At 40.3% G+C, this 55,079-nt stretch overlaps 2 protein-coding genes across 2 annotated transcripts; both read left to right on the top strand.

Annotated features, from left to right (window-relative positions):
• The first annotated feature begins 301 nt into the window (after positions 1 to 301).
• On the top strand, positions 302 to 34,559 carry LOC110472155 (cytosolic phospholipase A2 epsilon-like). The gene is made up of 21 exons (XM_021533607.3): positions 302 to 964; positions 2,132 to 2,221; positions 10,768 to 10,840; positions 13,526 to 13,662; positions 14,125 to 14,256; positions 15,313 to 15,353; positions 16,676 to 16,718; positions 17,560 to 17,617; positions 18,007 to 18,173; positions 18,298 to 18,384; positions 19,335 to 19,372; positions 21,190 to 21,337; positions 22,194 to 22,330; positions 23,286 to 23,508; positions 23,908 to 24,022; positions 25,066 to 25,203; positions 26,138 to 26,245; positions 27,437 to 27,628; positions 28,352 to 28,518; positions 29,824 to 30,010; positions 31,107 to 34,559. The coding sequence occupies exons 1-21, from the start codon at positions 365 to 367 to the stop codon at positions 31,313 to 31,315; spliced, it is 3,090 nt and encodes a 1,029-aa protein (XP_021389282.3). The 5' UTR covers positions 302 to 364; the 3' UTR covers positions 31,316 to 34,559.
• A 357-nt stretch (positions 34,560 to 34,916) lies between these two features.
• Positions 34,917 to 54,795, top strand: LOC110472154 (cytosolic phospholipase A2 epsilon-like). The gene is made up of 21 exons (XM_077784149.2): positions 34,917 to 35,069; positions 35,720 to 35,803; positions 38,451 to 38,523; positions 40,808 to 40,944; positions 41,342 to 41,473; positions 42,856 to 42,896; positions 43,575 to 43,617; positions 44,212 to 44,281; positions 44,472 to 44,641; positions 44,782 to 44,862; positions 45,519 to 45,556; positions 46,212 to 46,347; positions 46,999 to 47,135; positions 47,544 to 47,766; positions 48,456 to 48,570; positions 48,890 to 49,027; positions 50,308 to 50,415; positions 50,946 to 51,137; positions 51,569 to 51,735; positions 52,124 to 52,310; positions 52,897 to 54,795. Exons 1-21 carry the CDS (start codon positions 35,043 to 35,045, stop codon positions 53,103 to 53,105), a joined length of 2,508 nt encoding a protein of 835 aa, XP_077640275.2. The 5' UTR covers positions 34,917 to 35,042; the 3' UTR covers positions 53,106 to 54,795.
• The last annotated feature ends 284 nt before the right edge of the window (positions 54,796 to 55,079 follow it).

The raw sequence follows: 55,079 nt of genomic DNA, 5'->3' as shown, positions 1-55,079 counted from the left end.
TCCAGGGTCCAGCTTCCCCCACACAGAAGGCGTCTCTGCTCAGGGAAGAAGTGGGTTTGAAGGAGCAGGCCTCGGTGGCAGCACCCTCCATGCTGGGTCTCTGCTCACACACAAAAGGGTGGCAGCAGTCAGGACCTGTGGGGCAGGCGCAGGCTGGGAGAGGTTCCCAGCCAGAGGAAGGTACCACATTCCTTTTGGCTGTGGTGCTTGGGCTGTAAGGTCCTTCCCTGGAGCAGTCTATCCTTGGTGCTCCACTGCCTTCAAAGTGGGAGGGGAGCCCTTTACTTAGATGAGATGGGTGGGGCCTCAGGTAATTTTATAAAATAACAAGTCATTGACTCCCACAGGAGTACATCCTGCAAACATGTCTTGGGAAGTGCTGCCAGTGGAGGTACCAGAAGTAGATATTGAAAACTTGTCTCTAGAGCCACTGCCCACAGAGGTGCCAGGAGTAAATCCTGAAAATATGTCTCTAGAACCACTGCCCACGGAGGTGCCAGGAGTTGAACCTGAAAATATATCTCTCGAATTGCTGCCTGTGGAGGTGCCAGGGGTAGATCCTGAAAACATGTCTAAAGGATTCTTGACCATGGAGAAGCCAGGAGTGTATCCTGAAAACATGTCTAAAGGCTTCCAGCCCCTGGAGGAACCAAGACTATATCCTGAAAACATGTCTAAAGGATTCCTGCCCATGGAGGAGCCAGGACTACATCCTGAAAACATGTGTAAAGGATTCCTACCCATGGAGGAGCCAGGAATATATCCTGAAAACATGTGTAAAGGATTGCTGCCCATGGAGGAGCCAGGACTATATCCTGAAAATATGTCTAAAGGATTCCTGCCTATGGAGGAGCCAGGAGTATATCCTGAAAATATGTCTCAAGAACTGCAGCCCATGGAGGTGCCAGAAACACTCTATTACATGAATAAAGGGAGGACCAGGATACCATCAAATGCACTAGAGGTAAGAGAACAGCTTTAAAGTTTCACTTAAGGTCCTCTGCATTTGACAGAAAACAAAATCCTGCTTTGTGAGTGTATTCAAGCTAGTGTGTAGATTTGCTGTCTGATGGGACTATACAGTAGTTCCTCTGCCTGAAGAAGTTCAAGGTGAAATTTTCTCTTCAATGCTGTCAGTGGAAAAACTTCTGAATCCACTGGAGCCAAAGATCTCATCTTCATAGACAAAATGAGAGAAGCCAGAGAAGTATAGGGACAGAAAAAGATAAGAAGTGGGAAAAAATGAATAGGGGGAGAAACTTTCTTCAGGGGACTGAATTGTCAGCCTTTTTTCTTCTACAATTAAATGCTACTTTTATTAAAAAGCTCATATTTCTGTATAAATAACAAGATTTTAACATGTATAATAATGTGTCAAACCCATGTTTTTGTTGTTGAAAATGGGATAAGGACAGGCTAGAGACCATGAATAGAGAATTGAATTTCACTTACACATTCCATTTTTGGTTCTGATTTATTTTCATTTTGCTTTGCGTTCTCTGCATTGTTTCAAGGTTTGCATTTAATTTTAACTGTAGTACCTTATGCATTGTTCTGTGTGCTCCTTGACTGGATGAAGGCACATCACTTAGAGTTTTGGAAATAGAAGCAGAATATTTTCAACTTTTTTTTTGGTAGAAACTGTCCTTTAATGGTGCTCATAAAGTGTGCTTTAAAAGGGGGCACCCTACATTGTAGAAGTATCTTGGAAGTTCTTTTTCCTGAAAAATATTGAAACATTAGACTTAAAATTTTGCAACAGCAGTGTTTCACATTCTCTCTTCAAAATCACAGAAGATATTCAGGGATATTTTAAGCTGAGGTTTAATATTGGTAAGAGTAGATTGCCAAAATATCACATTCAAAACAAAAAGCAAACCTTTTTTACTGGATAGAGACACCTTTTAGGTATCTTACAGCTGTGATGGATTTTTGTGCCAGTGTGCACCAAAATATGCGGTGGTTTGTTCTTTAATTTGAGTGCAATTAACACAGCTGGGTGTAACCAACAGCCCTTCTAATCAAGGTTTCATCATAAACAGTTGCAAATAGAAATTAATTATCTATCCTGATAATCCTTCTGCTGTTGTTTTAACATTGTAATTAATTGTTTCTTTCTTCCTTTCTTCAGGATGGAAACTCAGGCCTCGGTTCCTTGGGAGATGGTGAATGGCAAAAATGGAAAGATGACGGTACTGGGCCAGACCAAGGTGATTTCAAGGTATTAAGAATAGGAGAAGTTAGAATCAAAGAGTGCTAATAATTTTGTTTTTCTCAAAAAGGGAGAAGGCTCAGGTAGATAAAGAGTGATGGCAACAGCTTGAGTGTTACAAGGAAAATGCCCCTAAATTTATTGCTTAAACCATTTTATTCCTCTTATGTTTATAATTTCCATAGAATATAGAATGGTTTGGGCTGAAGGCACCTTTAAAAGTCATCTTGTTCCAAATTCCTGCAATGAGCAGAGACACCTTCAAGTAGACCAAGTGGCTCAATTTCCATAATTGCTTGTTTTATTCCTCTGTTACATTTTCTTTAAAGCAGGCTGAATATTTAGTATTTAAATGTCTCACTTACTTGTACAAGAAATCTACTGGTGAGCTTTCTGTTCCACAATACTTTTTGTAACTGAAAGGACCAAAAATAACAGTGAAATGTGCTCTGCTGCAATGGCTTTGGTAGCATTATGTCCATCCTTGTAATTTATGAGGGAGTCCTGGATACTGAACGCTGAAATTTCACAACTTCTGTGCTCCATTGGGAAAGAAACTAGAGGGATTCTGTAAAAGGAATGATGCTTGAATGTGCTAGGACTATTTCTTGGGCATGAGTGTCAGTCAAAGACTTTTTTTCAGTTAGAAATTACTGGTTTTGATGGGAGTTCTCATTCTGCTACTGTGAGGTGAGTCTGGACATTATTTTCCATCTGTCAATGGAGAAGTTTGAGTGATTCACATAACAATTTTGTTTTATGAAGTGTCTGCTTCTGAGGCAGATAATGCTGTGAAAATTTGCACTATTGTCCATGCAGACAAGTTCTACTGAGGCAAAATGAAGCTGAAAAGGAACTTTGTCTGAAAGTTGAAATCATACAGTGAATGAGCAGACAGGTGAGCTTTGTGATAAGCTGTGTGGTTCTGCTGCAATTTGGGTGCTCACAAATTTAAACAAATTCTTATTCATTCACAGTATTTTTTGTTTTTTTCACATGCACTCTTCAAAATCTAGCTATCGTGTTTTCCCAGTATTAGGATTATTACTATTAAAAAAAACAGTGATGTTAAAAGATTATACTGTATTTTCACAGAATATATTATATAATAAGTCTAGGGTCTTTGTGGCATTTCATCTTGCAAATATTTAGGTTACAATGTCTGGTATCTCCAGCCTGGGGAGATACTAATATTCTGGACCATATCTAGGATGAAGAATTCTGTAGATAGTAAAAACAGGTGTAAAAAATTAAAAAATTATTGATCAATTTTTGGTATAATACGTGTTCCTTACAAGGGGTTAGGAACTTAAAAGCACAGTGAGAGAAATAAAAAGATTTGAGCTCCTGGGTTATAATTACTTACGATAATTATACATAGGACAAGTAACTTCTTGTCTCCATTTCTTAATCCCACACAGTGATGTGTTTGTTTTTCCATTGAATGCTCAGGATATAGACTTACATCAAAGACATTTAAGGGTCATGAAATTTCAAGGACAGATGTGATAGTGGCAGACGAAAAGAATCATCTGATATATTCATAACCTTCTTCTAGACCACTATATTGGTCCTGTCTCACACTGAATTACATTATCAAATTATAAAATTCATGCCAATGCATTGGTGATGGACTGAGTTGTTTTTGCATGTGGTTACAGAGGCACTGTTTTCGCTTGTATTCAGAATTCCTCACTCCATCCTATGCACTTGCATGCTACAATGGCTACACCAACAACCATTTGTTCATGTAAAGGATGCATATATATTTTTCTCTTGGCCTAATTTTTTCTCAAGTATTAATTTTCCAACACTGAAACTACCAGAAAACTTAAATATGAGGGTCTCTGCCTGCTCAAGAGGGATTGTCTGTGAGAAACCTATGACAGCATTTGCCAGCAACTGCATGTTTCTTTATACCAACATGCTGATTTTAATCTGCATTAAGAAATCAATTTGGGCTTTGGCTGGTACTTAGACCCATGCTAAAGTAACAGGCAGAGCCACCTCTGGTAGTTCAGACATCAGCGTTTATACCAAAATATTTGAAGATTGCAGCAGATGTCCTATAATAGTGTGTGTGAGGGAAGGGGAGGGGAACAATTGGATGCATAGTTCTAAATTCACCATGAGCTATGTTTTAATAAGGCTAAGATGTATCATATCTCAGATCAAGTCATACCTCATTTCCCTGCCAGACATGGGCTACTTGTTCTTTCAGGGCTGTGCAGCTGGGACAGCTGCAGCCCTTAAACGGAAGAGGGTTAGGTTAAGCTCTCACCCTTGTGCAAAGCAGGAGCTCTGGTTCCTGCTGGGTTTTGGAAGCTGGAAGCAGATCTTGAGATCATGGGAAGAATGGGGAGCTGCCACACTGCAGAGTAAGATGTGGAGCAAGTTGTGACATCTGCTTCTGGTGCAGGTTGGGCTTGGAAATGTGAACAGGAGCTGTGGCAGGCAGGAGGGCTGGGACCAGGCTCCTTGGCATGGGCTCCTCCATTCCCACAGGGGTCAGACCCTGCTGTCAGGAGCAGCTCCAGCCCCAGGCTCAGCATCAACTGGAAAGGCAGAAGTCTGCTCCTGAGCCACAGTGCTTGCAGCACCATGGGTCCAGCAGCAGCTCTGCTCAGCTGCAGAAGCTGGTCTGAGCCCAGGTGCCTCCTCTGCCTCCCTAAGTGTTGGTGTGGGCTTGCCTAAAATGCAGACTGCTGAAATTACACATTCCAGCACACCTCCCACTTCAAAACTGAACCCCACAGAATCAAATGGAGCCACTTCCCACAGCTCAAAACTTTGAAATATTGTTTGTCTAATCCATATTTGACATCTAAAAATGTAAAACATCTGTACCTGAGATAGCCCTATAAAAGCCCTTGAGAATCGGTAGTCAGAAAGAGATTTTCAGAGTGTGAGGCATGTCCTGTGGTAATGTCTACCTTAGGGTGGGAATCCAGAGATGTTCAACAACTGTGAGACGTAAACACTAATTTTACAACTATCTGGAATTAGGTGTAAAGAGTCTTAACCCTGAGATGGTTTCTTTCTGTCATATTTGTTCTACTTAGGGAGGGCAGAGCACTGTAGAAGAACACTGTTTTGTTTTTTTTTTTTATGGATACACTATTCTACTGCTCTGGATATGATTTTACATATGGAAATAATTTTGAACATGCAGTTGAACAGTTGAAGTTTTCAAATAGACCTATTTTTCAAATCTGAAGGAGGCTGATTGTTAAACATCTGCAAACACTAAAAGGTGAAGGTAATGTTAACAGTACTGAAAGGACTATGCAACTCGCCTGAGTTATCAATCAAATAAAACATCTCTGCAGATTTATATAATAAGGAACAGAAATAATAAATAATGCTTATATTTATTAAATATAATTATGCATCTCTGTATTTATGGGATCAATTTGCAGTGAGAGTATTCATCTTGTGTTGATCAGTATTTGAAGTTCTGGTTTTTGGAAATGTCTTTCAAGCATAGTATAATGTACATAGTCTCATTCCTCCAAAGTTTTCTGACTACCATGATGGATATATGTTTGAGGAAGCAATCATCTGAAGGATACAATTCTTATGACCTTGCATATACCTGTCATGCTCCTGTGGATGTGAAAAAAATTTTCCTGCTGGAACCAGGGTTACTGTGACTGTATGCCTGAAAGGGACTTTTCCATCTGGGTGCTGACATTTTAAATTCACTGGTATCCAGCCAAGACTTATGCTACTCCTGATGAAAAGGTGGTCTGATCAGAAGAAGAAGAAATGTTACTAATTAAACCCATGAAACACACAGCTTGTGAAAAGCACTGCTGTGGCAGCAGTGATCATCAGCATCACCAGCATGCCCATGCACAGCCCCATAGCCCTCAGCTGAAGTGTCCTCCCCAGCCTGGAGGAGGTGAAGGAAGGAAGCAATTAGATCATCTTTCCATTGTGGAGCCTGATTTTGTCAAGAATGAGGAAGAACTTCAGAGAGGTGGCCAAGAGCAGCAGGTCTGGGCAGCATGCCATGGGGGATCCCAGCACATCCCACAGCATGCCATGGCTGTAGCAAGCTGGGGCAGGGATTAGTGAGTGATGTTCACAGCCTGAAGCATCCTGACTGCAAGTGTAAAAAACTCACACACTCTCTTAGAGGAGATCTGACTCTCAGACAGCTCAAGATAGACTTTCACACACCACCAGCTCTAGGTGCACCATCAGCAAGGAATGATTTGGTCCCTGGCTACCATCTAGTTAAATAAGCACTTGGAGATGAAGAAAGGAGTGCCCTGCAACATCCTGGGAATGATTTCATCTCAGCAGAATGCTTCTCCGGGCCAGTAATGCAGGAATACCTTAGACAAGGCAATGAATTGATCTTTGCCAGGAAAGGCTGCTGAGCTAGTAGATGACATAGAAACACATAGAGGGATTATTACTGGGTGATTGCAGGAACTATGTGTGGATAGAGAGGAAGGTCTTTTTTCATGGGTTCCATAGATGACACCTGTTTTTTCAGATTGGTGTGTAAAAATGGCTTTTTCAACCATTGTAAAAGTAAATTGATTGTGCTAGAGGTATTTTTAAATCTTGTCTGATCTTTGCAGGATGGTTGTTGGAATAGTGTGCAGTGCAGTTTCACTGGAATAGGTAATAGTACCACCACACTGTTGCACACAGTTTTCTTTGCTTCCTCATCACAGTTTTGCACCTAGCATGACAAAGACCACCTATTCATGAGACCAGGCGGAGCACATTCCACATTTCATGTAGAAAATCAGCAGCTGAATATCTAGTTGGAAGCTATCTGCTTATTGATGATGATAAAGTTTTCACACACACAAACTGAATATGAATTTCAGGATCTCTGCATTATTCTTCTGTTAGTTTATAACTGCTTTGGAAGAAATACCAATCTAAAAAGAGCAACAATCAAGTCTGAGAATGTGACTGCTCCTAAGGTTCAAAAGTAAATTCTTTTCTCTGGATCAGTGTTGTTGGGTGACTGATCTTTGTTCTGGGAAGGCAGCTACAATATTCTGCTATCTAATGGAACATCTATGCTAAATCAAGCACCCAACACTAAAAAAACCTTAAAAGCATTCACTCAGCACACATTTGACTGTATTGTTGTGGAATTGTGTGACTGGTGTAGTTACAATAAGGGAAGGGATGAATGTTCATACTATTGATATCACAAGCTGGAAAGAGGTAGCTAGCAGTCGTGCTGACAGACGCTGTTCGATAAAGAAGCCTAAAGGCTGAAGAAAGAAAGCTACTGAGAGAAAAGCAAGTTTAAAAAAAAAAAGGTAAAGAAGTAGAGTCGTCCTCTGGCCTCATGGAATCTTGCCTCATTAAGGTGTCCTGCCATTTTAGAGCTCCACAGCCACTTGTGACAGGATGTATTACACAGCTAAACTAGTGGAGTAATCTACAGCAGTGCTTCTTGAGATGCCACACATACCTACATCTGAATATAAGCATGACTTTAAAGAGGGCTGCAGAGGCACAAATGTTCCAGGAATGCAGACAGCCTGCAACACCAGTGTGCTTATGACAGAGAAATTTCTGTTTTCAAATCCTTACTCCTCAGCTGGGAGAAAGTGGGCATCATTCACATGACAGAAAGTCCCTTACTTACACAAATGTAGTAACTTAGTGCCAAGTATCATACCACGTTGTTTTTTTTCATGAGAAGAGCAATACAATTGGAAGAAGAGACTATGAGGTCTGTTTTGCATTACATGGAGCTGCTATTTGGAGAATCCCAGTAAAACTTCATTTCCCTGGACTTCAGAGAAACTAGCACTGTACACCTTACTCATTCACTAGCACATCAGAGTGCTGTACTGCATGCAGCTGTGCTACACATGCATGAGCACAAGTTGGGAAACACCAAATTGAAGACAAGCTGGACAAGTTGATAATCTGCTGTGGTGGAAACTTCTCTGTATATGGAACCTCATTACTAAGCAGTAGTTTGTTTTTTGGTTTTTTTTGGTAAAGATACCTGTTGGTTAAAGTAAACAGAATAACTGTTTGATATTCTGTTGGTTAAGTAAACAGAATAACAGAATCTCTATCTTTTGTTTTATACATGCATGACTGCTGTTTTCTTTGTCTCTATAACTAGACCCTGGTCCCTGGTACATAATGTTATAGTTGTCACAGCTGCTATTTAAATACATTTCTTTTGTTTAAGATGTTACCAGAATTAATTAAAATATCAAATCCTCCTGGGAGCAGAAGAACTGGCAAGACCTGATCACTGGGTCAGTTGTACCCTCCCTATTCTCTTTGCTACTCCACTGGCAGGTACCAGGGCTGCCAGGATTGGTGCCTGGCTCCTGCCTTTTCCTCGGGTACCTGGCTGGTGGTATCTGCCTCCCCGCAGATAGGCCCTGATTTCTGTAGCTTCTGTTAAGCAACTGGGGGTTTTTTTTGAGGTTTTTTTTCAGTAAAATTTCAGTAAATCCTTTTGTGAATCTCAGAGAATTATTTCCCCATGCTAGATAGGGGAAACCTGGCTAACCTGTTAGAAAGGCATTGCATGGGAACCAGGAAGAAGGTGATCAGATGGCAGAAAGCATCTAATGTTCCTTAAAGAAAAAAAAAAACCAAGTTTTTTCCTATATAAAAATCACGAATTGCTTTGCAAAGTTCTCACTCAAGCAATTCCACTTGTCAGAGGAAGTGTTGCCCGAGCTGATCCAGGAGCTGGCAGCACCTTACACAATATTTGGAGATAAATGCCTGCTACAATTTCCCCCATGTTTATGCAGAACCTAATGAACAATGAGTTTCTGCCTTCTAGGGCATATGCTGAGGTGCCTAAGCTCATTCCTAACATGTGAGTGTGGTGATCCACTTTGCTAATTACCCAGCTGAGGAGAAGGGTAAATTAACAGGGTGTAGAACTGTATTAACAGGGCTAGACTGTTTCTAAAATCTGGACCAGTGTCTTTGCATGGGGTAGCTGTGAGGACATATCCTTCCACCTATTGTCTGCAAATTTTGCAGCTTCTGTAATTCTCTTTTGAGAACAATTGAAATAGAAGGTAAACAGATTTTGTAGGTTGAATTTCAAGAAGAAGTACTAAAAAAAAGAAAAAAAGCCATAAATTTCTTGAGATGCATATAAAAGGGGTAGAAACAGCAATGGTTTTTAAGAACACTGTAATAAGATTTTAGTATAACATGATACGTTAGAGGAGAGAATAGAGGATTCTAATCACATATTGGAAAAGTTATTTCTTGTGATGAAAGAGGCATAATTATCTTTCTATCTGTAAATAAGATACTTTTGCTCTGTTCTCTTGAGAAAAAAAAAATGGTTTAAGTGAAGTTCTTCCAGCTTCTGTCTTAACATCTATTTTGTCTGGTTGTTTATAATGGTCATAGGAAGTCTCTCAAGGGCTATAGAAATACAAGAATGCTCCTAAATTAGAGGAAACCCTTTGATAAAAATAGCAATTGTCAAAAAGAATGATTTGTGGGGCTGTAACCACTTATGCAGGTGGAAATGTTTCTAGGAGTGTGAGGAAATAACCATGTGTCATAGCCACAGGAAATGCTGATTTATTTATTGGCTTGGTCAAAATAACCTTTTGCAGATAGCTCTGAACCAGAGACAGGTTTATGGAATGAGCCAGCAGGAAATTGTGTTCCATAGAAGAAGGAATTCACATTTATCTTCTAATAATAAATAGGAAGAGGTCCCTGCCACAAAACCTGGAGAGACTTGTTTTATAGAAGATTAAGGCCAAGATATTTAAAGGGAACAAAGGAAGTTTAGCACTTTCAGTCTTCAGGTTTTTTTTTTTGGAGGAAGGTAGTATGCTTTATTTTTATCCAAAGGCAACCCATACCTAAATCTTTGGATCCTAAATCCTCTGGAAATAATTTGCAGCCATTGGCTTATCTCATAGTTGTGATTTACAAAAGCTTACATTACTATTACTCTTTTTCTTGTACAATTGTAAATTGCAATAAATCTATGTTTTTAAAGCAGAAAAACACCTCTTAAAAAGTGGTACTTCGGGTTTATCCCATGGGAGTCCACAACAACAGATATTCTCCACAGCATTTTTTTCAATGCTGCAGGATCATATGGGTGGTTACTAGGGGGATTGACTGTAACTCTGATTAAGACTGATGGCATTTTGGCAACTTCATCATGGTGCCCACCAGTGCATTTAATCTGTTCCAGAGACTTACTGTAGTTTTGTTGTAGACAATATTCAGCAATTCCAGAGTGAAAGTGAAAGGTTTTGCAAGCATCCCATAGGCTGTGTAAATTGTCAGGAATTTATTCCTGTTTGGAATTCAGAGTCTTTTCTGCTCTGATGAGCAATCTGGAATGTCAAAGTAATAAAGCAAATAGAGTGAAATATATAAAAGGTTAAGACATTTTTAACAGCAGAAGCTTCATTCTGCAAAATAGTGAGATAATTGACCTAAGTTTTACTAACTGTATTTGTGCTTTGTGGCACCCAGTTAGTTTGAACATTTGAAATTTTTTCCCACCAAAAGCTTATTCAGAACTCCGTTTTACTGTTCCTCTCTAGATAGAATCCTCTCCTTGCTTTCTGTTGACTGTAAGAATCATCCGGATGAGAAATCTCCAGAGAGTGGATGCCTGTAAGTATCCCCATTCTTAATGGTAACTCAGGAAACGGGCAAATTATGTCTTTTATAATTTTTTAACAACTTTTTCTTAGTGTTTCTGAAATAACCCATTCTTTATGTAAATTAATTGTTATGAACCAGATCAGTCCTTGCTGCTGTTTCATTGTTCTCCCTGTGCTTTCTGTCTTGACTGGTTTCAAGACTTGAATGTGTTTTTGGGAATAAGTACTTTCTGTCAAAGAAAGGAGAGTTTCTGACAGAGGTAGTTGAAAGACTCCATTCCATGTTTTCAAAAACAAGCAGTAATTCTGCAGATGGGTTGTAGCACCTTGGGAAATGTGGCTGGGAGGAGTAAACCTTTTCAACATCCTCAGTCTTGGTTTTGACAAAGAGGAACTGAACAGGAAAAAGCTTTCTACAATCATTATGACCAGGCTAATGCCATCATTAATTACCCTGAGGACAGTTAAAAAAACACTAACTGAGGGCTGGATGCTTGATCCTTTCTAAGGCTTCTGCAGCAGTCTTGCAGTTGAGCAAGAGTGTGAATCACATGGCAGGAAAGTGGTGGAAAGGGAGTAAGTTAGAAAGGAAAACACCGCTGTTTCATAAAAGAACATGGACTATGTTCTTCTTAAAAGAGCATGTGCACTGTGGACAGGTGTTCCACACAAAACAGACAAGTTAACAGTTTATTTTGTTTGAGTAAATGGAGCTATGTGAAAGGATACTGAAATTAGTTTGATATGTAGCCCTTATGATTCTCTTGATTCTCCTGTTTTCCTGTGAGCAGCAGTGATTTGCTCTATAATGTCTTGCACATGAAGAGTCAGGAAAGATCTTCTGAGACACAAAGATCTGGACTTACCTTGTGCTTGTCACATGTTTTTCTGGAAGATGTATCAGAGGACTTCCCTGTGTCACAGCTCTGAGTTAGGGAGACAGCAGCTGTATCCTAGGTCACATCACTGGGCTGCACGCTCTGCACCTCCCACCTGGTCCATGGCTGTGGCACATGTGTGGTGAAGCAAGAATACAAAGAGGTCTCATCAGAGACTCATCTTCTGCGTGTCAGGCAACAAGGTAAATAATGAGGTTGTAGAAAGAGATTGTGCAAGCAGAACTGAGGCAACATTTTGCATTAAATACACAGCTGACTAATTTGACTGCATCTACTCATATAATTAAGGATTGCTTGATATGTTTGTATCTCAAAGTACAGTTAAGATATACAGGAATGATGAATAACATCAGCAGAATAAAGTACTTGCCAGCCAGCCATCAGTCATTGATCTCAAATGATAAAACCAAAGTCATATAGTAGTTACAAAAAATCACTTTTAATGCATTTTAAAATAGTAGCATTACTTCTAGATTATCCAAATATATTCAAATACATATTTTTGCAGTTTCAAAATTAATCAAAACATTATTATCTGCATGAAATTTCCCAGATTAAAATAAATGAATAAAAACACTCGAGGAATCAGAATAACTTGAAATAATTTTTGCATCCAGAGGGACTGAATAGGCTACAGTCATTAAGAGTGAAAGTGAAATTTTTGGGGAGGACATGGAAGATTTTGCTACAAAAAGGAAGAGGCAAAGAAGTTGAATAAGGAGTCATTTTTCACAAGGAGGCTAAGAAACAAGAGTGGTGGGAAGATAGAATTAAAGCAGATGATATGAGTCTAGACAAGGACAGTGAAATTGCAGAATCTAATTTTTAAATCCAAACTAAGATATGAAATGTGAAATAGAGCAGGCCAGCAGAAGGCTAGGGCCTCCTCAATATTTTCCAAACAAGCTTTTCCATCAGAAGATTTTTTTTTTTTTTTACTGAGTAGGAATATGTCACAGGACATCCATTCTCAAAGCTAGTTACCTTTTGCATTACATAATAGCTGATCATTTTATTGTTGAGAACTGCATCAGAGAGGTTTTCAAGGTGCCAAAGTACCTTGTATAACCTCCAAGAAGAAACACAGTAAATGGCATTTTTTGTCTGTAGCTGTTTGAGATATACCTTAATTTAGGTGCCTGTGAGAAAGGAGATGTAAAGTCCTTCACTAACTTTCTCCTGGTACCTTTTGGGAGAGAAGCTTGGTCCCTCTCTTCCTGTAGGTGGCAATTATTTAAATTTCAGTGTCTAATTCAGTGAGCTCCTTCTGCAGGAAGTTGCTGCCATCTCATACAGCAGGTGTAGCTCTGCAGCTCCTTTCACAAACTCTCGCAAAGAACATCACTGAGGTCAAGGCAGAGATGAAGACCTTTTGCAGTTGTTCTCAAAAAGTGGTGGAGGATCCCAACCCCTCTTATCAGACAGCAGCTCAGGATTTGTGTGCGTGTGTGTGCGTGTGTGCATGCACAGATGAGCACAGGAAAACTTGTTGGCTGAGAAACTGAAGTGGCTGACTAGAAGAAAAAATTCTCAACCTTTTTTTTAATACACAAGATCACTGTTGTCTGTAACTCATGCAAGGAAGAACAGAAGCCACCTCCTCTTCTAGGTCATCTTGTGGCCAGTGCTTTATCCCTCTCAGAAGGGAATCTTGAATAGTTACACTGCATCAGACTTTTCTATCTTTAAATAACTTAGTCTTGGTTTTGGTACCAGTTGCTGCAGTAGCCTCCCCAGTGTCCTGCAGCTCTGCTGCCTTTGCCAATTAGCAATTGTTTTGCCTCTCCCCTGCCCAGTAAGCCAGGCTGATTGCTATGTGTCCTTGTGGCTGCCGACTGCAACGTGTGAGAGGTCACGTACTAAAACTGTGAGAAACTCTGACAATCCGGTGTGGAACGAAACCTTCTACTTCAGGATCCAGAGTCAGGTCAAGGTAAGGAGCCAAAGTTTTCTGCTTGAAGCAGCCTAAAGATTTTGTGTATGTGTCTCCTGAATTGTGCCCAGGAATTGTTTAAGAGGTGGCACATGATAAAGGACTGCTCAAAGCATTTAACAGCAGAGATGACAGAGTTCTTGTGTCTGTTCAGTGGTGCCAGCGGGCCAGAAAACGAGCTGAGTTTTGAAGTTTTAAGGAAACAAGAGACTCTTACAAGATGGATACAGAATCTGGGAGTTACCCAAGCTGTTGTATACCTATAGCAAATATATTTTTTCACAGCAATTAAAATGAACTAGGCAAGAATTAATATGCAGTTCAAGTATGTTTTTCTAAAGGGGGATGATGTTTAATTTCTCAGCTTTTCTTCTCAAGCTCATCCTCAGCAATACTTTTTGCCTGGAGCTAATGATGTCCAGCCTGAGAAACTATAACAAATTCTTCTCTCTCTTTTTCCAGAATGTGCTGGAGCTCACAGTGTATGATGAGGATTTTGCTACTCCAGATGACCATCTCCTCTGTGCTCTCTTTGATACTGCTAAACTTCCACTTGAAAGAACAGTGATCCTGTGCTTCAAGCCTAGTGCAGATGTAAGAGCAACTAAGCAACTAAAGCAGCTAAGAAACTAGTGGAGAGTTACAGAACAGTTTCAAAATCTTTCAGAACCTGCCATGGATTACTTATCCCAATAATGAGTACATTAATTGCTATTCAAATTATAACCACAAAAATGTGGTTATAATCTGAATTTGAGAGTCTGAACTCTTCTTTGCAATATTTTATAAATTATTAAAGACCATAGGACTGAAACAGTGCAGTAAGTAGGGGAGGGATCTAATTGTGAGCTACCTCTGAGCAACACCAAGGCCATACAGCTGTTGCAGGGTGAATAATCTACATTTTTTTTTCTCCATGTAATTCATATCCTGAGTAATTTCCATAATTCATAAACCCCTGCTCCTTTGCTTGTGTCTACTTTCACCCCAAAAGGCAAAGATCAAGTTGACCCTGTGTGTATCCCACTATGAATGGATGACTATTCACTCTGTTTCTGTTTCCCATCTATAAAATGGGAAAAATAATCTTGATTCCATTTGAGATCTAAGGATGAGATCAGCCAAATAGCTCACATACAGCTTCTTGCTGCCAGGGACAGATTCTGGTATCCAAACTAGGTCGTTCACAATCAGCTTGTACACATCAACACTTCCTTACTCAGGGTTGCATAACACGAATTCTGAATCACTCATTTGTACTGTTCTCTGTCTATTATAGTAATGGGTGTAAAGTATGTTTAATTTCCAAGATATTAGCCAGTACAGTAAGTCATGGCGGGACAGTGCCAGGAATACTTGGAAGAAAAGGGTGTAATTCAGAAAATAAAGGAAGTTACAAATCATTTTTCTGCAGCAGCTTCACTCTAAGTATAGGTTGTTTTGGTGATATTATGAAGTCAGAAGGAGATGAGGAAGGAATCATTTAATCATCTGGCTGAAGTGTTGATTCAGACCACCCAGCCTGAAGTATTTTTCACAGGGTACTCATTGTAACCAATAACTTCAATATTGCCTATCAGGGACTTGGGTTTAGACTAGGAATAAAGCATTATGTAGTTACTTAATTTAATATCTTCTTCTTGCTTTCAGGCCAAGGAAGAGCTAGAGGTTGAATTCAAATTGGAGGTTGCGTAAGTGATACAGAGATTATTTTAAAAACGCTAAAAGCATTAATGATGAAACAAAAAAAACAGTATTAGAAGTCATGCTTTGGGTATTTCTGTAAAAAAAGTTACAGCCTTCTCCTACATTATTGCTGCAGTCCCCAACACCTGATGGATTAGCTTGTTCTCTAGCTTAGCTGCTCTCAACAAGAGAGCTACCAGTTACACAGAGAATTGTGTGGGTGCCCCATCCCTGGAACTGTTCAAGGTCATGCTGGATGGAGCTTTGAGCAACCTGTGTAAAGGAAGTCGTTCCTACCCATGGCAGGGGATTGCAACTAGATTACCTTTAAGATCCCTTCCAACCAAAACTGTTCTATGATTTATCTACCTGGGGACATTCTAGAATGCTGAGTGTGCAAGCATTCCTGCCTATCAATTTTTCCTTGCCTGTTTCAGGTTATGTATTGGACACAGTTTTAGTGTTGAAACATACTAGCTAGGTTTTCAGTGTATCTCCAATTCCTTCAGTTTTCCCTTGCAGTATTCTTTGAATCCTAGTAATTGTGTTTTCTTTCTGCCTAACACAATCACAATGGGATGGGAACTCATGAATCACCATTTTTGTTTCTGTGTTGCCACAAGGTAACTAAGGCATGACAGAAATAAAGCGACTAGTCTGAGGCCAGCTCTCATGCTATTGGAGAGCCAAGGCCAGAAGTCAAGTCACTCCACACCATCTCCTGACTTCACCTGAATGATCTGGAAAGCTTTTGGGTTTTTCTCCCATATAATTGGTACTGGCTGCCCTGTGCCACTTTGAAATGGGCTCCCCAGGGAAGTGGTTACAGCACCAAGACTGCCAGAGTTCAGGAAGCATTTGGACAATGCTCTTGGGCACGTGGTGTGATTCTTGGGGTACTCCTGTGCCAGGCCAGGAGTTGGACTTAGTGATCCTCATGGGTCCCTTACAACTCATAATATTTGCATGCCAGCAAATACATATAATTGTTTTCCCAAAAAGGACATGCTGGTGTATCAGCTGAAATACATTTATTTCACATGTTACAGTGAGAACAATTTGACTGTCTAACAGATGATTCCATTTTAGATGATCATGAAATTGCACTGTAAAAAAATAACCATGTTACACGTTGCTCAGCTTTGGTACAAAGATGAGGCTCCTCAGAGCAGTGCTCAATCCATGCAAGCAATGAAAGGAAACATGCTTGCTGGGGTCCCCTCAGACTGTGGTCTTTTTTAAGTGGAAAGAAAGGGCAACATCCTAGGTACAGATGAGTAGGATTTGTTTAACTTTAAAAAAATCCATGTTTTTAATTTTTTCCCAGACCTGGTCCTCATGAAACGATTGCTAGCAATGGCGTGCTGGTGGTATGTGTCTTTCCCGAGATATTTTCTATAAGTGATTCCTTAATGTAAAGGGAAAGGGAGGGTAGGGGTTAAAGAAGCCAGTAGGCCAGTTCTTTATCTTTCTTTCCTATCTACCTTTCCTATTTAGATACATTCAGAACGGGATATTTTATTTACCTGTTCATTGGAGATATCCCATTTATCCTATACTTCCCTATTTCTGATTTTTCCTATAGTTCACCACACCACACTCACACACACACAGAGAATTTTTTTCTGGTATTAGTACTTAAAGAAGTGTACTGCTGTTTATAGAAGACAAAAATATAAAAAGGCTGAGAACTCACATTGTAATCTACCCAGCCCTTTCCTTCCCCTGGAGATGAGCCATGCTCTGTGGGTGAGTTCTGTATGAAATACTGACTTGTCAAAAACGTTATGTTGAAGAAGAGTTAGCACCATTAAAAAAAAAAAAAAAAATCAACCCCCCAAATGCTAAAAGCAATGCTTTTTCACAAAACCCTTCCTACTACTGATTCTTGATCTCTCAGTGACGTATCTTCATTTATTTCCTAGTCTAACCCTTTGTGTTTATGCTACTATCATGAAAATGGTCCTGAGTTTCTTCCTTTGTATATTCTTCTCACTGTACTCAATTTTAAGTCATTGTCACACATGTGATCCCTACAACTCCCTCTAAAGCTTATCCTTTTCTTTAGTCAGAAGCTAATGGGAAAAAGCCCAGAGATGCCAGGGAATTCAGAACTCCAAGTGACTCCAAGCTGAGGGGTCCACAGCTTCCTATAATGGGGATGGGATGTGATGATCTTTCTCACAAAATCCTGCAATCTGTCTTTGACAGTGTCGTGAACTTTGCTGCTTGGAAGTTGAAGTGGCAGAGAAGACGAAGCAAAAGTCAAGTAAGGTTACTGTTTCATCGTTGATTTACCAGTAATTGCATGCTCACTTATGAGAAGATTCCCCTTCCATATAATGTGTTACAGTATTCAGTGAAGTTAATGTCAGCTAAACACATCAGGTTGTTATAGACTCCAATGACCTCATGTAGATGTATGTTAATAAGGCCTATTAAATGCACAATAAAGTTGAAATCCCAGTTCTATATCACAACAGAAATATTCAGAGTCCCCTTTCTATCAGAAAAGCATCCACTTTGCTCTTTTCATTGAAGTGCCAGCACTTTGTCCTGGGCAAAGCTATACCACCTGCACCCCGTTTTAATCAAGCTAGCATATTTTTCTGGTTAATGATATTAACATTTGTCATGATCTTTGTTTTGCTGCTTTAGAGAAAGAGCTTTCCCTCACTGTGAAGGGCTCCTTTGAGGGGACACAGGATATCGTGCTGGGCCCCAATGGAGTTGTCAGCCCATCATGTCCCACCGAGTTCCACTACATCAAGTACGCAGAGCCAACGCTGGATGTCATGCTGCCGAAGAAGAGGCGCTACCACCCTGTATGTTGGGGTGGCCTCAGTGATGGAGGGATTTTGAGTGGCTCTCAAGAAAGAGAGGGAGTGGAAGGAAGAAGAGAGGGTAAACCTGTTCCTGGTTGTGTCCTAAAGCATGTTGTTTTCCCAGTGGTCCTGTAGGTACAGTACAGAGACGGGCTCCCCAGTCGTGATGCTGAACTCACTGCCCATGGGAAGGAAGACGACCATTGCAGAGGTAAGCATCCATTCCAGGCGTTGGTAGTAAAGGGTTGCTCAAATAGAAACCATTCCTCATAAGGTTGTCCCAGATGGCCGCTAAGAGAGTCAGAAGTGTTCTGATTTTCTAATACACTTTGAGAAAAAACAGGACCTTTGTTCCTCCAGATGTTTTCTCCACAGAGGCAGGTTGTCCCTGTGTTAATCTCCATTATATGCCAGTAGTGGAGACAGAGACCTACAAGGATTTAAGAAATACTTCCTTCAGAACATCTCCCCCTGTTTACCCAAAGACTCTGACTCTCTCTTTGCTTAGGGTACAAATTGAAAGTTGCTCCTCGAACACAGAAAAGGAAAACATCAATAAACCTGTCCTTAGTCAATCATATATTTTAGAGGACAATATATTGAAATATGCTGAAAATATTAGTCATAGGGTATGTATTTTAAATAATATAATGAGAATATTGATTTAAAAGAACCATTAAGATAGCCTCTCAGAACAAAGCACATTTTGTAACTTAATATGAAGATTGAAATAATGATTTTTAAGAGAGGATAAAGTGTGGGCAGAAGCAAATGCAGACTTTGCAGTCTCTTCACTGAGATTGTGGCCAGGATGTCAAAGATGTGCTGTGTACTAGAGTGTAAAGAATGGAAAACACACAAAAATGGTAATTCAGGATGCTGCAGGAAGCTTATGAGTCATACAGGAAATGGGATCTACTGTGTGAGTCTCAGAAACCTCTTATACCAGGATGCTTAATGATTTCTGCAGCCTGGAAGGATTTAGGTAGGGATGTTCCACTAATAATAAGTGAATGCTTTTGGAAATATATGCCAAGATCTCAGACATTTAAGTTTTTGATTGCCAGACCTTGCTGGGTTATAAATCAAAGCTCTGATCCCAACACAGAAAGGGAAAATAGAAAATTTAAAATTTAAAAATTACATATTCTTGTTTTCCAGGAGAAAAGATTTGACTTGAATGTGACAGCAAAAACTTGGTAAGAGACTTTCTTCTGTTCCTTTATACTTGATTCATTGATTTTTATATTGTTGTAGCCACATGAAAATGACACAAGCAAGCATTCTCAGTCAGAAAACTATAATATGCTTATAATAAAACATAAAATACATGCATAATATATAATACATAATTAGCCTTAGGAAGATTTGGCTTTAATCAGTTGATAAAGCATTAAAATAAACATGTGTTTATTTCAGCATTATCCCTTTCCTTCAGACCACAGAATATTTTCTTTGGTCAATGTCAGTCCCTGAAATTCACAAGAAGAACAAAGCTAGCTGACAATGACAAAAAAAGAGTAGTCAGTAGTTTTAAAAAATGTAAACATTTTGTTTAAAAAGGAATTAAGCATTATCTTTTGTGTTACTTTCAATATTCAGTGGTGATGAACCTTGTATTCTGTTAAGTCCAGTTACACTATATATTGAATAGAAACTAAGGTAAACAAGTAAACTTGTTGTTTGACATCTGTAGACATGCTCCTTAATACTCATCAGTAAACATGGAGATACTTCAGGTTATCCATAGCTATATGGACTACACAGAACTGGGCAAACTGGCATTTGTGTGTGTGTCTGGCTAAGAAATAAAAGGAAAAGAATAATTTTGAATTTAAATGGAGTTTTCTGTAATTCATTTCAAAACATCAAGTGGTCAATGATAACAGGAAAATCAGTGTTATTCCACAACAGGAAAAACACTTCCTACTTATTTATTTTACTTCCAGAGAACTTTAGAAACAGTTTGTTTGGATCTTGATTTACAATAGAAACAGGCTTTTTCAGCTCCATCTAATTCGATTCCATTGTGTGAATTCATTTACAAATCAGGTAATAATAGTTTATCCAAATTTGGTGGTGGAGAAAGCTCATAATTACATTTATTTTCTGGTTTCATAGAAATTATGAACCAGTAGAAGAGAGAGGTTTTGTCACTGGAAGAAAAAGCAAACCCCTGGCATTTAGCAATGTAGCTCTGACCTGACCATGACCATCTCTTGCCTATTGATGTCTTGTAGGAGCAGGGCAGGAAGAACCAGGAGGGAGATTAGTGAGCAGAAGAGCAAAAATGCCCAGGGAAATAAACTAAGCAAAGGCTTACTCAATTTCAAAGTAGACTCCAGTGAAATCTTCCTCTGGGAGAAGATGTGCCTTACAATTTTTGAGTCAAGACTGATGTGGAATAGAACTTCCAGCGTTGAGCCCTGAAACAGCCTGTGCACGTGTAGACACAACAGAGCAGCAGGGCTGGAATCCTGCCCGGTGACCCATTCTGCCCCTCCAGGGGCTGGATGTCACCGAGGTCCCTCCAGCAAGCTGGGTTCCACGGCCACCCTCCCTGGCGGTGCTCACCGCTAGAGGGGGATGCTTTCCCACTCCAGTTGCTCCAAGGGAGAGTTTTCAGCCACATTGAATATGCCAGCCTTTGAAAATTGGGTGTTACTTCAGATTTTGAATGAGAAAATAACTTGTGAAATAGGAATCAATACTTTCACTTTTGACCATTTCCATGGATTTTCTAAACTTGTCAATCTTTTAATTGTAGAATATTTATTTAAATATTTTTATTTGTAAATACTGTACATTATTTCTTCCAATTAGCAATAATTAGGAATAATGCCACTAGTTAGTATTACTAACTGAGATAAGTTTCATACTTTTAAAAATAGTAAAATTATTTTCTTGCTCCTGTCATGTTGCATCAGGGAAGGGTGCTGTAGATTATCTTAGGATGTAGATCAACATCCTAAAATTGATATCGGTGTGTTAATATATGTGTCTGTTTTTATCTTAGTAATTGTTCATGCCACCAAGACCTGGACATGCGCTTTGGCTTTAACTTATGTTCTGAAGAGATGACTTTCCTGGGGAAAAGAAAGAGATATGTAGCAAGTGCTCTCAAAAATGTTTTTCACCTACCACATGATCTGCAGGATCAAGAAGTACGTGTGTGCTGAGGGGATAGGACTTGAATCTCTAGTGCTTTTATGTACTCCTGTAAATGAGTGGTCAGCAAAATAGGCCACACCTATCTGTTGTGCAGGTACCAGCTGGTCCATGTGTCTCAACTACATTTGCTTCTGCTGCCAAGGTTTGTTATTGAAAACACTAGTTGCAGTCACCATCTTTCATTACTATCAATTTGGAATTTTTCATAGCTGAGGTTTGTTCATTCCTGCCAGGCTGAGCTGTCACTGCCTTGGTTCAGAAATACTGAATACATTACACAGTAAAGTTTTTTTTTTCCCTTATTTCAGTTTCACTACTTTGTGAGAGTTTAGGACAAACATCTTTGAGTATTTCTTACATATTCTGTTTCTTGTGGTTTTGAAATTCCTTAAAGTAGATGAAATTTATTTTAAGATAACCTCAAGATACTGAAGAATAGCAGCTGAGGCTAGCTTACCAGTAGCTATGAAATGAGTATATTTCTTCATAGGATTGGCATGCAGGTTTTCATACAGAAGTAATGAAATAAAAGGAATGGTGGAGTGAGAAATGCATAGAAAATACATTGTTGCTTCCACGGAAGGTTTCTTCTTGTTCATCTGTGCCTGTATTTGCCCTAGAGATGGGCAAGAATCCAAGTTTGGGTTAATCTCTGAGCCCATGTCTATCCAAAGGGAAATAAGTGGCAGTAGCAGTTGTTGCTGGGTTTTGGAGTCTTTCCTTCTAAAAAGAGACCTTGGATCTGAGGTCAGGACTTGGGCTGGCTGTGGTGACCAGACCCCATTGCAATGTGGGACGAAATGTTGAATGCTGTCATTGTGAATGTCCCATCCTCCCTCTGCCCAACAGGTCCCCGTTGTGGCTATCATCACAACAGGCGGAGGACTGAAGTCAATGACAGGGTTGTATGGCAGCCTCATGGGACTCAAGAAGTTAAATCTCCTGGACTGTATAACGTACATCAGCGGGCTGTCTGGCACCACGTGGTAAGCCAGCTTGAGCAGGAGGCCTGACCAGGCCTTCTGAGGGTCACACTGCTGCAGAGAGTAGCTTCTAAAAGCAGACAAGATCAGGAAATTTTCTTCAAACATCATATACCAAAGTTTCTCAGTAACAGGCCATTAAATACTAGCTTGATTTGGTGCACACTTTTTCTATAAGCAGTGTTTTACTGTGCTTATCAGCTCCACATGTGCAGCAGTTAAGTGTTCATATGACAATTTCACTCATCAAGATGCTTTCTAGGTAAGCAGTTACTGTGGATGTAACTGTGGATGCCCATAGCATCATCCCTCTTCCTTTCTCCACTGAATCCCAGCTATTGTGGTCCCATTAGCTTCTGATACTGGCTGTGATTTCTAGCTGGAAAAAACTGCTGGACAGTGCACACTGACCCCTGCAACCTGCCAGCTTTGCGTTTCCCTGGGCAGTGTTATTCCCTGCTCACAGGACCTACAGCTGCCTAACATCTGATTGTCCCATGCAGAGGAGGTTGGTAAAATAGAGGCTGATGTTAAAATAAAACATAGTGATATCATAAGATTAACAATAGGTGAATCAAGGCAAGAGACAGCAACTAATATGAATGAATTTAAGGTTCTGAAAAACAAAGGAAATTTATTATCATTTACTGCCTAATTTGTGATTCACAAATATATCTATGTTCACACCTGCAGTTTTACCTCTTAAGCTTATGCCTGTTCTGCTTAAAAAAAATATAAAAAAGGTTAAGAACATAAAAACCCAACCTCATTCTTCAGGGCCATTTTTTAAAACAGTCATAGGCACTCAAAGTGTTCATTCTGCTGGATGGAGCAACTAAACCAAAGTATGTGTGAGCAGAAGGGAATCCTTAAATGTAAACCTCTGTTCTGAAAACACAAAATTTCCAGTCTTTTTTTGCTCCTTTTAACTTTTGCTGTCTGTATTGTCTTTTTCCAGGACCATGGCCAACTTATACAGAGATGCCTACTGGTCACAGAGGGACCTGGACTCACATATTGGTGAAGCCCAAAAACAAGCAACAAAATGCAAGATGGGCTGTTTCTCTATGGATCGCATGAAATACTACAACAAGCAGCTTTGCCAGCGGAAAGAAGAGGGATACAGGACATCATTTATAGATCTTTGGGGTCTCATGATTGAGTACTTATTAAATGATGGGGTATGATGTCTATTCCGTATCTTAAAGAACCATATGTTTTTCCCTAGAGGGAAACTAGTCCATCATTTCAGAGAATGTATCTCGAAGCAGAGGGGTATTCTCTGTGTTAACAAAAGAACATATTGTAATGGTTTTGGTTCACCCAATCATAGACGTGTGCAGAAATAGTTGTCTCCCTCTTTATCTTTTTGTGAATCCATGCACAAAGCCAGGCTGAGTCTGAGAGCCTGGTCTGTGATGGTTGGTGGGGGTACCTGCAGTGCTCTGTGTGGTGGAGTTGCTGGGGCACATCCTGTGTACTGGGGATGGAGCCGCCTGGCTCTTCCCATGTCAGGGACAATGAATTCACCATGTGCCCTGTCCATCTCCTCTCATGTAACACTTTTTCTTCAAAACTAGAAAGATCCCCACAGGCTTTCAGATCAGCAAGAAGCACTATGTGATGGCCAGAACCCACTGCCCATCTATGTGTCAGTCTGCGTCCGGGACAGCTACAGCACCAATGATTTCAAAGGTAAGGATGTTGTATCGAACCTTCTGAGGCTAAAATTGGCAGCTGAATTCCTGTCATCACTCTTCTTGGTACCACTTGGAGAAAACAATCCAATGTGTTAATTGCTTTTTGGAGAAATAACCGTCACCTCCATGCCTTACCATTTTAGTACAAGGGTTTTGGGGAGCAGCATTTTGCTCTCTCAACATATACAGTAGAAATTCTGCCAGAGAGGCCATTTTGAGAAATATTGGAATTATCCAATAATTGCTTTTTCTTAATGGCTAGTTATTGTTTCAGTATGAAGAATGACCACATAGTTATGGTAGAGTTTGGGAAGGCTCCCAACTGAATCTGTTGCTTTTCTCATTGTTTTGTTTGTTTGTGTTTCTTTCCTATGGAGGATCAGAAGGAGGAGAAGGGGAAGAGAAAAATTCAGATCAAATTTTTTATTGTTGAGGCAAGAAAATGAACCCTTTCTGAAATGAAAATGAAATTACAATCCATGACATTTCTGCCCCAATTTTCACTCATGCTGCAGTTACATCAGACAACTGCACTTCACTTTGATAGGATATCCAAGAAAGTTAAGAACTGGTTCTGTTTCCATTAGTACCACACAGAGAGACTATAAAAAATAATTTCTGAGGAGCTGAGTACCCATCTTTGTACATAAACAATTATTTAGGGAAGATAAATTAACTGTATTGGTGAAGTACTGGTCACCTGGCCATGGTGTATGGAAGGGCAGAACAAAACTACATAGGTGCTGGAAAACCCTGGGCTGGTGTGTGCACATGGGGTGTGCAAGGCCTGGAGCCTTGCCATGTCCCCAGTGTGCCACTTGTGCCACCAGCAGCACTGCCATGACCAGCACAACCGCTCCTGCCTCCTTATCACCACCATGCCCAAGCTCAGACACCTCCCTGGAAATCTGCGTTTAAGAGTGAGGCTTTGCAAAGGCAACATATTAAACATAACTCAGACCAATGTATGCTCTAATTTCCTCTCTCCCCACACCTCTCTGGGAGCCCTCTAAGTGTCCTCCTGTGGCTGTTTTGCAGAGTGGGTGGAGTTCACTCCCTATGAGGTGGGACTGCTGAAGTACGGCGCGTTTGTCCGCACGGAGCATTTCGGAAGCGAGTTCTTCATGGGCCGCATGTTAAAAAAGCTCCCTGAATCCCGCATCTGCTACCTTCAAGGTGATGTATAGTGTTGTCCTGGCACAGAGGCACTTTGGAGTGTGTAATGCTGTTAAACAGTGGGTAGATAGTTCTGTCCTAACATACTGAATACACCCTGCTGGGAAATGGGAGTGGTAGTTTATCCAAAAGAATACAGTAAAAAAACACACATATTTTTTCAGTTTCTTATCACTGTCTTGGTAGATGAGTTGTCTGTATCTTAGAGATGGAATAGATGAAGATCCTTAATTCTTTCATTGTAAGCAATAGCTCCCACTTTTTTGATTATTCTTCTGATTCCTCTCTGAATGCACTCCAGCCTAAGTCCAATTGAGATAGTCAGATTTAAATTTACAATGACTGGTGATATAGTGGCATTCTGTTTTGTCAACAAAGTCACCAGTGCCCCTGTGGTGAGGCAGAGAGGGGTAATCCTGGATGGAGAAAAAGTGCACAGTGGAGCTGGAGCCCACTGCATGTGTGAGCCTTTACTAGCTGTGATGTGAGATCTTGTCTTACAAACAAACACCTGAAAAGCCAGGTCATCCCCTTGTGAAACAATTCAAGGTGTTTGAAAGAGTTACTGATCAGAGTAAGTGCAGAAAAAGACAAGCTGGAGAAAGGACGATGTGGATGGAAATTATGTGTTTGTGGTGTATATGTTACCTGAATTCTTTATTTTGCCTCTTGAACAAGTGTGGCTTTTTTCTCCTTGTTTCACATTCTTTGCTCTCTTTGCCATGTGGCAGAGCCATGTAGTAGTTTAAGCACAAAGTTGATAGTAGCATTACTTGAATCAATGACATAGAGTGTTAAGAGGAATTTAACAGCATGGAAGTTTAGAAATATTTGCATTAAACCCATTTAAAAATTAAGCCAGGAGGTCGAGATAGAAGGAAAAGGGCATTTGCTTATTAAAATACGTCCTTCTGTTCACTAACTCCTTTTACAGGTATGTGGAGCAGTATATTTTCTGTGAATCTTTTACAAATATGGGGACTGTCCCACAGTTCAGAGGACTTCTGGAAGAGATGGACACAAGACAGAATAGATGAAGTTGGTGAGAAATTACTAAGCCTTTCATTTATGCTTATTTCTTTTCCTATGTGACTTTTGGCATAATCTTGTCAACTTTGCTGAAGCTGGCATTATAGGATCTTACTAAGAGATAGTGACTTCTCACACTGAATAGAGTAAGAGGAAGTGGGTAATCAGGGAAAAGCTGCTATAATTACAACATTTACTAAAACTCTACTGGTTCCTTCAGAGGAAGTTTTAGAGGGGTCAGACATTTCTCAGGAAGCGTTCTGGCATTACCGCTCTCACTTAGCCATACAAAACCAAGAACCAACAGCAGAGAGTATGGTACTTTTTACTGCCTATGAGGAGAATGCACCTTAATATCAACTGGTTAATCAATGTTTCTTGGGTTTTTATTTAATTACTCAGTACAGTAATTACTGCATTTATTCATACTGACACAAAGATAAATGAAGCCCAGAGGGTATTTTCTGAAGCAATACAGAAACTGTAATTTTATTGCTAAATCACTTGATATGATTGTAACTATTATTGCAGACATCCTGAAAAACACAGAAATACAATGTGTAATTGTGGAAACCACCAAGTCTCTCCTGCTTCACTGTCAGCCTCTCGGGCTGGCAAAGTACACTGTCATTTCTAGAAACCACACTTTGTGCCATATTTCTGCTTTTCACCCATATGCCATCTACCCACCCCCTAAAATAGCCATAGTTTCTGAATATGAATGTATGCCCCAGGTTTTCCTGGGGTGCTCTCACTCTGCTGATTAAGCATGTGCTCATGTAGCCATGAGTGATTATTGGGTAGCAGCTATCACTGTTGCAATGGACCCCGTGATTGCTGTTGCTGCCCATCTGACTGAGCAGTAGCATATTCATCAGCCCCATTTTCTCCATGCTTGCCTCTGTTTCATGTTATCTTCCTATAAGGATATTTAAGTTCTGACAGAACATTTTCTGAATTGCTTAATTTCCTTAAGGTGTCCTTTTTCCATGACTAAAGATTGCTTCTGATGAACTGTCTTCAGGCCAAAGCTTAAGACCATCAGCAGAGCTTTGTCTAGCAGCCATCTCTTGTTCTCTCAGAAGAGCTTTTGCGTGTTAAGTGAACCATCCCAGAAGAGCCCCTGAGAGCTTCTTTGCACCAGGGCAGCCAGAAAGCTACATAAGGTACCAAGCAGTTCACCAGTTTTTCTCCCCTCCTCTAGATGAAGACCCGGTGTTGCCCACAAGACCCCACGAGCTGAGGACTCGCATGTACACCCCCCCTGGCCCCCTGTCCAGTGCCCTTCGGGGAGCACTGACTGACCGCTTCTCTGTCGCCCAGCACCACAATTTCCTGAAGGGCTACCAGCTGCATAACAACTACATGGAGAATGAGCACTTCTGTCGGTGGAAAGGTGATGGCAACTAATATTTAACTGGCATTGTTTCAGGGAGTTTTGGGGTGGGGAATTTAGGAAAGAAACCTGTCAGACTTGGCAGGACATAAAAACCTCCCAAGAGAACATTTATTTTCTAAAGAGAGAGAAAACACTAAGACCTCAGTGTTGCCAGGTATTGAGGATTTCATCTTTGTATTTGTTTGCTTCAGCTGAGACCTCTGCAGTTCAGACTGAGAGGGTAGACTCAAAGCTCGCAGAACAAAATTTAAAATGGCAGAGAGCAGAGTGAACATGGGAGAAAGCTTAATTGGGCAAGATTATAGCTCTAACGTCAGATGCAACTGAAATAGCCAAGAAAATTTCGCCTATAAGAGTAAACTGGAAAGGAATGGGGCTTTCTAGTCCAAAGGAGAGGAGACTGAGTAGGAAGCATAAGTCCAAACATATAAAGGATTGAAAATACTTTTTTTTCCAAAACAGTGACAGATAAAAGATGAAACAATGACCGAAATGAAGCGAGGCAGATTTAAGTTAATTATTAGACATAGCTTCTTGGCACTAATAGGTGTGCCATGACAATGCTGTATATTTCCTGGAAACTCAACACTTAGATAACTTAGATGTTTTGCAGTCCTTCTCATGCATGTTTGATAATTTTGTAGTGTGGCAATTAAAGGCCTCTGGAATTGTCAAAATACCCACAGACCTATTCTTATTTAAAAAATGTTTTCCTTTTAGACACTGTGTTAGACTCGCGTCCCAACCAGCTGATGCAAAATCCTGATCAGTTGGGCATGATAGATGCTGGATTTTTCATCAATACCAGCAGTGCACCACTTTTAAGGCCACAGAGGGAAGTGGATGTCATCATCTATCTAAGTTATACTACTGGATCACATACATCGGTGAGGATGTTCTTGTTACCATGTGTAGTGTCTCCTTTTATTTGTAAATGCTCAGCCTGTAGCATCCAGAACTGCTGGTTTTATCAGCTGTTCACTTTATCTGCATTGCCCTATATTTTTCACTGTAGTGATTAATACTGTTTCCATTTCTTCCTGCCATTCCTGGACTCTTTCTTACTGGTTTATGAACATGTTGAATTATTCAAGAGGGTATCAGCATAGTCTTTTCCACAATAATGGGAGGAGCCTCTTCTGGTTTATGCTGAATCAAGCAGGCTTCCAGACTGTGTACAGGAATATTCATAAAGATGAGGAAGTTATTTCTTCTGACTTAAGACAGAATTTAAAAAGAGTTAATTGAATATTAGCAGCAGATAGTTTCTGGGCTGACAAATAAGACACTACGAGTAAAATTCAGTGATGAGCATCTTCCTGCAGAAAACCCATTTTGTGGAGATAAAGCTAATCAGCCGTCTATAAGAGCTGGTAGAAAAGAAGTTTGGATCCTTTTATGTCAGAAACTGAGGTTAGTTAAAAACTCACTGTTAAGCACTTTGGCCTTCCTAAGTAGAATTTCATTTTGAGAGTGAGAACAGCTGTGCTACTGCTAATAATCTGTGTGTTGGATGCAATGAAGTTTTATTTCAGCCTCATTCATTACCTAGATAAAACTTACAAAAAAAAATTTATGTACTTTAGTAGAAACCTACCTTTTTCTGCTTGATAGTGTTTGCTATTAGATGGTGCAGAGTAAGTAATACAGTGCATATTAGTTCATGATATTTTATTAAACATTTCAGGGAAAGATGTAGCATAGCCTAACACTTCAGATTTTCTCAGTAAAATATTAATCTCCATTAACATTGTGCCATAATGACTGCACAGGCAGAGATATATTCACACATTGAAACTTAACCTTCTTATCTCCTGGCTTCAAAGCACATAAGATACCTTAAATATTTTCTTGCTGGGAAAGAGAAGGCTCTAGTTAATTCAATACAATGTATTAACACAGGCTCTTTCATTTGCTAAAACTAATGCTTTACCCTCAACTTCTGCAAATTGCTTCAATTATTTTTTTAAAAAAGCGGTGTGCTGGGTGAATTCTTTAATTCTGAAAATGTGTTTACAGCTTGTGATTAGCAATGTGGTCACTATGTGTGGTAATTATATACAGAGTAACCCTTGATAAGACAGAACTCGCCCTATGGATCTGAGTCACTAAACCTTAACAGTAGATGAAAAACTGGGGCCTTTGGACAATGAAGTTGACTTCCAGTGCTGACCATTTTTGTGATTTTCCAGGCTCTAGATAAGGCATGTAAATACTACTCAGAGCAGAAAATCCCATTCCCAACAATTTCTTTGACTGATGAAGATAAGAAAAATCTGAAGGAGTGCTACATCTTCCAAGATTCAGATTTGCCAGGATGTCCAATTGTGATTTTTCTTCCCCTTGTGAATGATACCTTCCGAGAGTACAAAGCACCTGGTAAGTTACAAGTAGTGGCAAAGCATTAAACAAAAGACACCACTGCTTCCCTGACTCAGACTTCTTTGCTGCTGGCTGTCTTTGCTCACTGGGTTCATGGGGGAGCACTTTAGGTAATTAAATTTGTCTTCCCTATCCCTGTCAAAGCCATTATATTCACTCATGTCTTCATTGCGGCCTTAAGAGAATCAACACAGCCTGTGTCTTCTGGATGGTGTCTACCTTCACCTCTCTCCCATTTGTTACTTGAAGTAGTCCTACCTAATTGCAAAAGCTTTTTTCTGTGAAAGGTACAGCTCTCTCAGATTATTTCACACTGCATATATTGTCTATTGTTCAGGTTTTAATTCTACACTTGAGGAACTATAGTGTCACATATGAGTGGTGGGGGAGAAAGAACCTGACTTTCAGGCTGAATTCCAGTAATTTTAAGATCAGTCCAGGGATCATTTTACTGACTGTGCTGTATTCAGGGCCTGCCACTCTTTTTCTGTCAGGTCATATGTTCTGTACTCCTCTACTGCAGGTTACTAGGGTGCATTTGCTCTGCTCCTTGGTAGCAGGGTGGTTAAACCCAAAATACTACTGTTGTGGAATTTTTGTGACATAAAAATCAGAGGCAGAGATTGATTCTGGTGGCAGGTGCCCTGGACCTTATTCAGCATTGCAGGAGCTCTCAGTTTCCACATGTTTCTATTGCTCCTTTCTCACTTAAATTCTATTATCTTACTAGTAATTAATCTTCCTCGACTGAGGTTCATAGAAATCCCAGCTGCAGTGCATGGACAGGGGCTTTTGGAGTGCCGTTTCAGGCTGACATCCTTGCCTGATCCATGGCTTTAATGAGACAGATGTTTCTGTGTAAGCTGTAGCTGAACATTGTGGTGCCATCCCTCCCTTCTCCCTTGTGCCCATCCTTACTTCAGACTCACAATGTTCTCTTGACTAGGGTGGCGATACGTGACCTGCATTGTTTGCATTTAAACCCTGTGAATTTTCTTCAGGAGAAGAGTCTTGCTCTTTGACATTTTATGGACAGTTTGACACTGGTTAAGATAAACATCATGTCACAGGAACAACAACTCTTTCTCTCCAGGTGTCAAGCGCTGTTGCTCAGAGATGGAGGAGGGCCAGCTTGATTTGACCAGCTCCTGCTCCCCCTACTGCATGTTCTCGGTCAGATACACCGATGAGAACTACCGCAAGCTGCTGAATCTCAGCGAGTACAACATCCTCAACAACTCTCAGATGATTATGCAGGCCCTGCAGACAGCGATGCAAAGGAGAAGGCAGAAAATGTGCTGATTGCCTGTTCAACTGCCCTTATCTGCTCAGAGGAGTTTTTCATGCTCTAGGACCCAGAAGGGACATAGCTTTTTCAAACACTGGCAGTTCTGCACTACAGAAACCACCCCAGCTGGTGCAATGGTTTGCTGGGATTTTTCCATTCCCAAGAAGTGGTCTATATAAGCAAAGACATTGTGTGGGGAATTTTTACTTACATTTTGTTCCATAAATTAAGGTTGTCTGTAGAACACTCTTAGCCTAAAATACTTTTTAGATTTTTTAAATAGTGTGATTTTAAGCCTAACTTATTATAATATATGACATAAAGGAAAATAATTTTTTATCGCCACAGTGCTACAGCTATACAACACAGGCAACACACCTACAGGCCGTAAGAAGGGAGTATGAACTTCTGCTCCCACAATTCTGCTCTGCGGAACACAAGGTGCGACCAGCCCTGGAAAACAAGGAGAACCTGGGACACAACTGGAAGCTGGTATTTGATCCCTGGGTCAACTCTGTATTACAAGTGTCCCAAAGAGCAGCCACAGAGGCTGGAAACACAAAGAGGGACAAGTGTGTGTACACAACCAGCCCCATGATTTGCATCCACATCCTGGGTTCTCTTGGGCGGTGAATGAATCATAAGTGATGGGAAGGAGCAACTTAGAGGAAGTGGCGTATGACTTTTCACATAGTTTTTTTTTAAAGCAAAGGGTGTAATTTGGGCACATCAAAATTCCCTGTTGATTTATGTCAGTTTTAATTGGTTTGTATTGAGACTATATATAAAACCTTAACACTTCAATTTGAAGCTTTCAAAATAAAACACCCTGGATCTTGTTTTCCCTATTGAGTTACTTCTCATAATAAAATACCATTCTTAAATTAAAAAGAGAAAGTACTTGAAAATATTTTACTTCCAATAGACAATGAAAACTTTGCCGTGTTACTCAATGTAGCAGTTTAGGTCATATGTCTATTAAAAAAACCTCTTATTTGTTTAGTTCTGCCTGTACATACTGAGTAGGAGTCAGAAGTCTGAAACAACTAAGACCATCTTAAAACAATCTGAAGACCATGCATGGGATCTAGCACAAAACCAACAATTCCATTTGTTGTGGGCTTACATTTTTAAACTTCCTTCCTTTTCCCTTTTATTGAAAGTGCTTTTTTTAAACTGTTTTAAACTGTGCTGAGGGTGAGCTGTAAAAATTACAAATCCATAACAACTTTTGCATTGCAGGAGCAAGTCAAATTGAAAATACACTTTATTAATAAGTTTTGTGTCCTAAAGACAGCTGGGAAGCTTTTGAACAAAGAGTCTATTCAGTCAGAAAAAAAATCTTATCAACTACATATTATAATGTTGGACTAAAATAAACCAGGGAAAATGCTTGGGTAAGTTGAAACATTTCATGTTAATATTTTACAAAACATCTTTGTTTTGAAACATAACTTCTTTTTAATAGACTGCCTACCTCATCAGCCCAGGGAACCCAACCTGAAAATAACAGGGCTCATTCACATGTTTGGCTTGTTACAAAATGACACTCTGAGGAGTTTCATTTTAGCAAGGAGTGATGACAAATTATCTTTACAAATTGGTTCACAATTACTTTTCCAACATTTTAGTCATCTATTATGTCAAAACAAAACTTACATTTTTGTGCAACTGTAGCCTAATATTGCCAGCCTAAAGATCACAGCATAAATATTAACATTTGAAACTTGTCAGGTTTTGAACAAATACGCACTTCAGAAATACAAAAATACAATGCTATGTGCTCTGCATATAATAATGGGAATTGTCTCCATTTTTACCTGAAAACCCTGTTGTGAAAAAGTAAACACAGGTTTTAGCTGTAAACTCTTCCCGCCTCCAGTTCTGAACAAATGTTATTTACATGCAAAAATTTTGTGTATACAGTACAAGACAATAAAGGCTTGTTTGCAAAATGAAAATTCTGCCTTGCTGCACATATTCAGGCATTTCATTAATATGCTTCAGGTTCAGAGTGTGAACATTCCTTGTTCCTGGAAAACAAAACTGGTTTTGTCTCTGCAAAGAGGACACCAAATACTTGCTTTGAGCATCATGGATAAAGGAATGTCTCCTTTAGAGACAGATTGCAGGAGTATGGAGTGAACCATGGCACCTCCCTTGTGCAAGGGCTATCTTTGATGTGGATTGCAAATGCTGTTCATGAAAATTAGAGTTTTTTGGCCACTGGCACAATGGGAGTGAAAGCCTCAGAAGTCCAGTCCTGCTAAACAATCTGATTAATAGTTTTACCCTCCATGGAGATGTTATAGTAAAGCACTGTCTTTAAACATGACTGACATGCTAATGCTGCCAGTTTTCTGTGACCTAATGAAAAATGCATTTCATCAAGCTACAGCATTGAGCTGGCACCCAGAAGGAAACATGCCATGTGTGTAGGCACAACAATCCTTCATGGCATCACAAAATACTGTACCCTATGGCAAAAATGTATTCTACCAAGTGGGCTGTGATGACTGTTGATATTATTTTGCATGGGAATGTGCAAAGGGGACCTGTGCTGGCTGGTGGCAATGTTTGACCAGTAAGCTCAAGAATGCTCAGGAAATGAGCATCTTTTTGCTCAGAGATGATGTACTGGGGAAGCAGGGAAGCCAAGAGAATCCCTTTCCCCAGAAAGTTTGATCTGTTATGATCCGTTGATGATGCAACAGTCTTTGGCTGCCTTTTCTAATCCTCTGCCAGTGAACTGTGAGCCATGCCAGTTTCAATGGCAAAGGATCAGCTGTGTGTGGGCAGAGGCAGGTGTCCTGCCCCACCAGTGGTGTCACAGTTGTGTCAAGGACTTTGGGGAGGGCAGTGTGGGGTCAGGGCTGAATTTTGCATCTGGCTGGCAGGTTTCATTGGATCAGACACAGGCACTTAAATGCAGTTAGTTTGCAGCCAGAGTCAGTCTGAGCTAGAAAACAGTGCAGAAGTATTCATGGGTGTGGAGATAAGCTAAGGAAAGTCATTGCTTCAGGACTCTATATCTAAGCACAAAAATAATGACAAGCCATAGAAAAGGAAAGGGAAGGAATACAGTGACTCGAGGAGAGAACCAGCTCTGCTGGACCTTGGCTGAGTAGATATAAACCACTATATGAGTGTGCTTCTTTGTATGCCTAGACCTGGGATTGTAGGGACATGTGGTTCAGAAAGCCTTAAACTGTTTTTTTTTTTTTTTTAGTCTGAGAGCAAGTGTTCTCTTTTTTTTTTTTTTTTCTCATTAACTGTTTTTTTTGTATCTGCTTACTGTCACAAATAACCTAAATTCAATGTATGTATTCTTACTGTATCTTATTGCACAGTATATATTTCTGTGGGCTTTGAGGTCTTGCTAAGTTGAAAGTTCAGTGCTCAGGTAAGAGGGCATCCTTCTCTTATGTTTAGTTTTAAACTTGCTATTGGCCAGTATAGAGCAAAGTGACTCAAACACAAAACTTCCACCTGTTATATAGGCAAAGGTATTTTTTCCTACTTATTTGATCACAGGATTCAGCTTCCTACCATAAGAAAATGGGATGGGAGGAGAGTGACTGGTTTTAAGAAACCAGTCAGAGGTGGGGCCTCTGAGTCAGTTTATAAAATAGTTGCTCACCTGCACCTGGGACATTTTAAGAATTGGTGTCTGTAGAAGCTGGGAGATGTGAGATTGCATTGCCACAGATAACACTGGACGTGTGTGTGAACGTGACTACAATGGACCAAGATGGCATTTTGTCTCAGGTAAGAAGGGTGCAGAGCAAAGCAAGACATCTGGGATCTGAAGTGCTTGTGCTGCATGTAGTGCAAAGATGATACTACTGTCCTGACCTACCATTGGCTGTAATGACTCTAGGCAGGGTGAAGAAAGACAAGGCTTCAAGACCTTAATGTAGAAACTTTTAAAGTTATAGTAAACCACAGAAAGAAAAACAAAGCTACTTGCAGAGTAAGAGCTTGTTTACAAGGGGAGCATTTTAAATATTTATGGTTTTATTAGTTTGAGAGACACCATACATGCAATTTTAGAAGAAGTATTAAGTAACACAAAGGTGTACTTCAAGATGAAAGATTAATAATAGGGTGTGTTTGTGTGAGACAGATTTGCTGTTCCTTTAACAGCCAGGGCCAGGAGCTGCTTCCCCTCCCCGTGTGTCATGAAGGGCGGACCTTACCTGGCTGCTACGCCTCTCCTCGGGCTTAGTGGGGCAAGCACAGCCCAGGCAGTGGCACCGGGCACCACAGGAAACCCCAGTGCCTGCCAAGGCTCTACAGCCAGCACTGACCATGGGCTCCATGTCCCTGTGGCTCTGAAGTTCTCAATTCCCAAAGAGGATTGCCTTTAAGAGAAATGATGTTTTTTTCAGGGATAATGTTGGCTCTTCTTGTTCCAGGAGCTGATCACTCAAACCTGTCAACAAGGAGACAGAACTATGCAGCTGAATCCTGATGAGAAACAGTGGACTTCTCTTACAAAGGTACTACAAAGAAGAATTTCAAAAGAAAACTGTAAAGGGGACTTTCCTGCTGGGTGGAGGCTGGGTGAAAACAGACAGTGTTCAGCATATGCCAAACAATGTAATTAGCTACTGTAACCCGTTCAGTTCCCTCAATGAGACACTGTCCCACTTATCGCTTTGATCATTCCACTTACATAGTCTTGCTTCATGTTAAATTCCTAGTGTGGCTTCTTGTCCTTGGTACATGGGGATCAATGACTGTTTAGACAATCAATGCCTGTTTAATATCTTTAAAAGGATGGGTTTCAAGAGGCTTTTTCTACATATCTTGCTAAAGCACAAGGGCAAGTTTCCTGACAGTGTAGATAGCAAGAGCTGGAAAATTTGCCATTTATTCTAATAATAGTATGGCAGAATCTTAAACTGGATTTTCAACACCTAATTTCCTGAATTAACCCCTCTTCTGGCCTTTAGTAAAAACTAATAGATTTCCAGGAGCTTTCAGACATGAAATCTCTCCTCTAGGAAATGAGAGGACTAGATGTATAGATGTGCTAGAAAAGATTTTTACCTTTGCTCTCTCTAGTTTGAGGCCATTTAGTAATAATTAGGAACTCTTCCTTGTTCTGTTTTGTGATGAGTAAAGTTGCTGAGCAGCAGGTGCTGTGCTCACAGTTTAAGGAACAGCTAACCTTTTCTTGATTAGCTGAATGGAAAACCCAAAGATGAGAAAATACACCCTACAATACAACTCTCTACACTTCAGGGGTTGCAGCAGTTTCAGAAGAACACACCAAACACCTCAAATTTTTTTAGGCAAAACTCACAAAGCTGACAGGATATTGGTCATTTGTTATTTATAGCTCTGTGATGTCTAAGCCAAAGCTCCTTGGTCATGACAGGCACATCGACATGCCTGAATATTTTAATCAATCTGCATTGCTTTCTTGACACATTGGGATTACCATGAAGGAGGCTCCAGGGGATCTGATCCATGAAACTGAGTTGAGCCTTTCCAGGAATTGCCTTCTCCAAAGCCAGCCACTGGCAGCATCACTTATTGGTTCTGTAACTACTGAGCATTTTCTGTACCTGCCTCATTTCTGTGCCTTGAGGAGTTAGGTTTTAAACATGAATTCAAGTGCCCTTGGTAGTCTGATCCACAGCTACTCTTGGGACCTTTAGCAGTGGTTTGACACCCTTGGGTGACCTGGTGTGCAGATGCATAGCACAAATATTTTTGGTGTCTTTTCCCAGAGCAGAATACGTTGGTTACTTGAAGGCTGATTTTACCTGTTTCTTCATTGGAATACTTGCTAACTGACCCCAATCTCAACATCATTGTATTCATTAGCCCTGGCTGCCTGCATTAATACACTCAGGCTAAACATTCGGAGAGACTTCTCATGGATGTATATTCCATTAAGCCCATGAACACTGATGTACTTCCCTTTTTGTGAATGGACATTATTAACAGAGCACATAACAAATTGTTCTGCTCAGACAGTCCAGCTAAAAGTCTTGCTCTCCTTTCCTGCACTGCGTCACCCTTCTTTCTCAGTGGGTCTAATGAGGTCAGAGTCATGCTGATGCCACTTCAGGGCTGGCAATGGTCTTTTATAATAATTTTGCAGTATAGGTGAAGTCTCACCTGTCCATGGCCCCATAGTTGTGCTAAATGCCTTTCAGGTATTTTGGAGCAAAATTTTCCTGTGGAATTATATTCTGGTATGTGGTGTCTTTCCCCCCATCCTCCATGACAGTAGAAATAATAAATTATGTGGTAGGTATTTATTTGTTTATTTTATGGTAAAGGGGGAGAAGATATGAACTCATATCTCCAATATGAGACCAGAACAGCTATGTGAGAGGGTAAGAAGTCATTCATGAGGTCAGAAACATGGTCTAATACAAAAGACAGAAGCCGCAAGAAAAAAACAAGAGTTTCTTATCAGGTGTGAAACACTGCTTACATTTCTTAAGCAAAACAGTGCAAAGAAGCTCCAGATGTGAAGAGTTTACATACTTCAAAATTAGAGAGAAATTTCTCACAAGAACTCAGAGTTGACCTTAGCTCAAGAGGGCAGCTATATCCCTGTAAATGAAAAACTCATGTATAGTAAGTAGCATGCTGGAAGTGCAAAGCAGCAATCTCTTCCTCAGATCTTAAAATCAGTTTGGAGATCAGACGTCAGCACTTAAAAGAGCAGGAATATGAGAAAATCCAATCTCATAGCCCAGGACACTGAATATATGTAATGACTAGATAGAAGGTAACCACCACAATAGTAGTTCTATCACTTGAAGAAGGTATAAAGCATGTCTTTTCTACCTTGGAAATTTAAAAAAGAAATCTTCTCCCAAGCTGGGACTGAATCTTAGCACTTTGTGCAGCCATATTTTAGATAAGAAACAAATAAATGCTCTAATAAGATAAATCCTCATCTCATGCTACAGAAGAAAAGAAGTATTTCAGTCTAGTACTTGATTTAGATGTTAGCAGGAAAACAAATGTATTGGCTGTTTCATAATCAAATAGAAAATTCAACTAAATTGTTCCTGAGTTGGGAGTTTATCTCTCTTGATCACTTCTGTCTTCTAAATATTCTATTATAACTTTAATATTCATTTCTGTCTTCTGTATATTTGGTTTTTTTCCTTGTAGATAGAATCCTCTCTGTGTTACTTACTGACTGTGAGAATCATAAGAGCAAGAAATATCCACCAGGCAGATGTCTGTAAGTATCTGTAGTGCTCTGTAGAGGAGCTCATGGAGGTCACTCTCACCTCCGTGGGCTAAGAGCTGTCCTGCTCCAAGAAAAGGTGCTTTCTAGATGTTTTCCATGAATGGAGACAGTTCTGTTGTTTGTGTGCTGGTTCCAGCAGTGAACATACAGTGTGTTGCTCTTCTTTCCAACAGCCCTTGTTCTGAGCTGAGGTAACTCCATAAGGTCACAGCTGTGCCTATCACACACATTTCCTTGTATCCCCAGAAAGAGCAATAAAAGCTCTGCCATCTGTTGAAAGCAAAAAAAAATGTGGAAAGACCGCCCATGTTTTCCTCTGTAGTATATTTTTGTGACAAAGAACACAAAATTATTGCATTAATTGAGTAAATACTGAAAGATGAGAAGACTTGTCTCAAATTTAGATTGTATTCAAAGTTTTCTCAATGCTAAGTAATCCAAAGTACCATACCCTAATTCTCTGTGTGCCAGCATTCTCAGATAAAAGTCCATGAAGTGTTGTTACATTTTGTAGCTCCTCTGGCTTCTGCTGGCCTGGAAACAAAATATAATAGAAGATTGTATCTTTACTTATGCAGAAAGCTTTTTCTTAATGTTCTGTTTGGATAAATGAGAAGATATCACTTTGTCTCCTTAATGCTTGCTTCATTTGTCCTGGATTTTTTTATCCTTGGCTAAACTTACTGTTTGATGACATAGAAGGAGAATAAAACCCTTCATGTTGAATGTATTTTTTATATTTCTAATCACATTTATTTAGAAAAGAGTCATGTCACCCTTCCTTTTTCTTCATTCCTCCTATCTAAATGGTACTGTTTAGGTTGAACAAATACACTATTTTGTATCATAATGTCTCTCTTTGAAAGCAGAACTTCCTATTCTTCAATTAATTCTTTCTTCTAGAGCAAATGCTCATGTTTGATAGTGTCGTGGTTTGACACAGAAGGGAATTTTCTCAGGAAGTTGGGGTCAAACCAGTCAGCAGACAGGTTTGGATATTGGCACCTGAAGTGACCACTGAAGGCTGGACACACCTCTGAGAACACAGGGGGTTAAAAGCAAGAACTCCCAGGAGAACTGTCTCTTTGGTTCTGGTCATTGGAGGGTGCAGACCTCTCCTGCCCAGCCATGCGGCCTGGAGAGGTAGGCCAGGGGGTGAAGGGTCTGGAGCCGAGCCAGCTTCTGTGGACAGAAGGGTGGAGGACATCTGAGATGTCCTTGTTCACCCCACCACCACCCAGAGGGAAAGAGACAGAGAGCCTGCAGACACCTGGAAATTTGGTAGAGGAGGAGAAGTGGGGGAAGGTATCCAGCGTGGGAGGTGGAGTCCTGGGCCGAGATTTTAGCTGTCCGGGGAGTCCAGGACTTTTAACCCTTTCCTGGGGAATGAAAGCTTTATGAAATATTACTCCTCCTCGATTTGAAAGAGAGACAGTCTGGGGCCTGAGATGTTACGGAAAGAATCCTATGTGGGAGGAGATGATGGAGTGGCTTTTGGCTGGACTTTTCTTGTTAGCCATAGACTGAACCAATTTCTCCTGCAACAGAGACTGCATTTTTAGGGGGATGCAATGGTGAGACAAGAGACCTGCTTCAGCAACTACCAGTGCAGGAATGGAATGAACAGAGAAAAGCTGAGGAGGGTGTGTTGGTGCCCTCTGTCTTCAGGAAGATGAAGATCTCTGTTTGCACCCTCGGCCCCAGGGGAGGAGGAAAATGGGGGAGACTGTGGTCCCAAAATGAGAAACTGAACTGTTGTTTCTCTTAGTCCTTGGCAAACCATCCTTAAAGAGCCCTATGAGCAGTCTGTCCATGCACAGTGGTGAGAGCACTGTGACATGGAAAGGAGAGTGTCACACTGGCAGATTTTCTCCAGGCAGTGCCATGTGTGACATGGAAACACAAGAAGTGTCAATTGTGTTTCCTGCGGGTCTGTGGTGCAAGAGAGACTCCTCTCTCCCTTGATGGACTGAGTATTGAGTATCTGAAGGGTGATGACTTGATTGAGGGTCCAAGTTGTGTCTCATTGTGGTTTGTTGGAGTTGGGGTGGGGGAAGGAGAAATGTTTTGGAAGGTTTTAATTCTGGATTTAGTGTGTCTTTTATCATAGTAGTAGCTTAATGAAATTCTTTTTCCTTTATTTCTAAGCTGGGCCTGCTCTGCTCTGTTCCTGATCACATCTCACAGCACTTATTTGGGAAGGTGTATTTTCATGGGGACACTGGCATCATGCCAGCATCAAACCGTGACAGATGTGTTTGTGTTTTTAATACAGTGAGCCAAACTGATTGCTACGTGAGCCTGTGGCTGCCAACTTCTTCCAACGACAAATTTCAAACTAAAGCCATCAAGAATTGCAAAGATCCAGTCTGGAATGAAACCTTCTACTTCAGGATCCAGAGTCAGGTCAAGGTACTGAACTGGGACTTTTCTGGTAACTGACCAAAGGAGTTACTGAGAATTTTTATACTTTTGTAAAGGGACATAAGCAATTTTCTCAAGAGGCAAGGAAATAAGCAGAAAGGTGTGAGAATAACTCATATCCTCATGATGGTTTCCATGCCATAAAAGATGTTTGTCTCTCTCAGCCATAGGTAGAATATGGCATTTGAAATTTCTGTGATTTCCTCTCATTCCACCTCATAGGTGCTGACATGGACTTTATTTCCTCTCCACTTCCTTCCCTTCCTGTTCTTTTTCTTTTTGTCCTCCCATTGCTCACAAAAGCTGCTCAAAACAGTTATCCCTAGGATCTCTTGTTTTGAATAAAACCTGACACATTTCTAAAGTCCTTTCCTTCCTTTCCCAGAATGTGCTGGAGCTGGCACTCTACGATAAGGATGTGGTTACTCAGGATGACCACCTCTTCACAGTGTACTTTGACATAGCCAAACTTTCCCTGGGAGAGGAAGTCTTCATGCACTTCAAGTGTGATTCACAGGTGAGGTCAGAAATAAGAAATTAAATAGCTTTGCAAGAATGTGTTTGTTAGCTTTTCTGTCTAAAATATTATTTGTAAAATTTTGCCTTTTTTCTTTGTTGTGTGTCAGCTACATAGCCACATAAAAATAGGTTGGTTTTCACTCTGATGTGGGAAAACCTCTTTACACCTGGATATGTAGGCACATGGAAGGGTTTGGTGTTAGCCACAGAGATTCACCAATTTCAGGTATATTTGGCAAAATTGTCACTTTTCTGAGCCTGTCCCCATCAAGGGCCAAGGAGGGTGTCCATGCCAGTAGCTGATGATTTTGTCATAACCTATTGATTAGCCTAATAATTAGGAAGTAAAAACTCTGTGATCAGAGGTAAATGTCAAACCAGGCTAGTTGCTAATTATGGAATGTGGCATGGGCATTTAAATAAAGTCTAAGTCATGCCACCCAGCTTGGCAGCAAGAAATAATCCTATCTTGAATGTTCAGGGAAACTGAAAGTTGTACATCCTATCTCCCAGTATGTTCTGTCTATCATTCTCCTTTTCCAGTTCCCTTCCAGTTTCTGGTGCATCTGTTGTGTGCCACTCAGTTGAGGAATTACCTTATCTACACACACCTGAGCTCCACAGTGCACTTCTTTGTCTTTAAATGACGATTTTGTTCCTTGCAAAATACCACAGGTGATGAAATTAAAACTTTGGGTAGTTGTACCCAGCTGATCACTTTGAGTGCTTACAGATGCCATATCCAAGCAGTCTCTTTTTGTGTTTGCACAGCTACATCAGTTAGAGCTCATAGTCTTCAAGCCTTTGTAAACCTTTTTGTCCTATATTATTAACTTCTTGGTGTCTTTAATTCAGTGGGTAATTTGAGCAACTAAGTAGCCTACAGCATGATCTCACTTTGCTGTTCATCATCCCTTCTGTCTCCACTTTTGTTTTTCTCTTGCCTGTGCTTTCTTTTCCCTGAGGATTATACTCTTTTCACCACTTCACAGACCAGGCCTTAATGTCAGATTTACCTCTTTGCATGTCACCATTTCTCTTCCCAACACCAGAAGGCTTTGGCTCTCCCCTTCAGCAGATCTCCTTTCCTTCTGCTGGCAGACTCAGAATGAGACAACATCTCTTCCTAGGTCTGTCCCATAGGCCCCAGCAGAAGCAGGCAAGCCAATCAATGTCTGTGTTAAAAACTGCTATGACAGCCATTCACAAATTTCCTATCAGTAGAGAATCTTGAGGCTCAAGGCACACAGATGTGAGGTGGTGTGTGCTTCTATTTTAAATGCTCTGCTGGTCACAAACAGTGCATGCATAGCCAGATTGTGAGAATGAGAACTGTCAGTAAATTAGTACCAAAATAATTTTTGTTTCTTAATTTTCCAGAGACAAGAGGAGTTGGAGGTGGGATTTGCCTTGGATAATATGTGAGTAAATATGAAATGCAACATTACCTGGAACAAAAAGAAACAGCAATTCAGAGGCATGTAATAATCTAGTCTGATTGTTCAGAGTGCATCATTCCCAAGGAATCTGTGCTATGAGCTGTGTCGACAAATGGGTGAATGCCAGCATGACCTCCCATGAACTTCAGGCAAACAGGGAGAACACCCGAAAACATTTTCTTTGTCTAATGTAGTGAACATTTTTTAAGACCAGAATATTGCTGACTTGTTATGCACTTGTGTTTAAGATCAGCAACAGGGTCCACCTCCCTTCAAAACACAACATGGAATAACGCACACTGGATTTCTGATCCAGAGCCTTTATTGCTCCATCATTCAACAAAGTATGATTTCTTTTTTTTAAAAAAAGTGGATTCCATTAAACCATCCTTGGCCTCAGCTTGGGATTCAGCATAAAATTGCTGTATGGTTTGACCTCAGAGCACCTTTGGCATTTTTTTTTTTTTTTTGCTGAGCTCCAGGATTGGATGAGCCAGTAGGATGACAATTGTGCCTTGACACAGTAGAGTGAGGAAACTTGTACAACAAGTCTCCTGGTACTTTTATTTCAAATCCAATATGCAGGAGGAAAATCAGGAGAAGGGTGGGGCTCATTAACTATACTGTTATTGTAAATGCGTTTGTCTTTCTGTTTCCTAGTTCAGGCCCTCCTGAAACCATAATTACTAATGGAGTGCTAGTGGTAAGTGTTGTATTTCATCATCTTTCTTGTCCTGTTGCCACACTTGTTTCACTTGACTCACGGTCATAGGACAACATACCCCTTGACTGAGACAGCTAGCACTGAAACATTGTCATTTCCCACTTCATTATGACACATCCTTGTGGATGGCACCTCTGGAGATGCTGTAGATGGAACAGCATGGGGACCCCCAGCCCAATTCATGGAAGTGGTTTAGGTCTGAGACATCAGTGCAGTAGTGAATTCTTCCTTAGACATCACTCCTTCCAAATTCCCATATTGCTGAAGTGAGAGAGTTTGTCCTGTCCCATGCACATATAATTTTCCACATTCATAACTGTGCTTTTTATGCCGGGGCTTCCCATCCCTGAAATTTTCTCTGCTTTGAGAAAATTATCTTTGCTTGTTCATCCTCGCATCTCTGGGATCCTGAAAGTACTGTTTTTCACTTTGTCATCTTCTCCCTTCTGCAAACCCTGTTCATCCACACTGCACTCCTGCCTTGCCCCGGTTGTGTCCCATTTAGATTAGGAAACAGAATGTCATATTGGAAAATTACCTGCCATGATGTATTTTACTGTTCACATCTTACAGTCTCGCAAAATCTGCTGCTTAGAAGTTCAGGTGGTTGAGAAGAAAAAGAAGAAAAAAGAAAAGAAGTCAAGTAAGGTTATTTCTCCATCAGCTATTTTTAACTGATGTGCTAATATTGAGCACAATTGGCTTAATGTAAGAATTAAAAAAACCCAACAAATATAAAATATGAGAACAGCCTTGTGATAGACTGTAAGAATTTTTGTTAGCAGTTTTGATGAGAAAACTAATCTGTGTCTGCTTTTGTGTCATTTCTTTAGAAAAAGAATTCTCCTTTAAAGTGCAAGGCTCTTATGAAGGCACCCAGGACATTGTGCTGGGATCTAATCTGGTCTTCAGTTCCTCGTCTCCTGCCAAATTCCATTATGCCAGATACAAGCAGCCAATGCTGGATGTTACACTACCAGGGAAGAAACTGCCTTCCTCTTCAGTATGTTATAAGTCAGCTTTAAAAAACATAATAATGGCATGTAAAATACTAGACACCATAAATAGTAAGATTAATTTGCATTGTGGGCAGAGAGTAACAGTCCTTACAATATAAACCTCCGTTTATTTGTATTTTTTCAGAATTCATGTGTGTGTAATACAGGCTTTCCAAATGTGGAACTTCATTCCATTCCAAGTGGAAAAAACATGATTTTAGCAGAGGTGAGTGCCTCCTTTTTTAGTGGGAGAGGCTGAGAAACCTGGATGTGGAAGTCTGCATCACTCTGATGATTACCATGGTACTTTCTGACAATGAAAGCCTGAAGACAAAAATACCACAGCCTAACAGTGGTAGGTCTTTCAGCAATTAGGCCAGGTTGTGTCTTGTTCTGTTTGAATAGATATAGGGTATCTTGCTACTCCATCTTGATCTTACTTCACATTAATGTTGCACTTCCCCTTCTCACATACCAGCGGGGCACCTGAACTGACTGAGAATCCACGTAGAATGAAAGGATCATGACTGTTGTGGGGTATAAGCCACAGAAAGAAAATGCTGTATAGAATCATAGTCCAGCTGGCTGCCTAAGAGTAGTAGAGATGGGTAGGGTGTACATTGTCATGATTCTGTAAACAGCAGTTATGCTCAGATGTTACATTTACTAGACAACATTAAAAATTATTGAACACCTTCCCTTTCAGTAAAACACTACAGTCAATTTGCATAGGCTGCTGGATTATTCGAGCTCGTTATTCATTATTTGGAGCTCCTGATTTGTACCCACATTGCTAGGGCAGCACAAGATAAAATTCCTCCTCAGGCTGCAGGGAAGAAGCACGTTGTCAGCACTCACATTGTTGACATTCTTGCTTTCCAGGATAAAAGATTCGATTTATATGCGAAGGCAGAAGACTGGTAAGAGACTTGGCCACTCTTGGAGGTTAACTTTTACTAATCTGAAATCATCTTACCCTAGGCTCTTTACTGGGGAGGAGGCACTCACAGCAGAACTGTAGGTGGTGTCACCAGGTCATGTGGCATTCACATGAGCTGGAGGCAACTGCATGTAGTGTAGTGTAATGCATGGTGATAACATATACTGAGACATGAATAGAAAAAAATAGTATTGCCTGTTGATTATGCTACCCAGTGTTATGCTCAGCACAGTCTTTTACCTTTTCTTTAGCCTTAGGCTAAAACACAGCCAATCACATGGCATTGTTTATAATGAAGTAAGAAAAATTTCTCCCTAATTCAAGAAAGTATGAGCAGTTTTTCCTATAGCTCTCAGTTCACTAAAGTATGAGAGAATCCAGACAGAATATATCTCAGAAATTAGCTGCAGGAATGTCTTTCCTTAGGTTTTATTTTGATAGCTGCTTAGAAATTTATCAGTACTTTTTTCTGTCCTTCTTTCATGCAGCATTGTATACTTGCTTGGAAGTGTAGGAAAGGGATCTCCTGTAAATGTAGTATTTTGTGGATCCAGTTCATTTTATTGCATTGGAAACTCTGAGTTTCTCTACCAATGATAAAATGGAATATTCTTTTTTCCTGATCTCTGCTTCAGCCCAGACCGCCTTGATGTGCGTTTAGGATTTGACCTCTGTATACAGGAGCAAGACTTTCTCTGCAAAAGGAAGAATTATGTTATTCCTGCTCTGAAGAAGGTTCTGCAGCTGGAACAGGATCTGCTGGACCATGAGGTCTGTAGGGAAAATATTTAAAACATCTCACCAGTACCTAGCAGTGAGAGCTTAATGGTATAATACAACCTCTTTTTCTTCATAGTTAAAATGTTTTCCGATCTTTCTTCATCTTAAAACTTATATATACCTCCAGTACTGCCCCATACCTCTAAATTCAGCCTGCTGTTTTTGTCCTTTGCAGTTGCTATTCTGAGTTTAACACTTTTCTTGCTACACCTTTCCTGGAAGACAGACCAGATATTCCTTATATAGGAATGGCTTCTTCCACACTCTTTATTCTACTATTGTTATCCTTTTTGATAGTCCCTCCTCTCTTCAGCCTGTGAGTTTTCTTTTTAATTCCTGATTTTACAACTTATCTTTTTCTCTCTTACTGTCTCTTTTAGTTTGAATTACTGCACTTTTATTTGTTTCATACCGAACATCTCTGTTGAACACGTTGGAGACAAGTGTCAGATATCTAAGCAAAAACAGTCATTGCTTCTATTCTTGTTCTCCTTTATAAAATATATGGTAGGTTATATTTGAGTAGAAATAATTTAGAAAGGAGTCTGTGGCTGGGCACACATGGTGGTGCCAAGCTTTTTGTATCACTCTGCGGTCAGGTGCAGCCACCATATGACGCTGGCCCTTTCTGTCCCTGCACAGACCCCGGTGGTGGCCATCATGACCACAGGAGGAGGGATGAGATCCTTGACTGCACTGTATGGCAGCCTGAGGGGGCTCAAGAAGCTCAATGTCTTGGACTGTGCCACCTACCTGACTGGCTTGTCTGGTACTACATGGTGAGTGGGACTGGGCAGCCCTTGGCTGCAGCTCCCTCATGACACCAAAGTGCTGAAGGAGGCTGGGGCTGATGTACTCTAGTTTACCTATAACGACTTCTCAGCAGTCCTACTTCTCAATCTTTTTCCAAAATTGACAGAATAAAGTCTTTTCATGGAGGAAAGTCACATAATTTGCAACTACATGAAAACAAGTGTTTTTCTAAGAATGGTGTATGGAAAGTTGTTGGAGCTGTTTTGACAGGGATAATGACTGTGACTTCAAAGGGAACATGACAGTTTCATAGGGAATTAAAGAAAGGAAACATTAATCTAGAACTTAAACCAGAAACATTAAATGTAGCTATTGCCTATCTCAAGATTTGGTGTGCTTTTTATCCCTCTTCAATATGTACTTCCTCTTTCTAGGACCATGTCAAACTTATACAGAGATGCTGACTGGTCACGAAAGGATCTCGACAAGCAAATCAGTGAGGCTCGAAAACATATGACAAAATGCAAAATAAATTCCTTTTCTTTGGAATATTTGAAGTATTACAAAAAGCAGCTGTGCCAGCGGAAAAGAGAGGGCCGCAAAACGTCTTTTATAGATCTCTGGGGGCTTGTCCTGGAATCTTTTTTGCATGATGGGGTACAGTATATCATAAAGCAGCATTTACTGTGGCTTATCATTTTCTGAACATTTATTTCTGGAGAGGATATTTTTCTGTTGGCTCTGAGAAAAGCAGTTTGTTACAAGACTGTGCAAGCAAATGCACAACCATTTCCAAAACATGCGGTGCCAGCCTTATAGATACTCATCCATGGTGAAAATCAGCAGTTTGCTTGTGAGATTTTGAATATATTTTTCTGAGAAAACTTCAAGACTAATATTTTGAAACATTATTGCAGTTTAAGAATTGTTTTTCATATTCTGCAAGTTACTTGTTTAGAAATAATAAAACTGCAGACATTATGCATTCCCATGAGAGATGTTAACAAAAGGACCTGCAGACTTTTGAAAGCTGTGAGGTCTTCCATAAAGCTGCAGCACAATGCAGTAATGTGTTTTATATCAAAAGTACTGCTTTCTGCTCTTCTTTATTTATTTCCATTTTCATCTTAATGCATCATCAAATAATCTGGCATCAGATTGGATGGCTGCAGGTATTTCAGTAACAGAACACTTATGGGAATTTTGAAAAATATGGAACATTTCAGAAGATAAGTTGAGCACACATCATACATTAGAGACAGGAATTTTTCTGCCCTGTAAGCTTAGATGCAGAGAATATTGCCATGCTAATTTTTGTCTCAGTAACCATATTTCTGGAATCACAGAAAGACAACCACAGACTCTCTGATCAGCAACGGGCTATTGATCATGGTCAGAACCCACTTCCTATATACACTGCAATCAATGTCAAGAACAACTACAGCACTCTGGATTTCAAAGGTAATTATGAGACTTCTGAGAGTCATTTATCTTGATATTTAAGATGGTAAATATATTTAAGGTGGAACAGTCTTTTTAGACAGCCTAAAAACCTCCTCTTATTTGAAGACCAGCTAATGTGTATTCATACAATATCTTTGTGGTCAGGTAAAAATTTGTTTGTCTATGCAACAGACTCAAAAATATTCCAAAGCCTTTCCATGTTCATGAGCTTTCAGTTATGGCATGCTTATAACTCATTCTTATTAGTCCAAAATATTAGACCCAAAAATTATTTTGAGGGCTATAATAACATTGTTCTCTGGGTTCTTTTTTGCAGAATGGGTGGAGTTCACCCCATATGAGGTGGGATTGCAAAAATACGGAGTTTTTGTTCGCACTGAGGATTTTGGCAGTGAGTTCTTCATGGGACGATTGATGAAGAAGGTCCCTGAATCCAGGATTTGCTTCTTGGAAGGTAAGATATTAAAAACAAAACATTATTTTATTGCTTGTTTTGTTTTGGGGTTTTCGGTTTGGGTGTTTTTTTTATTTTGGTTGTTTGGGTTTTTTTTTTTTTTTTGTTTTTTTTTTAATATGAGCTATATAAACGACACTCTAATAAAATATTGATGCAGGACTAACATGGCAGTTTCACCAGAGAGAATAAATATCTCTTTGCTGAATTAATATTTATTATAATGGATTCAGTTTACAGTAAAGAAGAAAATTCAAAGGGACCATCAAATAGTTATTTACACTTTTAAACCTAGTTTTGAATTAAAATATAGTATGGCTCCAGTAAAACAATAACATTGAAGTCCCTGGGAATCCGTGGTTCAGCCCATGCTACCCCAGAAGGATGAACTTCCGAGCTTATTGCCTGTCTCACGGGTAGTCAGTATTTTGTCTGCTCCCTATAAACATTTTACATGAGCCTTCATGCTGATTCTCCAGTACATCAGGGAGCATTTGAACATGCATTTGAGCATGCCAGACCCTCCTGCTCCAGAGGAGCAGGCCACATGTCACTGGCTCCAATTTCCAAACTGCCTGGGCAAGGCTGGGGGGAAAACAACACAGCCATCCTTGAAACCTTTTTGCTGTTGACTGCAGCAGAGCATGGCTGTGTGTTCTCCTGACAAATAGACAAGCTGTCAGCTTGTGGCTGATTTCACAAGCAAACTTCTATTTGACTGGCCATCTCACTGAGCAGGAAGGAGACACTGTACAATTTCAGCCTCCGACTGTGCTGGATTGTCACATATTTGCACTCCCTGAATGAAAAAAAAGTGAGAACTTGTGCCCTAATGGATAACCAAAGAAATTGCTTTTCAAGCTCAAAAATTCATGGTCAAAACTGAATCCTTGGTGTGTTAACAGGCTTATTCTCAAAAGGGAATCCTACAAAAGCTGAGACTGTAAGATTATGTTGTAGTTATGCTCTTATCAATGTAATTCCACGTCAAATCTCTTGGATTGAAAACTTTAATATTTTCTTTTTATACAAGCTTCATGGTACTTGAGGTTTTTTACCCTTAAAAATACAAACTCCATATTAATTCACAAAGATCTCCATCCCTAAGTACCTATAAGACAAAAAGTGGATACCAAAAATAAGGTCTAAAAACCAGCAGCCAAATAAAAATGACATGTCATGCTTTTAAAACAAAGTAGCAAAAACAAACTTCATAAATTTAATCTCATCATAACAGTTTGAGATTCATGATATGTGAATGTTTGACTTTTCTTTTACAGGCATGTGGAGTAGTTTATTTTCATTCAATGTGTTATATATCTGGAATTTGTCCCATTCATCAGAAGATTTCTGGCACAGGTGGACCCGGGACCATATTGACAATATAGGTAAACGGCCATACTTCTTTTTCTCTGTGTATTTATTGTTAAATGGATTTATATGTTTCATGCTGCAAAGTACAAATAAATAATTAAAAAATCTCTGGTCCTGTGATCTATCAGGGGTCAACACTGATGCTGGTAGATTATTAAAATGTTCAGAAGTAATAAGATTGATCTGTAAATTATTAATAAAGCAAAATTATTTTGACTGCTTCAAGTGGGAGCTACAGTAATACAAAGAAGCTCAACATATGTCCTTTCCCAAAGCCTGCATTCAGTCTGTTCAACAAATGCGTGTGTCTGGAGTAGAGTTTCATTGCTGTTTGACACTGTATCTTGGGGGCTTTTATCCAAGCCCAGACTGTGTAAGGATGGTATTTGTCTAGTGAGAGTAGCTTCTCATTTTCTATTTTGTTTGGTCACTTACGCTTGTCGGTCCTTTAAAAAAGAGAAGCATCAGAGTTTATCACTTACCTTGACTTCTTGAGGGCTGGCGCTGCTCTGGGCGCTGGAATTTATCATCTTTTCCCCGGCAGAGGAGGAGCCGGCGCTGCGCGGCACGCCGCGGGAGCTGCGGACGCGGCTGCTCGCCCCGCCCGGGCCGCTCGGCTGCGCCCTGCGCGCCGCGCTCACCGAGCGCGCCTGCATCGCCCGCGAGCACAGCTTCCTCAGGGGCCTCCAGCTGCACTGCCGCTACCTGGAGAACGCCCACTTCTGCAGGTGGAAAGGTAACACGGCACCTGTGGGCCTGGGGGACAATAACAAGCGGAACAAAACAAACCCCCACTTTGATGGTACTGGGACTGGGGGGCAGGTTTGGGCAGAATCTCTATTAGATCAGGCTATAATTGATCATGCTGCAGGATGTAGCATGGCGTGGTGCTGAGCGGTGTCAGTGGCACTCATCTCTGGGCTGCTGGGTCCTGCCTCTCTTCCCAGACACACTCGGTGGGGAGGCACGGTAAACCCCCTTCATCAATGTTCTTACTGCAGGTCCGAAACTGCATATGACTGCAGCTGAGACGGAGAAGGGATATGGCAAATCTCCCTTCCCCGAGGACTGTAACCAGTTAAGGCTCCGTGGACATGGTGTAAGGGTGGAAAACCAGGCCAAGTTTTATGGTATTGCACTTACAGCAAGAATTTTTTTTTCTTCCAGATACTGTGTTAGACACATTCCCCAACCAGCTGACACAATCAGATGAATTCCTGTCTCTGGTAGACACTGGATTTTTCATCAATACAAGCATCATGCCACTTTTAAAACCAGAGAGAAAGGTGGACGTCATCCTGCATTTAAATTACAGTGCAGGATCCCAGGTCCAGGTGAGAGTAATTGAAAAAGTCTTTATGTCTTCTTCAATATGTGTATAACTATAATTTTTTAACACTTAGGTGCTTTTTATATTGGCCCTACTAAAAGTCTTAATTTTTAGCATTTTTAGCTTAATGATGAAGTGCAGTACATCTTTTATAAGCTGCACATAGTCTCATTTGTTTTTCTTGTATGATAAACTGTATTGTGCTAAGACTCAGGAAAGCAAACAAAAGAAAAACACAAAACCACTGTCCAGTGTCACAGTGCATTTGATTAGGGGTTAAGAGCTTTTGCACAAGCAACTTAGAAAGCATCTACTTTATTACTGGACTCCAAGAAATCCTGAGCCTTAAAATCCTATTTGAAGTCTTAGTACTGCTCTGTTCCATTATCCAGGCTTTGGACCAGACCTGCAAGTACTGCTCTGAGCAGGGAATCGTTTTTCCCAGGGTGGACTTGAGCGAAGAAGACAGGAAAAATCTGAAGGAGTGTTACCTCTTTGATGGTGCTGAGACTCCAGGAGCACCAGTACTGCTGTTTTTCCCACTAGTTAATGATACCTTCCAAAAATACAAAGCACCAGGCAAGTACTCAAATATATTAAAAAGAAGGTTTACATCATGGACAGCCTATTAAAATGAATGTATTTAATATTTCAACACTTGAACTTCACTGTTGACTCTTTCCAGTACATCAAATGTTTGTTGTTTAAAGTTAATTATTTTAGTAATGAAATTTTTTTTTTTTTAACCGTGAGATTTGGTGCCAGGGCTGTGCTGTTTCAATCCCAAAGCTAATTATCTTGCAGGTAATTAGCTTTTAGTTAACTTTGATGTATCTACTAATGTGTACATCCATAGATACATACTGTAGGTACCTTCAGGTACAGATAAGAACTAGAATACAGACCCATGTAAGAATAATCACCCTTTTTTGTCCCCTCATCCTGTGAAGCCACTGGTATGCACTTGAGCCAAGGACTGAACTGCCAGTTTGAATAACAATTATTTGGTTTTTTGATTTTTTTTTTTTAATTAAAGCTAAACAAGTAATTTACATTGTGAACTCACTTTGTGGAGAGACACCTCTTTTCCTTCCTCTCTTAAGAGCTTGCTTGTTTATGACCAGAGTGATTTCTCTCAGCAGTGATTTCTCACCCTTCCTTGTAGGTCAGAAGCGCTCAGAGGCAGAGATGGAAGATGGCAAAGTTGATCTCTATGGCTGCTGTTCCCCATATTCAACATATTCCCTTCAGTACACTGAGAAGGCGTATGACTGCCTGGTTCAGCTGGCTGAATACAACATCCTCAATAATGAAGACCTCATTATACAGGCCTTGCGCACAGCAGTGGCACGGAAAAGGCAGATGAAGAAATAATGTCAGACAAGAGAGGGTGCTTTTAAGTCCCTTAACCTGCTAAGAATCTGAAGGTCTCTTACTATTAGCCAGCAGGCTTCAAACATTTCTGCTCAATCCCACTAAATAGTCATCTCAGGTGAACAAAAAAGACTGAAGAAAAACTTTTTCTCCAAAGAATTTCACTGCAGAAATCATTGTAATTCAGTTACAACCATGGAGTATAAATCATTGTATGGTACAGAGGATGGGCAGCCACAAAGAAAAAGGTGCTAAAATGATAATAAATATGGTGCTTGTTGCACTGAGAGCGTTGAGTGTTTAAGCCTGACAGGGCAGACCATATTAAAAGCATATTTTATTAACTTGGCTTGTGTTTTGTATTTCCAAGGTGATGTTCAGATAAGCAGCAACCTTTGGGACAGGTTTGTGACTGGGATCATGGCACACTGCATACTTAGAGAAAAGCACATGCAGTATGGAGAATAGCACTGTGGAAAGGGACAAAGCGACCTGTGGGTCTGTGGCAAGTTGAATGTGAGTCAGCAGTGCTCTGGCAGCCAGGAGGGCCAAGCTTGTCCTGGGGTACATTGGGCCCAGCATCACCAGCCAGGCAAGGGAGGGGATTGTCCCACTCAGCTCTGCACTGGGGCAGCCTCATCTCTAGTCCTCTGTGTGGTTTTTGATACTACAGTGTGACGAGAAAGATATTAAGCTGTAAGAAAGTGTCCAAACAAGGGCATTGAAACCATGAAAAGCCTTGAGGGGAAGCTGAGTGAGAGTGACTGAGGTCACTTGGTCTGTTCAGCCTGGAGAAGAGGAAGCTGAATGGAGACCTCATTGCGGTCTGCAGTGTAAATGTCTTGGTTTGTCAGGTTTTGGGTTGTTTTTTTTTTGTTTGGTTGGAATTTTTTTTTTTTTTTTTTTTTTTTTTTTTGTGGGTTTGTGGATTTTGGGGGTTTCATTGAAAGGTTAAATTTAGGTTGAGTTTCTCAGTGTACGTTACAGTAGGCTATCTACAATTTGTTGCCTACTGAAACCACCTGTGGTAACATTTAAAATTCTTGGGAATGCAGATTATACAGACTAGAATAAGAAATGACATGCTTGATGCATTCCAGTATGCCAGGGCATACTGAGCCTGTTGCTGACCAGCACTCCCAGATCCCTGTTCTACAGGGCTGCTCTCCAGCCACTCCCCTCCTGATTTATACTTGTCTCTGAAGTATCGTGTGTCTTCCTGGATTGGGTTTACACCATTGGCAAAGTGCTGGTAGCAGGGTGGGCTGCTGCTGGGGTGGCCTCTGTCTGCCAGGTGCATTTCAAGGCTAATGTGGAGGATTTTATCTCTGCTTTCCAAACAAGTAGATAAATATATTCAGTGTGCTTGGCTGAATTGTGTTACTCTGAAGCTTCAAAGCAGTATCATCAGTCTGGCAGACGGATGTTAAAGCCAAACCTGGAGGGATACCTAGCTTGATTGCATGCTTTGCCTTTGCAATCCTTGTTTGCAAGTATATAATAAGCCTTTAGCAGCATGTTGGGGGACAGTTTTCTGGGCCTTCCCACTTTTGCTTGCTAAATGGTCCTACCAGCTTGCACTTCTTTGGTAAGTCCATTTTATAGCACTGTACAGAGTTATTCAATTGTGTAACTCTGGTGAATTGCTATTAGGCTGTGGAAGAACAAGTAAAATAACAAATGAGTTTTATATTGTACTAGATTAATAATCTGATTTATTTTCCATGGCTTATAAAAGCCAGAAGTGTCATCAGATCATCTTGTTGGACCTGATAGATGTCAGACTGTTACCAACCATGCAGTTACTGAAATGTCAGTCTTGATGACCTGTGGCTGACCAAAGTCTGTCTTGAAATAAAATGATCCCTCTTCTATTATAGGTATCAGGAACGATGAAGTCACCACATTTCATGGAGCTATGTTTTGGTCACTGATCATCTTCCAGCAATGGTTATGCACCTTATTTCCAGCCTC

The sequence above is a fragment of the Lonchura striata genome, chromosome 5 (assembly GCF_050655825.1).
Source record: "Lonchura striata isolate lonStrDom1 chromosome 5, ASM5065582v1, whole genome shotgun sequence".
Lineage (NCBI taxonomy): Eukaryota > Metazoa > Chordata > Aves > Passeriformes > Estrildidae > Lonchura > Lonchura striata.
Note: the sequence above shows the minus strand (reverse complement) of the source record. Positions and strands in the feature narration are given on the sequence as shown.

Excerpts from the sequence above, each read along its gene's own strand:
- LOC110472155 (XM_021533607.3), top strand. The coding sequence starts at position 365 with ATGTCTTGGGAAGTGCTGCCAGTGGAGGTACCAGAAGTAGATATTGAA. Across the intron at positions 21,338-22,193 it reads ATGATCTGCAGGATCAAGAA|GTCCCCGTTGTGGCTATCAT; the intron begins GTACGTGTGTGC and ends TCTGCCCAACAG. Across the intron at positions 27,629-28,351 it reads GCACTTCTGTCGGTGGAAAG|ACACTGTGTTAGACTCGCGT; the intron begins GTGATGGCAACT and ends TTTTCCTTTTAG.
- LOC110472154 (XM_077784149.2), top strand. The coding sequence starts at position 35,043 with ATGGACCAAGATGGCATTTTGTCTCAG. Across the intron at positions 44,863-45,518 it reads AAAACATGATTTTAGCAGAG|GATAAAAGATTCGATTTATA; the intron begins GTGAGTGCCTCC and ends CTTGCTTTCCAG. Across the intron at positions 49,028-50,307 it reads CAGGATTTGCTTCTTGGAAG|GCATGTGGAGTAGTTTATTT; the intron begins GTAAGATATTAA and ends TTTCTTTTACAG.